We start from the raw sequence: 72,089 nt of genomic DNA, 5'->3' as shown, positions 1-72,089 counted from the left end.
TATTAACAACACTTTTTTTTCCGGTGAATTTAAAGATGAAAATTTTCTTCTTGTTGATTTGAAACAACTTGACTATCCAAGAATGATTATCTAATGATTCCCAAAAATTGCCACCTATTTCCCAAAAAATTGTTATCATCTGTTGTCATCATATTAACTATATACAAGACTTTACTCTAACTTGTCTTTCAAAAAGAACTGAGTGTTTCAACAGTCAGTGATCATTCACAAACTAGTGACTTTCCACAAAAAACACAAAAGGTTCACCAGTACTTGACCTAAGCACCAAAAGCCAAAACAGCACATGCATAATTATAACATCCAACACATAAAACCATGATTAACACAAAACAAACAGATAGTTTAAACTGAACAAGCTAACAATAAACCACCACAATATTTAAATACTAAAATTTAAAATTGCAAAAAATTTTAAAATGAACTCTTCTCCACAGTCTGTCTCAGAAATTCTCTGACTCGGATTCCTCTTCTTCTCCTTTCTCTTCTTCTTCTGCTTCTTCATCTCTTTTTTTCTCACTATCTACACCCTCATTTTTATTGCTTCCTTCCTCATTCTTCTCAATCTCTTCCTCAACCTCCCTCAATTCAACATTTTCTTCCTTTTCATTTTTCTCATTTTTCTCACTCACCTCAACATCACTACCTACCACCTTCCCACTTCTTGTTGTTATGGCTTGGCAATACTCCTTGGGGTTGGTCTTGGTGTTGGCTGAAAATGGGCCTTCAGACATGTCAACTAATTGCTTAGCTAGCTGACCCACCTGTACTTCTAAATTCTTGATGGAAGCTTCATTATTTTTTTGGTTGTTCATAGACACCTGCATGAATTGGTTTAGAGTCTCCTCCAATTTACTGATTCTTTCATGCATAGAGGGATACACAGGTTGTTGTTGTTGTGGTGGCCTATTGGATGGTCCAGCTTCATTCCTCCACCCATAACCTTGGTTGCTATTAGCATTGTTTCTCCAACCTTGGTTTTCCTGCATATAATCGTTAGTATTGTAATTGTGGGAATTAAAGTTACCTCCTTTTGGTTGGTTACCCAAATAATTGACTTCTTCTCCATTAGAATTTGCTGCACAATAACCATTTGGGTGCTCTCCCCCACAAAAATCACATCTAAGAGGAGGGTTTGGCTGAATTGGAGGGGAATTAATAACATGAAGTTGTTGTGGTATCTTGGCCATTTTCTTAGTCAGGGCTTCAATTGTTGAGATAGCAACTTGTTTTGAGCCAAGATTGCATCATTGGTGCTCAGATCCATAATTCGTCTTTTGTGAGACTGATGTCTACCATGCTCTGCTTGATGATCAGAAGAAGCCAAGGACTCTATGATCTGAGTAGCTTCCTCTGGTCCTACAAACATCATAGTACCACCAGCTGCTGCGTCTAATAACATCTGCACCTCAGGTTTGATTCCATTAACAAAGAAATTGAGTTGAGCTATATCTTCAAACCCATGGTTAGGAAATTTTCTGAGCAATGATTTGAATCTTTCCCAGGCTTCACAAAATGGCTCATCCATACCTTGCCTGAAAGTAGTGATTTCTGATTTGGCCTTGATATACTTGGATGAAGGATAAAATCTATTCACAAATTTGTTCTCCACATCACTCCAACTTGTTAAACTTTGATTAGGATGAGATTGTAGCCATATTTTAGCTTTTCCTGTCAACGAAAATGGAAACAATCTCAAGTACACAGCTTCTTCATCACCTTCAGGAATGCCCATTGTACCACAAAGTTCATAAAAATTGGAAAGATGCGAGTAGGGATCTTCATGATCAAGTCCAGCAAATTGTTGTGAGCTAACCAAGCTGAGAAATGCGGGTTTCATCTCCATGGCTCTAGAAGTGTTTGGAGCTACAATACTATAGAAGTGCCTTGGACCTTGTTGTTGAGCATAATCTCCCAAAGTCCTTCTAGGAGGCCTAGCTGGTCTAGGTCCACCATTGTGAGTGCCTTCTCCTTCTTCAGCCATTTCTGTTTCAAGGAACGGTTGATTAGAAGAAGTTGATGAAGATGGAACAAAGAATTCCTATCGTTGCTTCTGGAGTCTTTCCAACTGCCTAAGTCTCCTTGTCCTACTATTGTTTCTCCTTGCCGTTCTCTCAATTTCAGGATCAAAGTGTAATTCTTCGGCTGGAGTTTTCCCTCGCATACAAGTACAAGAAGTCTGCACAGATGGGTGAGTCCAAGAAACAAGACAATTGTATATATAATATAAATATTTACAAAATAACTATTCACAAATCACAAGAAATGGAAATTGCTAAATATCCGTGCCAAATCCCCGGCAACGGCGCCAAAAACTTGGTGAAGGATTTTTCACTCTTGGCAAGCGGACCAAGCTTCGTTGTAGTAATTTGATATCGTCCTCAGGGATTTGGGGATACTAGTAATTTCCTTTCTTGTTTACAGAGAACATGAATGAAATATTGATTTAAGTTTAAATTAGAGCAATTAAAATAACAGAATGAATGTAACAGAAAACCTTATATGAGAAAGAGATTGGATTCAAATGTACTTTCTAATTCTTTTAATCTTCATCAGATAAATATGATTCCACTTCTATCACTTCCATGTTCAATAATTAGCTCAACCAGATTCCTCAAAATTGAGCCCTAAGGTGGTTAACCCTAAACATGAATCCTCTATGATTTAAGGTTAACACCTTGCATTAAGACAATAACTTGAACCAAAATGGCTAATAAAATCAAGTCTATTCCTAGAACAAGAGATTATTAGGTGAATGATTCAGTTCGGGTTTTGAAAATGTTTCCCAACAAAGTTCAAAAACCTAAAATCATAAAACGGGTGATCAAACCGGATTAAGCATTAAGAGAAGAATCAAACACAAGTAATAGAACTGAATATCATATAGATCTAAGAAGAAATAGAGTTAGTAGTTACATTGAATTCAACCCAAGAGAAACTAGCCACTTATGGTGAGGGCCATAGCAAATAACAAGATGAGATTACACAATAGAAGAGAAGAAATGAAGATGGATCCTCGTTCCCAAGCAAGCCAATCTTCAAGTCTAATCTTCAAGCTCTCCTCTTCTCCTGGGTGATCTTTCTCTCTATTTTTCTTTTCGTTTTTCTGTTTCTGTTTTTTCCTCTTTTTTCCTTCTTTTCGTGCCCTAAAATACGTTCTGTCCAAGGGAAAGTTGGGATTTTTAACCCAAGGCTGCAACTCTGGATTGGGGGCTGTAGCTCTGAATTTATGGACTGCCCAAAATGTTCCAAGGCTGGAGCTCTGGTTTCATGGCTAAAGCTTCAACTCTCTGGAATACCTCTTTGTTTCGAGGCTGCAGCTTTGGCTCTGGAGCTATAGCCTTAACTCTCTGGAACACTTCTTTTTGGTTCAGGATTCATGGCTGCAGCTTTGGCTTTGGGGCTATAGCCTTGGATTTCCAACTTCATCAAAACCTACACAAAAAGGAAATATTTTCAGTCAAAGAAACTACACTCTTGTAACTCCTTAGATTAATCTTAGTTCATCTATTTGGAGGGTCAAATACAACCAAAATTACTTACATCTCTCCCAAAAAGAGTGCCAAATTAAGCATAAAAATATGCAATTTGAGCTCTTATCAGCCTGAAGAAAAGGCCTATTTTGCATGAAGAAATGCAGCCATTGCTGATGATGAGGAGTAACCTGTTGAGGAGGAAGCTATTGATATTGATGTAGGACAACAGTAGGACCAGTCCCTGTCATTGAGACCACTTCATGTCACTTTGACTTGCTTTGTGCTTTTCTGTTTCCATTTCTCTTTTTAGTATTTTAGTAGTTTGATGTAGTAACTTGAACTATTTGATGGTTTAGTTTTTGTGACATTTATACCTTTTATGCATGCCTCTGTTATTCAATTTGTTGTTTTGGATATGCTAGCTTATGTTTACATAATTGGTTATGCTCTTTTGTACAATTTCATGCTTCACGCTTTCCACTTATTTAAATTAAAAAGATTGAAAATTTTAAATTTTGGATTTCTTTCTGATTATTTAATCATGGTTGTGTCACTAGATTATATAATGTTAAGTAATGGTGTAGAATATAGATAAAAATTCTTTGTTATACTAATATATGATAATAATATAGTGAAATCCAATTTCAATAGTTCCTCCTTATTGATTTTTTTAATATTTTATTGTTAAGCATTTGAAAATCTCTAAAAGCAATTGTCTATTTAATTGCATTTCTTGTTTGCTTTACACTTTAACTCATGTCAAATCATATTTAACAAAATAAATTTTATTATAAGTTTAAATTATTGTATGAGTTTATATTACTAAACATTACACAAGTTCCTTTAAAAAAATTAATCTAACTTTAAAATACTACAATGCGACTTGATACCCTTCTCAATCCAATAGCAATTAGCTGGGGGATAAATATCTAAGTGATTGAGTAGCACAAATATAATTTTAGTCTTTATAGTATATTAAATATTATTATTATTATTATTATTATTATTAATTCATCACCAATATTATTAATACTAATATTATATATTATATATATAGAGAGAGATAAAAATAGATAAATAAATAATATGTTTTATTTAATAATACTAAATATGTATTATTTTGATTTCCATTCAAAATATATATTTCCTTTGTTAATGTATCAAAGTAATTTATTAGCCAAATGCTTAAGTGTTGTTGTAATTAAGGCAACTAGGCAAGGAAGATAAGATAACATTTTTAACATTTTAACAATTTCCTCTCCCATTTTGAAATGCTACGCTATCGCAACTTTGATCAACATCTACATTAGGCATTAAATATCTAAGCCAATATTTAAATTCTATTAAAAAAACAGTAACATAAAAAAAAACTCTTTTATAATAAGGTTTTCATGAAGAATTTTCATTCATATAAATGAATTACAATTTTGTAGAGAAGGCGCCATCCATAAATAAATTTCTGAAAGAAAAGAATCCACCCTCAACCTCAAGCCAAGCCTCAACTCTTTTTTCACCCAAAAATGAAAAAATAAGAACGAAAAAAAAAAATGAAAGCAACTGGTTAGAAACAGTTGCTCATAGTTGAAACAAAAATTGAAGAACCAGAATATTGAAACAAAAATAAAGCAACTAGTTTGAGGTTTTGTTAACACTTGGGAAGATCAGCTGGCGGAGGAAACAGCTTCTGATTAGGGAGCTTTCCATCCAACACCACCCATGCCATCTTAAGACCCCAGCTTGTGTGCACTTCCAAGTGACAATGCATGAACCATACCCCTGTACACACAATTATTAAGTTTGCATTTTTTTTCTAATTTAACAAAACCAACCAAAATATTTTTTTAACTAGAACGTAAATTTGATCATGTGAATAAACTATGCATCAATGTAACCAACCTGGATTATCTGCTAGGAATCTGATAGCAACCCATCCACCAGATGGGACACCAACAGTGTTCCTTTCAACAGGATCAACAAGGTTGAAGTTTGCAGGGTCCTTATTTGGATCAAAGTTGCCAAAACCTTGACCAACAACAAAGAAGTTGAAGCCATGCAGATGGAGAGGGTGACTTTCAGCACCAAGAATGCTGGTGTCCTGCATCACAAGCTCTACACTTGTGTTGAAGGGAAGAACCACAACCTTTGTTCCATTGCTCACCATGGTGTTGTTTGGTGGGGTGCCAGTGTAGTTGAATGGAACCAATGGTTTGGTTGGGAAGTCAGGAGTGTATACCCCATTGGATTGCCCAAAGAAGTGTGCTTGAAGAAGAGCAGTGGTTGGTTGTATGAAAGACACGTTGTTCACTGATGCTGAAAACATTGTTCCATTAGGACCCTGGCAGGTTTGGTTTTGCTGGCAGGGTGTTGTGCCAAGGCCTATTGTGAAGAAAAAGTGCCTATCAACTTTCTGGGGTACATTGGCTGGAAACTTTGCACTTGCTAAGCTTCGGAGTTTGTTGCTGAATTTTGTGGCAAAAGAAGTGTCATTGAGTGCAGGGAGAGTTGGCTTGAGGAGTGGAAGGTTCTTAAGAGAGGAAGCCGAATGATGAGTATTAGGTGGAGTTTTGTATTCTAATAAGCCAGCCACGGTTGAGTTGTCAAATGTGCCAAGGCCAGTAGCATAGGGTCTAGCAGTCATGAGGAATGTGGCATTGGGGTAGTGAGACTTGGTTTTCAGAAGAACATTGGTAGTTTGGCCAGGGGTTATGAGGATGGTATTGGTCACAAAGGGCTTTACATAAACTGCATCTGCTTCAACCACTGTGAGGCTGTGATTTGCAATGCTGAAAAATAGCTCATCATTCAGTGCGGCATTGATCAAACGTAGAAGGTAAATCTTTCCTGGCTTCACCTTCAGCTTGAATGTGTCTGTCAAAACCAATCACCTCTTTTACTCTTAAATGTATATAACATTTATAAGACTATTCCTAAAACATTTGTATTTGATCAGATCAGCACTTGAAACCTTTTTGAGAGCAGTTGTACAATGGCCCTGGAAGTCCATTAATTGTGTAGGCATCAGACACATTTGGTCCTCCACCGGTTTGCAGGGCTTGGCTTATGATTGCCTCAGGATCTGCATTCCACCATTCTCCTAAAATAATATTATGTTAAAGCTTGATTAGTTTTTAAAATGCAAATTAAGAAATGGAGGATAGAGCAAGCTAGGTTCATTCATGTTTCTAGTAATTAAATTTGCTCACCAAATATGATAGGAACTTCCTTGTGGGGTTTGGCAAAAGGATATTGAGCATTGAGCTTTGGAAGAATGATGAGAGGACCATAAAGAGTTGATCTCAACCATGAAATGTGGGCATGCCAAAAGAGTGTGCCCCTCTGCCCAATAATTGTGTAATTGTAAACATAACTTTGACCACTTTGGATTGGGCATTGAGTCACATATGCTGGCCCATCAGCCCACCCTGATTGAAGCTGTCTTATGCCGTGCCTATTTCAAACAATGCCAAGTTTATGCCACATTTTTAAATCATATACATAACAATTATTTTTCTAATATCAAAACATAATGCAATTTATTTACCAGTGGATGGAGATGTTGTTGGGCACATGGTTGGTGACTTTGATAAGAAGACGATCTCCCTCCCTTGCTACAATGCGAGGCCCTGGAAACTGTCCATTCACTGTCACCATACTCTTTGTGTGGCACAGTCTAGTCACATTTTGATGCCTTATCTGTGTGTGTCAATCAATATATAAACTCAATGTATTACTTACATAGCTAAGCCAACAGAAAAACAAAACAACAATAAAACTGTAGTATCTATCTAGTAGTAGTGAGTCTTATAAGGAAGTACTTGGAAATGGTAGTGTCTAGTAGTGCCAGCTGCCAGAGCATGCTCAATGATGCAAAAGGTGACCAATGACAAAAGGAAGAATGGGGTTTTAAGAAGGGAAACACCCATATTTTTATATATATGTGCCAAGGTTGATCTTCAAACTCTTATTACTATTACTAGGAGTTTGAAAGTAGGAGTTGATGAAATGGATCAAAATGGTAGGGTATATATATAGGAATTGGAGTGGATCAGTGATGAGATTAGGTGGCGCAATATTGTCTCATTGAATCAACATTGCTGTGTTCTAACGAGAATAGTTGTTAGAACAACTTAAGAGTAGTGTCAAAGACATTCAAATTCATTTAACCTCCTTCTTCTGCAAGTCCAACTCCTTAACAAAACAATTTGGTGTTCTAAATCTCAATAGTAATGTTGTGTATGCCATCTGAAAGGAACTGAAGTGATCATTCATTGGTCGCATGTAACTCTCTCAACCAATGTTCTTGCTCCCAAAGTAACACTGTTTCTATCAATGTGTCACTTTCACTGTTCGAGGCCAGATAGTTTTTTGTTGCCTTAAGTCAGAGATCTAATGTACACGGAATGATTATAGCCGAAATTTAATTGAAGCCATTTCCTTCAATAACAAAGATTAATAGATGTACAACTAAGTTTAGAGGCCTCGTGTGCATGGAAATATAAAACAAAACAAAAATGATTGACGTTACCATTGTTCGTTTGGTCTCACTGTGATCAATTACATGATTGGTTACATCGCCACAACTAATATACGAGTCGTATGCTTCCATACTAATTATATCTTTCATTCCATTTTTTTTTTTCTTCTGATTCTCCCCACTCAATGACAGTTTTGCAAATATGAGATTATGTCATTATACATTAAGAATAATCAAATTATATCTTGCTAAATAATTGTTGAAAAGTAATGACAAGTTAATCCGAACCACTGCTTGTCAAAAAGTGTATATGATACTAAAAATGAAAGAAATGAGTTAGATAGATTGACTCAATCGGAAATTCAATCACTAAAATTTATCATGTCGCTGGTTAATGCAACTCATAAAATCTATTTAATGTTATGTTACCATATGGGTTATCTTCCGACATGTCGGTAAATTTGTTTGTGTCAAATTTTTAAACAATCATTTATTACATCTCTCTTTTATATATTCATATACTTCATTCACCTTTCATTATCAATTTTAACCTAAATTAACATATTCAATCCTTCACTTCTATGTTGTCGAATTCTTATTTCGCAATGCAATCCTCATAGAAAATTTTAAGTGATGTTCTTTCTTCTCCCTTTTTCACTATTAATTTTTTTTCTCAAACATAATTTGAGATTTGATAAATCATTTTGCAAGAGAATGAGAATTATCCAGGCCATCAAATTTTTGAACACAGAAAATTTAAAGTGGAACTCTTTCTTATCTTTTCTTTTCGCTCTCATGTTTTTTTTCCTCATACATGATTTGAAATTTGATAATTCATTTTGTATGAGAAGGAGAATCATATGAAAGTTGTTGAGGGTATCAAATTTCTCCTCTATATATTGTTACACTCAATCCACCTTTTATTATCAATTTTAGTCTAAATTAACATATATATTCAATCTTTCGATCTTATGTTGTCCAATTCTTATTTTACACTACAATTCTCATAAAAAAAAAATTTAAAGTGATATTCTTTCTTCACTTTCTTCACTCTTATTTTTTTTCCTCAAATGAGATTTGATAATTCATTTTGTAAGTGAACAAGAATTATATGAGAATCATCGATCGAGACCATCAAATTTTTGGACACAGAAAAATATAAAGTGATATTCCTTCTTTATCTTTTCTTTTTTTGCTCTTAATTATTTTCTCATATATGATTTAAGATTTAATAATTCATTTTGCAAGAGAAGGAGAATCAGATGAGAATTGTCAAGGCTATGAAATTTTGGGACACAGAGAAAATCGTCATATTCTTTCATTTTTTTTCACTTTTAATTTTTTTCCTCATACATGATTTTAAATTTGATATTTTATTTTGCAAGGGAAGGAGAATCATATGAGAACCATTGAGATCAACAAATATTGGGATACATGAAGATGCATCCATTAAAGGACAAGAAAGTTTTATTTATTTTCCATGTAACAAGCACCGAATAAGTTAGATTTATAATCTTTATTTCTTTCTAAAATTAGTTATACTTAAATGTAAAATAAGATACTTACCTAAACTCCCTTTTATCGTGTCTCAACAAATTTGGAGAGACAAACAAATTTCAATGTATACATAATACATATATTTATTTCCTTTAGGTTAGGTTTCTAAATTAATTCTTATCTTAACATACCATATGAAAAGCATGAATAAAATAGATATTTTTTCCAAGTTAAGTTATGTGTATTAATTCCTAATACGATAGTGATATTTTTCTATATAAGTTGTTTACTTAATTCTTTTGATATCAGTATCTAACAGTGAAGTTATATGTTGCATAAGATTTATTAAGTTAGATAATTTTTTTAAATTATGATTAATATATTTATTATGAGATTTTTTTCTTATTTTTATTTGTTCTATTTTAAACAATAAATTTTGTTTTATTTTGGAATGTTTGTGTTTAAGAAATTATAATATAAAAAGAATTTTATCAGCAATGAATATACAACAATGAAGTCGTGGGACAGACATGCATAGTCGAAACATATAAATAAAAGTCATCATTGAAAGAATATTATAGCATTTTTTTAATACCAATTAAAATAAATTTTTAATTACAAAATCAATAATTAATATTTAATTACTAATTAAATGTAATTTATAACCACTTTTTATTGTTTATCAATTATGAAAATTAAATGTATACTAATTATATAGGTTTTAAAATTTTATTATGACAATTGTCTAAAAAAAATAAATATTTAATATATGTTTTTATTTATTTAATACAAGTCGTTTGTTTGGATAAAAAAAGTAAAAGTAAATTATTTATATTTGAAATGAGATGCGATGATAAACGAGAACATATAATTTAAAATACGATAAGTTTATATTTTAAATTTATAATTTTATAATATATGTTAAGTCTCAATTATACTTCTTTTTGGACAAGACTTATTGAACAATTACATTCATCCTTTGAACCATTACAATATAATTGTTCTCTTTTTGGTTTATTTTGCGTGCAGATATAACTAACCTAAATTTAGCTAACAATACCTTAATACACCTCATTTTTGTGCAGGTATTGAGCTAGAGACTTGAGGATTGAAGACCCATAGGATTGGAAATCTAAGAAGCTAAGGAGCAGAGAAGAGTGACTGCGCCAGGCGCATGATGACCCGCGCTGGGCTTGAGCGAAACAAAGTATCTCACCTCTGCAAGTCATAGCTGCGCCGGGCGCGAGACTACCACGCCGGGCGTGATCGAGACAGAGAGTATCTCAACTCTCTAGAAGGCATTGCGTCGGGCGTAAAAGCAATTGCGCCGGGCGTGTCCTGAGGCAGAGAGTACTTGACCTTCTTGGAAGGCCTTGCACCGGGCGCGAAGACTTATGCGCCGGGCGTGTAACCCTAATCTGACTCCCCAAGCTCGTATTTGAAGAAACTTTCGAGAGTTTTCTCCTTATACACACATTGGGCGCGTTTTAGGAGCTGCGGAAGGGATTCCCAGAGCTTGGAGCCATTCGTGTGTGGGTCTTTCCTTCGGTTCTTCATTCTCTCTTCATCTCTATTTTGTGTTTACCCTCATTGTTTTGAGTGGTTCTACCCATTGTTTTGTGGGGTTAGATGTAACCAACGAATTCTATTGTAATCCTTACGTTTTCAATGATATATATATACATGTTGTTCATTCATTGTTGTGTATGTTTCTATTCTTAATGCTTGCTTTGGATTGAATCTCCTTTGTATGATATAGGTTCCATTGGGTGTTGGAAAATAATCATTGAAACTAGCTCTGAAACAAATGCCTAGTGGGAAATGTATCTAGGAATGGAGCTTGGCCCATTAGTAGTCTTAAACCCTAGCCCGTAATGCGGGTGTAGATATTGGGTACTCGAGGAATCACTACAAGAATTTCGCGGATTAGCGAGGGAATTTAGCGAGGGATATAAATCCAAGCTATTTCCTCGCTAATTAGCGAGGGATTAGCGAGGAATACAGTCCCTCTCTAATCCCTCGCTAATTAGCTAGGAAATAGCTTCGATTTATATCCCTCGCTAAATTCTCTCGCTAAATAGGATCATTTTGCGACCAACCTTCATCTCCTCGCAAATCCGTCGCTAAAGCTAGTGCTTATTTAGCGAGGAACTGAGGTCCTCGCAAATCCCTCGCAAATCCCTCGCCAAATTATGAGCCAAAATATAAAAATGAATTTTTCATTTAGCGAGGGCGTTTTCTTGTCGCAAATCCCTCGCTAATGAGTTATAAGTATAGCCCTCGCAAATGCCTCGCAAATTCGTCGCAAATTAGTGAGGGAAAAGGTTTTTCGCTAATCCCTTGCAAATAAGAGATTAGGTTTGAGTAAACTTATGGGTTGACTAAGCAATATATGTAACAAGAGATTAAGGATTCATTAGTCTGACGTTTGGTGAAATTTGACCCCACAATCTCACAAAAATCATAATACCATTTCTACCCTTTTCCATTCACAACCAAATATTTTTATAGTTAACATTCCAGTAGTTATACTTTTCAATTAATCTTCACATGACAAACTACAAATTGGAATTATTCTTTAGTCACGAATAGTCAATAAATGCTTATTTTACCTACTAATCCCTGTGGATACGATAATTTTACTACTTGAACGGCCGGTATACTTGCCGTGTTTGAGATCGTTGATAAAACAAAAGTGATTTAAAGTGATAACAAAAATAGTCCAACGGAAAATCTCAACAAGTTTTTGGCGCCGTTGCTGGGGATTAATTGTTAGAATCATGCTTGAGTGGGTAAATATAGGGTACATCTTGTTTGGAGTGTGAAGAATGAGGTAACTTTGTTTCTGGGTGGAGATAAGGCCTTCTCTTAAAGAAAACTTAGGCAAATTGACCATGAAAGTGGCTACACGCCGGGCATAACTCTTTTGCGTCCAGCTTAGTAATCAGTTTTTGGTCTCTGGAACCACCACGCCAGGCGCGCTTAAGTCACGCCCGGCGAGATATCAGATTTGGAGCCTCTTGGACGTTTATTGATACTAAGCCCGACGCATCTGTTTTGCGCCCGGCGCACACCACCCCTGACAACCAATATTTATCTGTTTTCAATCATGTTTCTTTATGTTCTGTTTGTGTGCTTTATGTTGCATTGTCACAGTCCATTTCCGTGTGCATCCATGACATGCTTAATTTTGGTCTAAGGATATTCTCCATTTTTCTATACTTGCTCGGTCATCACTGTGTATATTGTTTGTGTTCACCATAATTTTTTCATGATTACACTCCGCGACCACGCCCGACTTCTAGGACTTTCAGGCATATACTGGTTGGCCTGGAGACCAGGCCCCTAAGTTTGGGGGAGTGAGCTGCTAATGCTGACAGAGCTGATGATGGTGGAGCAGCCCCTAGAGATGATGATGACCAGACTCCATAAACTAATGCAGATGGAGTTTTCCTTAGTTTACCTTTTATGTTTATCGCATTTTATTTTTGTCTTTTATTTTTCGTGATTTAGCTTTAATGTAGTTGTTTATGTTTAAAAACTCTGTGGTTATATTTAGTTTCTTTTTGGTGATTACTCTGGTTGGTTCAATTTTTTGTGAATATTCTGCTATAGCACGTTTTTTTTAATCTGGTTGATACTTGATATGTTTGTGGTCGATTCTGGATTGTGGTTTGCTTGATGTTTATGGTGCATGTACTTTAGACATTTTCAAGTCACGTTAGAGTTTTAGTTCATGACTAGTTGCATACAGGTTTCAATGTTGATCATAGAACTGAGCCAAGTTTGATAATCTGTGGATGCATATCCGGGTGAGGTTTGAGCCTAAATACTGATGAGTGAAATATGCTTAAGTTGCATGATAGACTTTGCTTGAGTTTCCCTGGTGGTTTGCTTATGTTGTGCACTTATATGATCAAGGCATTCATATTTCCTTATTTTGTTAACCATCTAAGGCAAAAAGCCATCTCCACTTTTCACTTGACTCATAGCTCCTAAGCCTAAACACCACACCTTCCAACTATCCCAAATTGTGAAAAAAATTAACCATAACCTTGCTTTGGTTAAGAGAGAAAATTGATGACATCAAACGAGTTTGGGGGAGTTGAAGAATGAGGAATTTGGGAAGAAGAAAGTATGTGGTCAGCCATTCAAAATAAAATTAAAAAATAAAAGCAAAACAAAAGCAAAAATATTAAGATGCAAGAGTGTAAATATGCATCACATAAAGGCTAATGGCTTGGATCCGGTTAAGGGCATGTGTTGAAATGTTGATTGGGGTATGGAGAGGGATAACATTGTAGAAATCTCAATTGCTCTCTTAAGCCATAACAACCTGAATCCTTGAAAAACCATAAGATTGCTACTGCTTAACCTAGATTGCCCTAATAAAGACCTTGTGATAAGTGCCTGCATTTGTTTTACCATTGGTTTCATTTGGAAACGAAGAGCAAAGTTGAATAATGTAGCGTGAGTAGTAGATTTGAGAGAAACACTCACCCTGATACACTAGTGTGCATAGAGAGAAACACTTTCCTAGTGAGGATGTATTCATAGGTAGTCATTAACTTTTCTCAGCTCTTTGATCTCTTTTGAAACCTTTGTTTGCACCTTGTCATGTTCTATTGCAATAATTGTGACTGAAAGTTCATCTAAGGTTCATGCTTGCGAAAAGAAAATACAAGCGAACTAGGATGTAGAATTTGACACACATTCATTGCTTGTTATTTGCTAGATTAATTACCTGTTGCTTGAGGACAAGCAAGGTTCTAAGTTTGGGGGAGTTGTTAAGTCTCAATTATACTTCTTTTTGGACAAGACTTATTGAACAATTCCATTCATCCTTTGAACCATTGCAATATAATTGTTCTCTTTTTGGTTCATTTTGCGTGCAGATATAACTAACCCAAATTTAGCTAACAATACCTTAATACACCTCATTTTTGTGCAGGTATTGAGCTAGAGACTTGAGAATTGAAGACCCATAGGATTAGAAATCTAAGAAGCTAAGGAGCAGAGAAGAGTGATTGCGCCAGGCGCAAGATGACCCACGCTGGGCTTGAGCGAAACAGAGTATCTCACCTCTGCAAGTCATAGCTGCGCCGGGCACGAGACTACCACGTCGGGCGTGATCGAGACAGAGAGTATCTCAACTCTCTAGAAGGCATTGCGCCGGGCGTAAAAGCAATTGCGCCGGGCGTGTCCTGATGCAGAGAGTACTTGACCTTCTTGGAAGGCCCTGCGCCGGGCGCGAAGACTTATGCGCCAGGCGTGTAACCCTAATCTGACTCCCCAAGCTCGTATTTGAAGAAACTTTTGAGGGTTTTCTCCTCATTCACACATTGGGCGCGTTTTAGGAGCTGTGGAAGGGATTCCCAGAGCTTGGAGTCGTTCGTGTGTGGGTCTTTCCTTCGGTTCTTCATTCTCTCTTCATCTCTATTTTGTGTTTACCCTCATTGTTTTGAGTGGTTCTACCCATTGTTTTGTGGGGTTAGATGTAACCAACGAATTCTATTGTAATCCTTACGTTTTCAATGATATATATATACATGTTGTTCATTCATTGTTGTGTATGTTTCTATTCTTAATGCTTGCTTTGGATTGAATCTCCTTTGCATGATATAGGTTCCATTGGGTGTTGGAAAATAACCATTGAAACTAGCTCTGAAACAAATGCCTAGTGGGAAATGTATCTAGGAATGGAGTTTGGCCCATTAGTAGTCTTAAACCCTAGCCCGTAATGCGGATGTAGATACTGGGTACTCAAGGAAATGATATTCAATATCCGCACCTAGGCTCTTGCTCTAAGGGATTAGGTTTGAGTAAACTTATGGGTTGACTAAGCAATGTATGTAACAAGAGATTAATGATTCATTAGTCTGACGTTTGGTGAAATCTGACCCCACAATCTCACAAAAATCATAATACCATTTCTACCCTTTTCCACTCACAACCAAATATTTTTATAGTTAACATTCCAGTAGTTATACTTTTCAATTAATCTTCACATGACAAACTAAAAATTGGAATTATTCTTTAGTCACGAATCGTCAATAAATGCTTATTTTACCTACTAATCTCTGTGGATACGATAATTTTACTACTTGAACGGCCGGTATACTTGCCGTGTTTGAGACCGTTGATAGAACAAAAGTGATTTAAAGTGATAAAAAAAATAGTCCAACGGAAAATCTCAACAATATACCTAAAGTTGAAAGACTAATATATAATTTATATTCAGTAAAAAAGAAATCTCAATCTATTAATAAACTTCAATTTAAATTAATTCTTCAAATCAGGTAATTTAGTACTATGAAATTTTATCATTTGTGACATGAGAAATATTTATTTTAAATAGTACATTATTACTAGATTTTTTTATAATGTATTGTAATATCGTTTTCAATAAATATAAAATTCATCCAATATATTTTTAACCCTTTTGATATGTCAAATAATTTTGTAATACAAAATAAGCATTTTACAAATTTAGTGCCATTTAATTTTTTTCTTTTAAATTTAAAATGTCAATTAAATCCATCATTATATTTTAAAAGTAATATACATATAATTTCCAATTCAATAAGTATTTAAATTTTTTGTTACCTTATATCATATTAAATTGATTATCTTATAAAATTTTACATATATATTAGAATGTGTTCTACTATAAACTCAATTTACTTCATTTTTTTACACAAAAAAAACTACAACAAATTAAAATAAAATATGAAAATTTCCAAAATAAAATAAAAGAAAGTCAATCCAATTTATAACTGATCATAACTGATGGCAGAAAACTAGTTTAAATTGAGTTTTTATTTTTATTTTTATTTTTCAAATTTTTATTTTAAACTATTTTTAACCTAGATAAATGTTCATATATTTTTAACTTTGTTATTGACTTTTTTTTTATCATATCATGTATAATTTTATACTTTTATACGAATTTAAAATTTTATTTATTTTATTTTTATTATGATATTATATTAGTTCATCAATATTATATAATATTAAAATAATTTATTTAATAATAATTTAATTATAAGTTAACTATTTAAATCAATAAATTTTAAATTAATATTTTAAAAATTTTCAATTATATGTCCAATTTTTTAACAATGTGAGATGGAAATTTTAATTTTTTGTCAAAAAAAATTAAAAGACTGAAGATGAACCAATTTTTTCCGTTCATTCATAATTATGGTTTTTTATGTTACTTGTGGTGTTTGACTTGTTTCACTGTTGCAACTCTCTAATCTAAATTGTCTTCAATTTTTTTTAAACAGGTAGTTTTTGTTTTCAATGATTAAACCTTCAAAGTTACTTGACTGTCCTACTCCACCAGTCCACCTGTTACTCGTACCATGGTTAAGTTCAAACGATTCAACATAAATAGATTAATATTCCATTTACCAACAAAAAAAAACCAAATACATTATTTATATTATATTACCATGGTAATTAGAAAATCTTTTCAGCTATAGAAAACAAAATAATTACGTGACACATATTGGATAATTAGAAGTAGGGATGACAAATAAATATGTACCCGTGGGTAATATCTGAATCCGTCCTGCTGATTTGACTGGGTATAAGTACATGTAAAACCTGAAATATTAAACTGGGAACATGGACAGGTATATACTTACCTTCCCCGTCTTCGTCCCCATCCCCATCCCCGGTTAATACATGTCCCTAATTTGATTGTTTTAAAGAACTTTAATATTTAATTATGTGTGCTTGTTTATTATGATATGAAATTGTTCCGACCACTAGGTGGACTAGGTTTCTTCCTAGGTTAAGCCTTAGAGCCAGAACATTCAAAAAGTGTAATCTGCCTTTCAAACCCTATGGTTCTAGGTCTTATAGTTTCTCGTTCGTGGGCCTCATGGGCCCCGAGAATGTGGGGATTTCTTTAACCGTTTTTATCTGGAAGATATTTGGTAAATGAAGGTGGGATTTTGCCCTTGCCATCGGATAGCTTCTATATGGGGAGGTCAGATTGGCCCCTGACCGAGCAAACCCATATAGAGAAGCCCAGTCGGGTCTTGGCCGAGCAGGCTCTTATAGGTGAGTGGAATTGGATTATGACCGACCTGGCTTATGTAGAGAAGCCAGGTCAGATTTTGACCGAGTGTACCCCTAAAGAGGGGTCGGCTCGGGTCATACCCAACCTGTCCCATGTAAAGAAGTCAAGTCGGAATCTGACCTGGACGGTACACTTGCCTTCCATCCCTGAGCCTACAAGGCAAAGGGCTTAGCTAACCAGGGGGTCGGGATAGCTCCTACGCAAGGGCTCGGTCGGGTTCCGACCTGGACGGTACACTTGCCTTCCAGCCCTGAGCCTACAAGGCGAAAGGGCTTAAGTGATTTCTCCGTGTGAGATACTTCCGACATGTAATAGCAAATCTCAGCCATTTTCCCAAGGACCGTATCGTAAACAAACTGAGACGGTATACTTGGCTCAGGAAGATTCCTAATCAATGGGTCGGTCAATGGGTCGGTCATATGCCGATCGAGACGGTGCACTTGGCTTGGCCCTGACGCTTGATATGCTGAAGACGTAAAGCCTTTTAACGCTTGTCGCTTCACCTTACAACTAGGGATGGCAATGGGGCCCCATGGGGGCAGGTAATAGTAAACCCGCCCCCGCCTCGCTAAATGAAAATTGACCCCATACCCACCCCATATCCGCCCGGGTATTCATTAAGCCGGTATCCATGAATTTCTTGAATACCCATAGATATCCACGGATATCCATGGATATTTATAAAATTTTTAAGAAATTAAAAAAATTATATTACAAATAATTTTAAGTTTATATTTTAATGTCATTGAAATATTAAAAATAAAAATTCAATGTTAATTTTAAAATTTTATTTAACGTTAATATTGTTGAAATAATAATAAAAATTCAAGATAATCAATAACTTAAACTACATCAATCTCACAAGTAAGTTAAAGTCTCATCACAAAGCTACAGTAATTCAATCTCATAATTCCAAATGAAAGTAAATAACTTAAAATACATAAATCTTATTGGTCCAATCAAAGCTAGAAAATTAATCAAATTACATCCAACATAATTCTATAACATGCTTAACACATGTCGGTAACTTCATCAACCTCACTTTTGTAAGAAAATAAGATGAGAGAGTGTAGTTTTAGGATTATGTGGTACAAGGATAATTAGGATATTTAAGAAATAATATTAAACGGGTACCCGCGGGTATGGATATCATCATACCCGCCCCCGCCCCATTTATAAACGGATAAAAAATTATCCGTCCCCATTATCTGCGGGTACCCAATTAGCCTATCCATTTATTATCCGTAGCGATTTTTATCCACAGATACCCGCGAGTACGGGTATTTTTGCCATCCCTACTTACAACAGAGGGGACATGCATTTAATGCCGTGCCATTTTTGCAAGCGGTGCATTATTACATTGCCACGTGTCAAAATGTTCATATAACATGAGCGTGTGAGGTCCTTAGGATCAGGGGACGTGGCGTTTCCTGCGCGTTGCCAATACACGCTCTCCCACGCGCACCCTTTCAACTCTATAAATACTTGTCTTTGGTGAAGAGTAAATGTTTTTACCCCTACCTTTCCTAATTTTTCAGTGTTTCTTCTCCGACGAGTTTTCTCCCTTTTATGCGTTTTCTCACAGTGGTTCATGACGGTTCTGTGGCATTTTTGAGTAGGAAAGAGGTGTTTGTGAGCCTTTAGGTACGCCCACCTACTTTATTGTGCTTGCTAGTTGTTTGTCTAAGTTTTTGGTTGTTTGAAAAAGTTGGGTCCTTTAAATCATGGCGTCCGTAAATTATAAGGAGATTTATGAATGGGTGAAAGATGATGTATTGAAATGTGAGTCTTCCATAAACTCTTGGGCCATGATGGAAAGCTTCAATAGTGAACACGCAGTGTCTCGAGGTCCTGAAGACGTCTTCGTTTGTGAACCTTGTGTAGATAGAGAGCCTGTGTGTGTGAGCTCGCCCTCTGAGTGTTTTACTTTTTGTTATGCTACTCTCATTTCTAAGCTTAAGGTTAGGTGGCCCTTCACCGAGTGTGAGAAAGGAGTGCTTCAGTCTTTAAATGTGGCCCCAACCCAGTTTCACCCAAATAGCTGGGTCTTTGTTAGGGGCTTTGAAATCTTGTGCCTTGGGCTCGGAATAACCCCGACCACGAACAAATTTTTTTACTTTTTTGAAGCTCGCTCTACTAAATGCAATAGTTGGATATCCGTGAGTGGGGTGTCGGGTCAGGGCTTGTTAACTTTATTTCAATCATCCTACAAGGACTTCAAAAAATCTTTTTTTCGCCTCCGATGCCGACCTGGACACGAGGATGTGTTTGCAGGATATTCTCTTTTTTGGAACAAGAAAACGATATCCTTTGGCAGGCTAGATTTCGAGTCACTCTCCGAGAAAAATCGAGAGGATGTTAAAAAACTTGAAGATCTAAAAACCCTTTTCAACACCGTCAAACTCCTAGATCTAGAGAATAGGCCTGAAGAATTGAAAATATATATAGGTATTATGTTGTTTTAATGTTTTTCTTCCGTTTTACCTTTGCTTCTTATTATAACTTATGAATGTGTTTTGCAGAGAGGATGGCTAGTATGAGCAATCACGAGTTGATGAAGCTATGGAAGCAGCAGAAGGCTTCCCACAGGTCGCCGGGGTAGAGGAATCGGCTATTGAGAAGGTCGGCGAGACTGACAGGCTGACCCCCCTGGTCAAAAACATTGGCGAGACATCTCATAAGCGTCGTCGAGAGACCGACAAGCCTATTTCGGTGGTGAACTTAGAAACACTTGTAGCTGCTGAGGGGGATAAAGGCGACGCTGAAGTGCAATCTACTGAAAAGACTTTGAGTATTTGCCTTGGGGAGAATTGGGACCTTGTGGACCGCGGGGCTGATCGTGCCAAGGCCTTATCTTTCTGGGATGAAAAATTCAATCATTCCACCGACATCCGCGAGACTGATCTGCTTGCCGACGATAAGGAAGATTTGGGAAAGATGAGTGCCTTTTCCATCGCCAAGGGAGTTGAGTTCTTGACCAATCGCCTCTCTGCTCTTTCGTTAATCAATGAAGACAAGATTCGCGGGATGGCTAGGGACCTCAAGCTTCAAGGGAAGAAAATCAACTCCTTAGAAGGAGATTTGAACAAGGTGAAAGCTGACCTGAAATGGGTGACCTCCGAGAGGGACAAACTCCTTGAAGGGCATCAGACTTTTGACGAAGAGAGAGAGCTGGGTCGCTGAGAAGGCCCGGTTGGAGGCATGAGCTAATGGAGACTCGACTTGCTCATGATAAGAGTGTGGATGCTGCCCAAATCTTTGAAGGTTATGTGTCCCTGCTGAAAGCCGAAGTTGAGAAATTGCAGGGTGAATTGCATGCTGCAAAGGTGGAAGCGATGAATAAGTTCGTGGGAGGCTTTGACGTGGCCACTGCACAAGTGAAATTCCTTCATGCCGATCTTGATCTAGAGGGTATTAGGTACTTCAAAGAGATTATAAATGGAGAGCTGGTGGATCCCCCCGAGGACGACTGATTTCTTATAACTTGTAGTTATTTTTATGCTTTGGGTTTTCATTGTGTTATGTTTAAGAACTATCATCATTTTGTTTGATCGATTTATGAAGTATGTGTTTTTTGCTTGATAAAATTTTAACACCGAGTAATCGGCCAAATGCCGCCTTCGCAAGAATAGGAAAAGATGCACTTTTAAAACTTTTTTCAACGATAGAATCGCCTAAGTGCTGATATCAATGACCAATGAGAAAAAACATTTTAAGTTTAAACCAGAAGTTCAAGAATCAATGAAAAATAATCTGAGTTTGAACTTTTAGGTGCAAGTGGGCGTCCAAATGCCGATCCCAGAAATCAATGACAAATTTTTTGAATCGTATGGTCGTCCAAGTACCGATTCCGACTACGAATGGGAAAAATCATTTGATCTTGAATGTCAAATCTTCGAATCAAATGATCGCCGTAATGTCGATATCCATAGAAAGGAGTAAAACCAAGTTAATATTGGAGGAATAATTTTAAGTGAGTTTCAACTTGATCCAAATGATCGCCCGAATGCCGATCTCGTTAGCTAAGAATAATAATTCTAAGTTAAAAATAGTCCATCATATCGCCTAAAATCCGACTTCATCACGAATGAGGGGAAATAAATCCAGGTTAAAATGGGGATTGCTATCGCCCAAATTCTGATTTTCTTAACTTTAGAACCAAGTGATCGCCGTATAGTCTAAAGGTTGACGAACCTTATTAAAAAATAATTTTAAGTTAAAAAATTTCGTGTTCAACTAGGGTGGTCGGCCAAATGCTGATCTCAATAATGAATGAAAAAGTAATGAGTTCAAACTTGAAGTTTCGGACCAAGAGGATGGCTAAATGCCAATCAATAATGAAAAATTGTCAAGTTTAAACTTAAAGTCTTGGACCAAAGAGTCGGCCAAATACCGATCTCAATAATGAGAATTCCAATCTCCTTAACTTTAAGAAAATAATTTAGTTAAAAAGTGTTCTTAAACGGAAGTACATCGTCCCAATTCCGACATCAAATGTTTAGAAACATCATTGTCAAGAATCTGATCCAGTAACTGAAATAACTTGAAAGGGAATACATCATTCTTTATCCGATTCATAATGAGTTTGTCTTCGAGTTATTTATACTCGGCCAATCAATTTTTTACCGATCAATCACGAATTTGTCTTCGAGTTATTTATACTCACCCAGTCAGAGTTTTACCGATCAATCACGAGTTGTCTTCGAGTTATTTATACTCGCCCAGTCAGATTTTTACGATCAATCACGAGTTTGTCTTCGAGTTATTTATACTCGCCCAGTCAGATTTTTACCGATCAATCACGAGTTGTCTTCGAGTTATTTATACTCGCCCAGTCGGATTTTTACTGATCAATCACGAGTTTGTCTTCGAGTTATTTATACTCGCCCAGTTAGATTTTTACCAATCAATCACGAGTTGTTTTCGAGTTATATATACTCGCCCAGTCAAATTTTTACCGATCAATCACGAGTTTGTCTTTGATTTATTTATACTCGCCTAATTGGATTTTTACCAATCAATCACGAGTTTGTTGCCTTTAAATAACACACATGTCAATAAAGGAAGGATAAAAAAGATGATTTTTATTGAGATGGGAAATTGTTGGTTAATGGTGCCTCGTTCCTTCTCAGCAAAAAACCTTTTCACATTTTTATAGGGAATAAAAATACTGAGCTAGGAAAAAAGTTCACTTAATACAAACAAGTAGATTAGCTATAATAAAAACGTAAGTTTGCAGCGTTCTAGGTCCTCGAAATTCTTCTGCCATCTAGCATCCTCAAACGGTAAGCTCCTTTGCCGACCACATCGTCAATTCTATAAGGGCCAACCCATTTGGGTGACAGTTTATTCCTCATTTGAGTTAACTGAGCGCGCTTCAAAACGAGGTCTCCCACAACAAAATCTCTTGGGATGACCTTTGAATTGTACTTAAAAGCTGCCCTTTGCTGAGCTGCCACTTGATTTATCCAGGCTCTGTCTCTTATTTTAGAAATCAAGTCCAAATCAACTCGCCTTCCTTGTTCGGATTCTTCCTCAGAGAAGCATGTTGCACGCACAGAGGGTTCGGTGATTTCAATCGGTATCATCGCATCTGTCCCGTATACCAAGTTGAACGGGGTGTCCTGAGTCGACGAATGAGTAATCGTGTGATATGACCACAACACCCTGGGAAGCTCCTCCACCCATGAAGCGCCAGAGTCCTGGATGCGATTCTTCAATCCCGATAACACAACCTTGTTGGCCGATTCCGCTTGGCCATTAGATTGGGGGTGTTCAACGGAAGTGAATGTCATTCGGATACCGATCTCACGACAGAAATCACGGACCCTTCCACTCGCAAATTGTGTCCCGTTATCCGATACGAGCACTTGAGGAACACCGTATCTACATATCACATTCTTCCATAGAAATATCCTTACCTTCTCTGTTGAGATAGTTGCTACTGGCTCCGCCTCGATCCATTTGCTAAAGTAGTCAACAGCCACTATCAAGAATTTTAGTTGTCTTACCGCGATCGGAAATGGACCGAGAATATCAATACCCCACTTGTTGAATGGCCAGGGAGACAAGATTGAATGAAGTAGTTCAGCTGGGGAATGATGTAAGGTCGCGTGTCTTTGACATCCATCACACTTTCGGACCCAGTTGACGCAGTCGTTTCTCAAAGTTGGCCAAAAGTACCCTGCACGTGTAACTTTGTAGACTAAGGCTCGTCCTCCGATATGAATCTCACACATGCCGCCATGAATTTCATCCATCACCCTCTGCGCTTGTGATGTGATCAAACATCTAAGAAGGAGAGTGTTGAAACTCTTTTTGATACAACCTTTCAGAGATAACCACAAACCTGGCCGACTCCCTTTCTACCAACGATGCTTCCCTTTTGTCCTCTGGTAACTCCCCCCGCGTTAGGAATGCAATGTATGGTCCCATCCAAAAATCTATCTCCTCTTGGAAAAAAAGAACGCTTTTCTGTGACTCATTAATACTCGGTTGAGCCAATGTTTCCTGGATAACCGACCGAGTGGCCCTTGGCTTCGTAGTACTTGCTAGCTTAAAGAGCATATCGGCCCGCAAATTTTGCTCCCGCGGCACGTGGTTGAGTGTGAACTCTTAGAAATTTTTCGATAGGAGCTTAACCTTTTCCAAGTATTTGGCCAATTGAGGGCCCTTTGCCTGGAAAGTTCCAGCCACTTGTTTGGTAATCAACTGAGAATCACTCCTAGCTGACAAGCTTGTCGCCCCCATCTCCTTTGCCAAGACCATCCCTGCCAATAGTGCCACGTACTCCGCTTGATTATTGCTTGCTCGAAATTCAAAACGTAATGATTGTTCCAACAATATGCCCCCCGGACCTTCCAAGACAATTCCCACTCCACTTCCACCAAGATTCGAAGCATCGTCCACTAATAAAATCCATTAAGTTTCTCCGACACTACCCTCCTCAACAGGAGAAGTCAATTCCATCACAAAGTCGGCTAAAGCTTGAGCTTTGATTTCCCCTCTCGGCTCATACTTGATGGAGAACTCCGATAGCTCGACCGACCACTTCATCATTCTTCCCACCAGGTCGAGCTTCTGTAAGACTTGCTAGATCGGATGGTCAGTTCAAACTACAACCTCGTAGCTTTGGTAATAGTATCTCAACTTCTACGCGATAACTAGTATCGCAAGAGCCAACTTTTCAATCTTTTGATACCTCGTCTCTGCTCCTTGCAAGACCCTACTCACGAAGTAAATAGGAACTTGAGAAGCTTCCTGTTCTTGCACTAGAACCGCACTGACGGCTCGGTCGGATGCCGATATGTAGACCAACAAAGGGATGTTCAGTCGTGGTTTTGTCAGAATCGTCAGCGATGAAATTGACCTCTTGAGTTCCGTGAAAGCTTCTTCACACTCGGTTGTCCAAGTGAAACGATCGTTCTTCTTTAGGCATTGAAAAAGCGGAGCGCCTTATCAGCTGCCCTCGAAAGAAAACGAGACAAAGAAGCCATTCTTCTCGCAAGTTGTTGAACCTCCTTTACTGTAGATGGACTCCTCATGTTGATGATATTCGAGCACTTGTTAGGGTTTTGCTTCAATGCCACGATGAGTCAGTAGGAAACCGATGAACTTTCCTGCCTGGACCCTGAATGAGCACTTTTCGGGATTCAACTTGAGTTGATACTTACTGATAGTGTCAAACAACTCCTACAAATCGTCAAAATGTCGATCGATGCTCGTCGACTTCACCACCATGTCGTCCACATAGGCTTCCACATTCCTACCTAGCTGATTCACGAGGACCTTGTCCATCAGTCGTTGATAAGTCGCCCCCACGTTCTTTAAACCGAAGGGCATGACCCTGTAGCAAAAATTGGCTTGATCTGCTATGAAGGCGGTCTTGTCTTCATCTGCTGGATGCATTCAGATCTAGTTGTACCCCGAGTAAGCATCCATGAAATTCGGTAATTCGTACCCCAACGCTCCATCAACCAAGCAGTCTATGTTGGGCAGTGGGTACGAGTCCTTTCGCAGGCCTTATTCAGACCAGTGAAGTCCGTACACATTCTCCATTTCCCGTTGCTCTTGCGCACCATCACCATGTTTTCCAACTAGGTCGGGTATTGGATTTCACGGACATGTCCTGCCATCACCAATTTCTTCGTTTCTTTCGCGATGGCCCTTCATTTTTCTTCTCTAAACTTTCTCCTTTTTTGGATCACTGCCTTTGCATTTGGGTCTATAGCTAGCTTGTGGCATAGGAAATTGGGGTCAATGCCTGCCATGTCCTTGGAATTCCATGCAAACGCCGACACATTTTCTCTTAAAACCCTGACCAGCCTTTCTTCATTTTTCGGGGTTAAAGAAGTTCCAATTTTCACATTCCTTTCCTTCCATCATTGCTACCTCCTTGACATCTTCCACAGGGGCGGTTCGGTGATCAAACTGACCCATCCCAGGATCCAATTTGACATAATGGATGTGTTTTTCTGCTGGTGTGGTATACAAGGGCCTTCGTGCCTTCAGACTGTCCTCGTAACACTTTCGAGCGACCTCTTGATCCCCTTTAAGGACTCCAACGTCTCCATTTGGCAATGGGTACTTCACTTTCAAGTGCGATGTTGACACCACAGCCCCCAGTTTGTTCAGCGTAGGCCTTCCAATGAGTATGTTGTAAGACGATTGAGCATTCACTACTAAATACCGAATGATCACCGTTTTCATCTGCGAGCCCTGACCAAAGTTCGTCTCTAAATCGACATATCCCCTAGCCATAACCTGGTCTCCTACAAAACCTACCAGGGTTCCCACGTAGGGTACAAGTCGGTCGTTAGGGATCTTCATTCCCACGAAGGCTTCCCAAAAAAGGATGTCGGCCGGACTTCCCTGGTCGACCAAAATGCGCTTCACATTATAGCCCATCACTATCGTCGTGATGACAATAGGATCATCCTCATGAGGAGCTACTCCTTCATAGTCGACATCTGAGAAGGAAATCATGGGTTGGGGAGATCGGCAAAATTCCGATACGGACAGAACGGAGCGTGTGTACCTTTTTCGAGTAGCTGAGGTGACGCCTCCTCCCGCAAATCCCCCTACCATTGTGTTGAAATCCCCGTGAATTGCCTGTTGATGGACCTCCGACGCCTTTGTTGGAGGGTCCTTGAAGGGGGTCCTTTCTCTATGTATATCCCTCCTTGCGTCGTCCTATGTGTGCCTATGTCGCCTTTTTGACGAGCTTTCCTCCTGTTTCCTTGTCACGAACTTTTTCAGGCGTCCCTCCTTGATCAGGCGCTCAATCTGTCTCCCAAGGATGAAACAATTTTCAGTGGTATGCCCATGAGTCTTGTGAAACTCACACTAGTCGGTCTTGAAGGGACCCAATTGACGCTCCGTCGTTGCTGGAAACTCAAAGAGTGATGCACTATTGACATCATGAAGTATCTGCCTCCTAGGGACATTGAGCGGAGTAAACTTTTCCACCTCGTTGCTTTGTGTCCACTCGCCCCTTGTCCGACCACCATAATCTGCCTATCGGTGATTGCCCTCCTTCACATTGTAACGGTCACGTCGCTTACTCCAATCCGAACGAGGCCAAAGATGTTTATTGCCCTCCTTATTGCCGACCCCAGCTTTTCGATTTTCTGCCGCCCTTTTGTTGATCTGCCCCTCCTCCGTCTTTATGTGACTCAGGGCAAAAGCTCTTACCTCCGACATCGTTTGGCAATTTTCTTTCTCCAATGTGACGTTGAATGCACTCGATCTTAGTCCCTTCTAGAACGCAATGACCGCCATCCTTTCATCCAAGGATGCAATCCTCAAAGCAACCTCATTGAACCTTTGCAAAAATTCTTTCAACGACTCCTCGCGTTGCTATTTGAGATCAAACAAGTCTGACGTGATCGGCGGTTTCTTTTTGTTGACTGCAAACTACGCCATGAAAAGCCGACTAAAGACATCAATGTCGGTGATTGATCGTTCAGGAAGACCACTAAACCAATCAAGGGCCGCTTTTTTGAGCGTGCCCATGAACAGCTTGCAGCGAATTTCCATACTCCCTCCACAAATCAGCATTTGAGCCCGGAAATCCATCAAGTGTTGACTAGGATCCTGGGTTCTGTCAAAAGGTTCCACTTGGGGGACCCGATGATCCCTCGGGATGATCTCGACCTCTATAACTTCCGAGAAAGGTCGAAAATCCCTAGGGACTTCCATCATGACATCTTCCTCCGCCGACCTGGTATTGGCCGTTATCATAGCCTGCATCTCATCTGCTCGCCTCCTGATCTCCTCGTTTTCTCGTTGAATAGCCTCCTGCCTTTCCCTGGATCGCGCATTCTCATCTCTCAAGCCATTGATCAACGCCATCATCTCCTCCATGGTGGGGTGTTGTGAGTCGCTGTTCGATGTGCCGCCTCTCGCCATAGTAAAGTGCAGGTTCTTCTGTATTACTTGGGGCGTAGGAAAAATTTCACCGTAACCCCACAGTGGGCGCCAAAATGTTTCGACCACAAGGTGGACTAGGTTTCTTCCAAACCCTATGATTTTAGGTCTTATAGTTTCTTGTTCATGGGCCTCATGGGCCCCGAGAATGTGGGAATTTCTTTAACCTTTTTTATCTGGAAGATATTTGGTAAATGAAGGTGGGATTTTGCCCTTGCCATCAGATAGCTTCTATATGGGGAGGTCAAATCGGCCCCTGACCGAGCAAACCCATATAGAGAAGCCCAGTCGGGTCTTGGCCGAGCAGGCTCTTATAGGTGAGTGGGATCGGATTATGACCGACCTGGTTTATGCAGAGAAGCCAGGTCAGATTTTGACCGAGTGTACCCCTAAAGAGGGGTCAGCTTGAGTCATATCTGACCTGTCCCATGTAAAGAAGTTAAGTCGGAATTCGACCAGGATGGTACAGAAACATTTGTGATTTTTTAATTATTAAGAAGTTTATTGATTAAAATGAGATAAAAAAAAAAACAATTCAATTACATTTGTAATATATGAAATGATAAAATAAAAATATTGTGTGTTTCTTTTGTAAAAAAAATTAATTAATTACTGATAGGTACGGGTACGGGTATACCTGATACCTGACGAGGACGAGGATGAGACAAAAATTACATACCTAACAGGTACGAGAAGGAAGATGAGAATGAGTTTAAACCACATGAATATGGACGGATATCATGAAACTTATACTCGATGCACGTTGTCATGCCTTATTAGAACGACAAGTTATTCTGCATTGAGGGAAAATGTAGAGGGAACGACCGAATGAGGGATGAATGGTGACACTTATAAGGCTAGCATATATGATTTTAATTTATTTAGTCTTTAAAATAGTTTAAACCGATTATTAGACATATTTATTTTCGATTGTTAATGAGTCTTTATAATAACGATGATGAATTTTAAATTTAGAATTTTGTACATACTATTTCAACTCTTACAATTAGGGTGATCTTAATGGTTAATGAGTTTAATTTAATAGCAAATCATTATTTCTATATGTACAACACCATCTTTTGCTATAGTTCAGGATGGGTTGTTATAGATTTTATGCGGTGCTCAAATGTGTAAAAGAATTTTGTTTTTGATTTAGACTGGTTTTAGGGTGCACCAATGCTTTATGTGGTGTATGGTGCACCAATAATCATAACCTTTAGTTTTTAATGATTATGATGCACATTTTCACACCATAGCAAAGCTAACTTTTTTTCTTTCCAACCATCCACCACTATATATGCACTGTCACTGGAGGTGGTTTCCAATGTCAAGCCTCCACTTCGGTCAAGTTACTCTCACCTCTTCGTTTCCTCTATCTTCCTCTTCTCCTTTTGTTAGAACTCAATTAAAATGCTCTCCTCCTTCACACACAGAACTTAAGAAATTGGTTTTGGATTATTTGTGAAAGTTGTAAGCTGGTGAGCATTCATCTTTGTCAAAGGCAAAAATGAGCGTTAGTGACATTATTGTTCTTGAAGGAAAAGGAAGAGGTAGCAAAGGTTGTAGTAACAACCCATTATTTTACATATTCAATACCATATTTTGCTATAGTTTAAGTTGAGTTTATATTAGGATTGCAAAATGAGTCGGTCTAACTATCGTTAGCCTATTAAATAAGATTAAGTTGGGTTGAGCTATCTATTAAAAGTGGGCATGTCACATTAATTTGCTAAGGCAGGATAGCCATAAATTTTTTTGAAAAATATATATATTTATTTTATAAAATTAATGTAAATAGGAAAATTCATTTAAAGGATGTAAAATATATTAATAATTTAGTTTCAATTTCATTTTATTAGTTTTTTTATTATTATTAGAGAAATTAAATTTATATAATAAACTAACAAGAATAACTAACACATATTTTTATTTATTAAAATCTTAAATAATTGCATTGTAAAAAAATTTTAAATTAAATTTTTAATATAATTTTCATTTTTACTTTTTTTTAATAAAAAAGAACGAGTTATCAGGTTGGATTAATTGGCCCGAACCCCTCCTCCTTTTTGGCTAATGATATATACACACATCCTTTATACTTTTTTTTAATTATAAAATATTAGTTTTTTTTATTTATAAATTTTATAATTTTACACCTTTAACTTTTAATTTGCTACCTTTTTCTTTTTTTCACACACTTTATTTTTCTCTTTTAATTTTCACATGTTATCAAAATAGGTGGGGTGAAGGAAAGGTAAGGGGGTGCATGTAAAAATTAAAAAAATGAGGGAAGATGTATGAATTTTTTTTTTTTTACTAAATTAAATATTGTGAATGTAAAATTAAAAAATTAAAAATTAAAACTTAAAAAATTAAAAATATTTTAAAATTTTAATTATTTTTTTTAAAAAGGAGGTGTACTTATAAAAAAAAGGAAGTGTATATATCATGAACCCTCCCTTTTTGGTGTGTTATAGGGATGACAAAAATACCCGCATCCGTGGGTATCTGTGTGTAAAATCCGCTATGGATAATAAATGGATAGGCTAATTGGGTACCCGCGGATAATGGGGACGGATAATTTTTTACCCGTTTATAAATGGGGCGGGGGCAGGTATGATGATATTCATACCCGCGGGTACCCGTTTAATAATATTTCTTAAATATCCTAATTATTCTTGTACCACATAACCCTAAAAGTACACTCTCTCGTCTTATTTTCTTACAAAAGTGAGGTTGATGAAATTACCAACATGTGTTAAGCATGTTATAGAATTATGTTGAATATAATTTGATTAATTTTCTATCTTTGATTGGACTAATAAAATTTATGTATTTTAAGTTGTTTACTTTCGTTTGGAATTATGAGATTGAATTATTGTAACTTTGTGATGGGACTTTAACTTACTTGTGAGATTGATGTATTTTAATTCATTGATTATCTTATATTTTTATTATTATTTCAACAAAATTAACGGGGCAGGGGCGAATTTACTATTACCCGCTCCCATGGGTCCCATTACCATACCTAGTGTGTTAGCAGGTGGCCTACCAGGTCTAGCCCATTTGGCCATATCCAATTTATATAGGTTTTAGGCTCAAATGTATCAAAGAAATGTGATTTTAATTTAATTGGCAAAATCTTCAAAACAATCCAAACTATTTACTAGACATATTTCCCTTCAATTGCTAATAAGCCTAATTTAGTTGTACACAACTATTTTTTATGTACAACACTACCTTTTGACATAGTTTAAGTTGGATTTGTGTATATGTCAAAAAAATAAAGTTGAGTTTGGGTAGGTTTTAAGCTCAAGTATGTAAAGAAATTTGATTTTAATTTATCGGGTCCTTCAAAAAGTCCAAATTGTTTATCATATACACATCTCCATTTGATTGTTAATAGGCCTAATTTTTTGGTAAACCACTATTTCTATATACTATCATTTTGCTATAACTTAAGTTGGGTTAGTATAAGTTTTAGGCTCAAATGCGTAAAAGAAATATAATTTTAATTTATTTGGCTATGGCTTCAAAACAACCAAAATTATTTAGTAGACGCATCTCCCTTTGATTGTTAATAGACCTAATTTAGTAGCACTTTACTCTTTCTATATGCAACACCACCTTTTGCTATAGTTTAATAAGTAGGATTTGTGTAGATTTTAAACTCAAATGTGTAAAATAATTAAATATGATTTAATTTATTGTACTAAGTCTTTAAAACAACTCAAGCCATTTAAAGTACACATATCTCTTCAGTATATCTAATTTAGTAGCAACTCATTATTTTTTTTATACAACATCACCTTGAACTATATAGTTCAAGCATATATGATTCATGTGTTTCACTTTTTCTTCGATACCAAAGACAACCTTATTTTATTTGTTTGCTCGACTTTTTCTTCGGTACCAAAGGCACATTTTTATTTTCTATCTATTATGTTGATTTCTCCCTTTTTATTTATTTATTTATTGATAATTTGTCAATACCAAATAAAGCATAATAAGAAAATATACATTATTTTTTTTTAGGTATATATAGTCATGTAACCAATAAATAATTTTAATTTTAATCATTCATAAATCATTGAATCACTTATTTATATTTTCCACATGAAAAAATTTCTTATTAAATATGTCCTTTCTCTTTACAGAGAGATTGATAAATATAAAAAAAATAAATATAAAATCATGTACAGTAGTTTAATATGTGAATAAAAAAATAATAAATATTACATATAGTTGTTCAATTATGCATGGTGCTCTCTCATGTTTAATTTTTTGTTGTATTAAAATAATGTTTGATCAGCAAAAGTCACCTTTTACTTACACAAATTTATTTTTAGTCATCAGTTTTTGAGTATTGCATGGATATATATATTCATAGACAAAAAAAAATATATAAACAAATTGTATCATAATGAATGACATCATGTAATAAAGATTCTTCATTTAAGTAAGCTGTTATTTTCAATCGCTTTTTTATTTATTTTTATATCAAATTTTAATTAAGAACATATTGGAAAAAACTATTTTGTAAAAATAAAATTAATAAATTAAATAAAATTAACTAATTTTCTTAAATACAGATAGAGATGTTCAAATAAGTTAGATCATTAAAGCCATAGATTTCTCATTGAAATGAAATAATATTACAATATTGAGAGCAATGACGTCGTTATTTTTGACAGATCTTAATATAGTTTCCACCCTTTCATCTCATCTCATGCACGAAGGAGAAAACTGAACTAATAAAGTCAGTTAGCCCACGAAGAATGCCAAAAAGGGCCATTAATTGAAGGAGAATAAAAAATGGGAAAAAAAATAAAAATAAAATTAAAAACACAAGACAAACAACATATTCCGAAAGTTATGCCGCAATTCCTATAGTGAATGTTTAACACTTTGGAAGATCAGCAGGTGGTGGAAGCAGTTTCTGGTGTGGAAGTTTTCCATCCAAGACAATCCAGGCCATTTTTAGACCCCAGCTTGTGTGCACTTCAAGATGGCAATGCATGAACCATACCCCTGCATTCAGTGCATACAACATAATTGTTAGTAAAGGTTCAAATCACCAAAATAATGATAATTTTAATTAGTCCTAATAATTATGTCCAATGTCTTTTCTTATGTGTAGGAATGTATTATTTATGACAACTATGTCTATCTTAGACAAAGTACCTTCTTCTTCTTTATTTATATTTTTATCATATGTAAATGAGAAATTAAGGAACCGAATTAAGTGAGCGACCTGGATTATCAGCTAAGAAACGAATTGCAACCCATCCACCAGAAGGGACTCCCACTGTGTTTCTCTCAACTGGGTCAACAAGATTGAAGTTAGAAGGGTCCTTATTCGGATCAAAGTTACCAAAACCTTGACCAACAACAAAGAAGTTGAAGCCATGCAAATGGAGAGGGTGACTTTCAGCACCAAGAATGTTGGTGTCCTGCATCACAAGCTCTACACTTGTGTTGAAGGGAACAACCACAACCTTTGTTCCATTGCTCACATTGGTGTTGTTTGGTGGAGTGCCAGTATAGTTGAATGGAATCAAAGGACTAATAGGAAAGTAAGGAGAGTAAACTCCATTGGATTGGCCAAAGAAGTGGGATTGAAGAAGAGCAGTTGTTGGGAGTGTGAAAGACACATTATTCACTGATGCTGCAAATTTTGTTCCATTGGGTCCTTGACATGTTTGGTTTTGTTGGCAGGGACTTGTGCCAAGGCCTACTGTGAAGAAAAAGTGTCTATCCACTTTCTGTGGAACATTTGTAGGAAACTGAGAGCTTGCCAAGCTACGAAGCTTGTTAGAGAAGTTTGTTGCAAAAGAAGTGTCATTAAGGGCTGGGAGGATGGGCTTGAAGAGTGAAAGCTTCTCTATTGAATGAAGAGAGTGTGGTGGAACTTCATATTCCAAGATACCAGCAACTGTTGAGTTGTCAAAAGTTCCCTGGCCAGTCGCATATGGTCTTGCACTCATCAAGAACGTGGCATTGGGGTAATCAGATTTGGTTTTTAGAAGAACATTACTGGTTTGTCCAGGGGCAATGAGGATAGTGTCTGTGTCAAATGGCTTAACATAAATTGCATCTACGTCAACTATTGTGAGGGTGTGATTTGCAATGCTGAAGAATAGTTCATCATTGAGTGCAGCATTGATCAAACGGAGAAGGTATGTTTTGCCTGGCTTCACCTTTAGCTTGAATGTATCTGCAAAACACCAATATTTTCATATAGATACATAACATGCCAATTTTAATTCATGAGGATATGACAAGGTATTATTCTTCTTAATCTTGGGAATTTAACCACTAGTAATCACATAACATGGAATACTATTGGTTAGTTTTATTTAAGCACTTGATATATACCATTAGCAGAACAGTTATACAATGGCCCTGGAAGGCCATTAATAGTGTAGGCATCAGATACATTTGGTCCTCCACCCGTTTGTAATGCTTGTGCTATGACTGCCTCAGGATCTGTATTCCACCATTCTCCTGAAATATTTTGTTTTATGTCAAAGTAAGGTCATTCCTAAATACATGCAGATAACATAGGAATTTGACGTCACAATCATTTTGTAATTACCAAAAATGATGGGAACTTCCTTGTAAGGTTTGGTAAAAGGATATGGAATTCCACGCTTGGGAAGAATGATGATAGGACCATAGAGAGTTGATCTCAACCAAGATATATGGGCATGCCAAAAGAGAGTGCCTCTCTGGCCCACAATGGTGTAATTGTAGACATAACTTTGGCCTGTTTGAATGGGGCACTGAGTCACATAGGCAGGCCCATCAGCCCACCCTGATTGAATCTGTCGAATGCCATGCCTATTTCCAAGGTAAACGAGTTTTTTGACACAGCAAAGTTCAATTTACAAACTATATAATATGTTCAATTTCTTTTTAACCAAGTTTTCGTTTAAAAGAAATAAAGTTTACCAATGAATGGAGATATTGTTCTGAACATGGTTAACCACTTTGATAAGAAGACGATCACCCTCCCTAGCTACAATGCGTGGCCCAGGAAACTGACCATTCACTGTCACCATGCTCTTTGTGTGACATAGACGTTATACATTTTGGTACTTTATCTACATTACATCAAAAAGCGAAGCCATCGTTAGATAAAAAAAAGATTAAAAAAAAAACATGGGAAAGTAAGCTAAAAACAATGTGAAATTCAAATGTTTTTTTTTAAATAATAAATATAAGCTAGCTTAGATAAAGACATCAAGTCCTTTTGAGATTTACATCAAATTGGTAATGCCTGGTAATGCCTCCTAGTGCAAGCTGAGGGATGATGAAAAATGAGAAGAGAAGCAATGCTGGAAATGCAAATGATTGAAGAGGAGGAACACCCATATTTCCTTTGTTCTAGAGAGAGTGCAAAACAGAAATGTAATCTTTGAACACTGTTTGGTTGAGTCTGAACTGTTGTGGCGACACATCTCATTGGTAGGTAATTTATAGAGGAATGATACCATGTGATTGTTGCAATATGTAAAGTCTCGATAAGATCTTCAGGTGTTTTTTTTCTCATTTTTTAATGAGATCAGTTGTTAGAACAACTCTAGAGTGGTGTCCAAGACAATCAATTTCACTTGACCGTTTGACCTCCTTCTTGTACAAGTCAAACCTTTTTGGGATTTGCCTCTTTTAATACCGTTCCTGCTAAACTCATTCCCATTATATTGGACACACTTTTTGGTATATTAAAAATGTCATATCCAAAAGAGTCACCTCAAAGGTGTTCAAGTATAAATTAAGGAACCAGTTTGTAAATTTAGTATGATAGAAAAAGTGAAAAGTGAAATAAGTAAAGAAAAGGTTATAGACTTTTCAATTCATCATGCAATTCTTAACTGCTGTTTCCTATCGGTAATTGATGAAATATATCCTTATATCATATGACATCTCCAAATCAATTTGATTTGGACTATTTTTACCACAAGTTTAAATTGGTTTGAAACCCCGAAGCCACCGCCAAAGAAAGTTGATTATCAGCAGAAAAGCCATGAGAAATTTTGGTGACATGTAACTCTCACAACCGCGCGATGTACTTGGAACTAAAGTAACTGAGAAGGGGATTCTTTCGAGTAGTCACTGTAGTTGTTTGCCGTATTCTTGTACATCACCACAAACTACATGACAGATAACATGCCATACCAAGGAAACCTTAATCAACTTAATTAGTTCCTTTTCATGAAAGCATGCTAAGCTGAAAGCACCATCTAGAAGGAGCAAAGTAATATATTCCACAGCACCATAATCTTAGACAAACATCATACAACACTTGTTTGTCATTTCTACACTTAAACATAATACACCTATCACTTTCAGAAATTTTCAACAACCCTCAGTTCCCTCGAACTTTCCTCAATTTTAACTTAAAAATGGTAGGTGTGAGGTAAGGTGCATCAGTGCATGGGTTAGATGTGAAAATAACATTGTTTAAACGATGTAATTAATAGCCAAATTGAACTCTTAAGTAGCATTAACTGCTGTCTTTATCATGCAACCTCTCTTCTCTCCGAAGCATTTACATATGTTTGGTAGATGATTCTGTTTACATCATTAATTAAGCATTTCTTGTTCGCCAACTGCAGATTCATAATTCTTTGTATCTCTGCATGAAGAGTTTAGTAGAAGATATATATACAATTGTTCTATCAGTGGTAATGTTAATTAGAAACTAGATAGAGATTTAATTACTATTTAATTAATTACTGGTAACTTCAATTGGAAACTAGATATATAGAGATTTAAAATTCTTGGAATATTTAATTTATCTTGAAATAAAAAATAATATCAAAATTTAATAATAATAGTTATAATGGTAATTACGCAGGAAAGTCTAAATAATTGGTAGAGATATTTTTAAACATATTTAAAATTTATTTTAGAATTGAATGATATTAAACGAGTACTTTAGGAATATAAACAATTTGATGATTTCTAGAAATGTAAATTTATTTTAGTAAATAAATTAAATTAAAAAGAAGAAAATTGTGAAATAAATACTAGATAATTTGAAAATTAACTAAATAATATTTTTAATCAAAGAAATAAGCTTAGAACTTATTTTATATTTTTAGGATTTTTCTTAGACATTTTGGATTTTCCTTCTATTTGAGTCAGACCATACTAATCACAGATAACAAAGAAAAATTGAAACTATTTAGGAACTCGGAAAATTCTAGAAAAACTAAGAGAATTACTCTATCATGTGTACAAAAGCACCATCAAGTTAAATTTGTAAATTTTAATATCTAAAATATTAAAAAGTTAATTTTAGAGCTAAACAACATAATAATAATTCTACTAAATATATGGCTTAATGACTCAAACTAGTATATTAATAAAGGTTGAATTAGTGAGAATAATTAGTAATTTAGCACCGCTTGGCCACTTTGGAGATGGCTAAGGGTTGCTAAGCATACTGATGATTAGGATTAGAAATTCAAAAAATTAAGTGTAATTTGATGGTTGTGTTTGTATTTTTTGTTTTAATTTCATGGTAACTATTTCAGTACTTTTATGCAATGAATGTTTGTTTTGGTGCACTTACTATATTTGACTTCATATGATTGGTTGTAGATATAGTTGCATAGCTCTAATTAATTTGCTTTTATACAACCTATATCTATATGCATAAATTCATTTGATGATTCCAACCGAGAGAAAGGGTATGATTATATATGCTTTGCAGGTGGTATCATCAAAGTTTTTAACACACTAAACATGTAAAAGGCTCGTGTCATCATAAAAAAAGGGGAGTGTGTAAAAGCAAGCTTCGATGGAGTTGTGCAAAGAAACGAAGATGTTCTTATTATGTTTTGTATATTGTTTGATTTTGATGATGAATCACATATATGATAAGTGCAAAGTGTATTGTGTGTCAGTTGTTTGTAATTAAGTTGGGTTGAGTAGGAAATAAGCTCCCAAAACTCATGAGTCTTTTATATCCTTGGGTCTAATGGCAGGAGAGGCACATTAATTGTATGAAATTTATGTCTTCAATATGATCTAATGTTCTAATGGATATTCTTTCCTTGTTTAAAAATTAATTAAATATTTTGTTCAACTAAATATAAAAATAAATAAATAAATAAATAAGAATTTTAACATAGAAAAATAATTAAAAAATTAAATTATTTAAATTTTCATCTTACATAAATTTAAAGTAAAATAAAAATTATATAAATATTAAATAAATTCTAAAAAATATAAATTAACTTATTAGAAATTTATAACAAATTAAAAATAAATATAAATATAAGACAGGTAAATATATATTTATCTTTATCCCTATCTCATACTCAATTTAATAAATTAAATATCTAGTCAAACTAAGTATTTCACATTAAAATCAAAATAGATTTAGATATCATTCACAAATATAAATTTATTTATTATTCCTAATTACTCCAACCAAATCAACAAATAACATTGAGGCTATTTTATCTCTCTCTTCTAATGCAACATGGCAGATGACATGGACAACATATGAGTAGGAGCCTTAATTTGATAGGTCCTGTTTATTGGGATTTCAAAGGTATAAAATAATGATCCTTTGAGCAGAATAGCCTTATCCCAGAAATCACACAATATTACGCAAAAATCACATAGGACTCAGAATTTATCTGTCACGTGTTTTACAAAAGCCAAACGTTAAAAATGAATGCTTCCACGATAGTTCTTAGTGACTACCAAACGTCAAAAAAAGATTATGTCTACCTAGTCCAAATGAACAAATCTAGAGTGGGATTGTCAATATTACCCAACTTTTGACATATTTTAGGATTTTATGCGGTGACATAAAATCATTCTTTCCCCTAGAGTGAGATCAACATGTTTTTCTTTATATATATATTTGTTGTAACTTTACCCTCATTCCTTATTGGGATTGTATGTTATAAGCTCGATACTTGTCAATTTAATTTAATGTTTTGTCAATTAATTAAATCTTAATTAACTAATTAATTAATTATTCTATACGTGTAATCCTATATTTTCTTATTTGATTCATAATAATATTAAATATTATATCAACATCTAATATATTAAGTCATTCTTTTTAATTTTGACATTGATCGCATTTTAAGCTTATATGATCATACACCGAACAACTTTGTAATGTTTTTGAACTGTATAGTAAGTTAGCATGTCTATTTTAATATATAGTAGTGCAAAAAAACACACATACAGCATCAAAATTTAAAATTGGTTAAATTGGAATTGATTTAATATGTGAGGCAGTGCTATTTTGTAACTACTTTCAACTATTGTCTAGTCGGACCTTGTTAGCAGGGCTCAAGTATGGCAACGGGGCGGGGCGGGGCGGGTTTTACGTTCCCCGCTCCTGTTCCCGCAAATTTAAACTGTCTACGCCCCCGTCTCTGATATTTGTCGAGGGTAAAATCTGGGTCTCCATCCTTATCTCCGGCGGGGTTCGGGTTTCCCCGCCCTCGTCCCTGCTGAAAGCCGAAGTTGAGAAATTACAGGGTGAATTGCATGCTGCAAAGGTGGAAGCGATGAATAAGTTCGTGGGAGGCTTTGACGTGGCCACTGCACAAGTGAAATTCCTTCATGCCGATCTTGATCTAGAGGGTATTAGGTACTTCAAAGAGATTATAAATGGAGAGCTGGTGGATCCCCCCGAGGACGACTGATTTCTTATAACTTGTAGTTATTTTTATGCTTTGGGTTTTCATTGTGTTATGTTTAAGAACTATCATCATTTTGTTTGATCGATTTATGAAGTATGTGTTTTTTGCTTGATAAAATTTTGACATCGAGTAATCGGCCAAATGCCGCCTTCGCAAGAATAGGAAAAGATGCACTTTTAAAACTTTTTTCAACGATAGAATCGCCTAAGTGCTGATATCAATGACCAATGAGAAAAAACATTTTAAGTTTAAACCAGAAGTTCAAGAATCAATGAAAAATAATCTGAGTTTGAACTTTTAGGTGCAAGTGGGCGTCCAAATGCCGATCCCAGAAATCAATGACAAATAATCTAAGTTTAAGCTTGACAATTTTGAGCCAAATAATCGCCCAGATGCCGATCTTAATCATAGAAAATAACTTAGTTCGAATTGCAAATTTTTGAATCGTATGGTCGTCCAAGTACCGATTCCGACTACGAATGGGAAAAATCATTTGATCTTGAATGTCAAATCTTCGAATCAAATGATCGCCGTAATGTCGATATCCATAGAAAGGAGTAAAACCAAGTTAATATTGGAGGAATAATTTTAAGTGAGTTTCAACTTGATCCAAATGATCGCCCGAATGTCGATCTCGTTAGCTAAGAATAATAATTCTAAGTTAAAAATAGTCCATCATATCGCCTAAAATCCGACTTCATCACGAATGAGGGGAAATAAATCCAGGTTAAAATGGGGATTGCTATCGCCCAAATTCTGATTATCTTAACTTTAGAACCAAGTGATCGCCGTATAGTCTAAAGGTTGACGAACCTTATTAAAAAATAATTTTAAGTTAAAAAATTTCGTGTTCAACTAGGGTGGTCGGCCAAATGCTGATCTCAATAATGAATGAAAAAGTAATGAGTTCAAACTTGAAGTTTTGGACCAAGAGGTCGGCTAAATGCCAATCAATAATGAAAAATTGTCAAGTTTAAACTTAAAGTCTTGGACCAAAGAGTCGGCCAAATACCGATCTCAATAATGAGAATTCCAATCTCCTTAACTTTAAGAAAATAATTTAGTTAAAAAGTGTTCTTAAACGGAAGTACATCGTCCCAATTCCGACATCAAATGTTTAGAAACATCATTGTCAAGAATCTGATCCAGTAACTGAAATAACTTGAAAGGGAATACATCATTCTTTATCCGATTCATAATGAGTTTGTCTTCGAGTTATTTATACTCGCCCAATCAATTTTTTACCGATCAATCACGAATTTGTCTTTGAGTTATTTATACTCACCCAGTCAGAGTTTTACCGATCAATCACGAGTTGTCTTCGAGTTATTTATACTCGCCCAGTCAGATTTTTACGATCAATCACGAGTTTGTCTTCGAGTTATTTATACTCGCCCAGTCAGATTTTTACCGATCAATCACGAGCTGTCTTCGAGTTATTTATACTCGCCCAGTCGGATTTTTACTGATCAATCACGAGTTTGTCTTCGAGTTATTTATACTCGCCCAGTTAGATTTTTACCAATCAATCACGAGTTGTTTTCGAGTTATATATACTCGCCCAGTCAAATTTTTACCGATCAATCACGAGTTTGTCTTTGATTTATTTATACTCGCCTAATTGGATTTTTACCAATCAATCACGAGTTTGTTGCCTTTAAATAACACACATGTCAATAATGGAAGGATAAAAAAGATGATTTTTATTGAGATGGGAAATTGTTGGTTAATGGTGCCTCGTTCCTTCTCAACAAAAAACCTTTTCACATTTTTATAGGGAATAAAAATACTGAGCTAGGAAAAAAGTGCACTTAATACAAACAAGTAGATTAGCTATAATAAAAACGTAAGTTTGCAGCGTTCTAGGTCCTCGAAATTCTTCTGCCATCTAGCATCCTCAAACGGTAAGCTCCTTTGCCGACCACATCGTCAATTCTATAAGGGCCGACCCATTTGGGTGACAGTTTATTCCTCATTTGAGTTAGCTGAGCGCGCTTCAAAACGAGGTCTCCCACAACAAAATCTCTTGGGATGACCTTTGAATTGTACTTAAAAGCTACCCTTTGCTGAGCTGCCACTTGATTTATCCAGGCTCTGTCTCTTATTTTAGAAATCAAGTCCAAATCAACTCGCCTTCCTTGTTCGGATTCTTCCTCAGAGAAGCATGTTGCACGCACAGAGGGTTCGGTGATTTCAATCGGTATCATCGCATCTGTCCCGTATACCAAGTTGAACGGGGTGTCCTGAGTCGACGAATGAACAATCGTGTGATATGACCACAACACCCTGGGAAGCTCCTCCACCCATGAAGCGCCAGAGTCCTGGATGCGATTCTTCAATCCCGATAACACAACCTTGTTGGCCGATTCCGCTTGGCCATTAGATTGGGGGTGTTCAACGGAAGTGAATGTCATTCGGATACCGATCTCACGACAGAAATCACGGACCCTTCCACTCGCAAATTGTGTCCCGTTATCCGATACGAGCACTTGAGGAACACCGTATCTACATATCACATTCTTCCATAGAAATATCCTTACCTTCTCTGTTGAGATAGTTGCTACTGGCTCCGCCTCGATCCATTTGCTAAAGTAGTCAACAGCCACTATCAAGAATTTTAGTTGTCTTACCGCGATCGGAAATGGACCGAGAATATCAATACCCCACTTGTTGAATGGCCAGGGAGACAAGATTGAATGAAGTAGTTCAGCTGGGGAATGATGTAAGGTCGCGTGTCTTTGACATCCATCACACTTTCGGACCCAGTTGACGCAGTCGTTTCTCAAAGTTGGCCAAAAGTACCCTGCACGTGTAACTTTGTAGACTAAGGCTCGTCCTCCGATATGAATCCCACACATGCCTCCATGAATTTCATCCATCACCCTCTGCGCTTGTGATGTGATCAAACATCTAAGAAGGAGAGTGCTGAAACTCTTTTTGATACAACCTTTCAGAGATAACCACAAACCTGGCCGACTCCCTTTCTACCAACGATGCTTCCCTTTTGTCCTCTGGTAACTCCCCCCGCGTTAGGAATGCAATGTATGGTCCCATCCAAAAATCTATCTCCTCTTGGAAAAAAAGAACGCTTTTCTGTGACTCATTAATACTCGGTTGAGCCAATGTTTCCTGGATAACCGACCGAGTGGCCCTTGGCTTCTTAGTACTTGCTAGCTTAAAGAGCATATCGGCCCGCAAATTTTGCTCCCGCGGCACGTGATTGAGTGTGAACTCTTAGAAATTTTTCGATAGGAGCTTAACCTTTTCCAAGTATTTGGCCAATTGAGGGCCCTTTGCCTGGAAAGTTCCAGCCACTTGTTTGGTAATCAACTGAGAATCACTCCTAGCTGACAAGCTTGTCGCCCCCATCTCCTTTGCCAAGACCATCCCTGCCAATAGTGCCACGTACTCCGCTTGATTATTGCTTGCTCGAAATTCAAAACGTAATGATTGTTCCAACAATATGGCCCCCGGACCTTCCAAGACAATTCCCACTCCACTTCCACCAAGATTCGAAGCATCGTCCACTGATAGAATCCATTAAGTTTCTCCGACACTACCCTCCTCAACAGGAGAAGTCAATTCCATCACAAAGTCGGCTAAAGCTTGAGCTTTGATTTCCCCTCTCGGCTCATACTTGATGGAGAACTCCGATAGCTCGACCGACCATTTCATCATTCTTCCCGCCAGGTCGAGCTTCTGTAAGACTTGCTGGATCGGATGGTCAGTTCAAACTACAACCTCGTAGCTTTGGAAATAGTATCTCAACTTCTATGCGATAACTAGTATCGCAAGAGCCAACTTTTCAATCTTTTGATACCTCATCTCTGCTCCTTGCAAGACCCTACTCACGAAGTAAATAGGAACTTGAGAAGCTTCCTGTTCTTGCACTAGAACCGCACTGACGGCTCGGTCGGATGCCGATATGTAGACCAACAAAGGGATGTTCAGTCGTGGTTTTGTCAGAATCGTCAGCGATGAAATTGACCTCTTGACTTCCGTGAAAGCTTCTTCACACTCGGTTGTCCAAGTGAAACGATCGTTCTTCTTTAGGCATTGAAAAAGCGGAGCGCCTTATCAGCTGCCCTCGAAAGAAAACGAGACAAAGAAGCCATTCTTCTCGCAAGTTGTTGAACCTCCTTTACTGTAGATGGACTCCTCATGTTGATGATATTCGAGCACTTGTTAGGGTTTTGCTTCAATGCCACGTATGATAATAGGATTTTGCTGGGTTGGTAAAAATACAAAAGTCGATAATCCTATCCCCTGAAATGTAACGGCATTTGCAGATGCATCCATGGCCCAATTGGTATCTGAAAAAACTGCAGTAATAACGGAAGTGAAAGGGTCTGGTACGATTGGTAGATCCATCTATTTTTAATATTTAATTAAATATTTTAAAAAAGAAAAATAAGGAGCGAGAACAATTTTCAAAAGAATATTTATAATTACATAACATGCGTAACAATAGTTAATATTAGAAAATATACATATAAAAATTTGAATTACACTTGCAGTGACTAGTCAGGATAAATGAGCATTATAATATCAATCAACAAAAGGATTTTTAATCTTAATTCCTTACTCATTTAAATCTCCAAGGTCAAACCTTCAGCTACAAATAATTCAAATTTTATCTTCTATGGCTATAAAATGATATTTATCTTTAAAATGAGTCAAAGATATTTTAACTAAATTATATTATAGATAATCATAAAAACAATCACGCTAAATAAATTGGAGTATTTATTATTATTTAAGCTTTAAGTAAATAACATTTACGTAAATAAAATATATTAAAGAGCATCAATCAAGTAAATGACAATGATCATCATTATAAAATAATTAAACAATATAAAATATGAACATCTTAATAATTATTATGGATAAAATTAATCATAGGTTAATCAAATAAATGAGGTTAGGGACACTTCACTAAATATACATACAAAATAACATAAATAAATAAACATAGTAGTATATAAAATTTTAAAGTGATAAAGTTCTCCTCTCCCTTATCTTAGTAGATATATAAAATTGTTCTAGAGAGATAACCTAAAATAGTGTACCACTCACGTACTATACTGCTCTACACATATTTATGTGTAGCACCTCTGCTCCTCACACACGTCACACATACACATATCTTTTATTGTTTAATTTTAATTATATAAGTTTTTGTAATTTATTTACCTATGACCTGGAACTTGTAGTTCACGTCACACATACACATACCTATGACCTGGAACTTGTAGTTCTTATACACAACCACTCAAACCACTAAAGCATTTTATTTTATATGTCTATAGCCTCATACAAATTTATAATAAGTTATTTTTCGTATGTAGTAATATTTATAATATAATTGGATATCACACACACACATAGACACACAGACACACAAACACACAGACACACAAACACATATAGTTTAGAAATAAAACACTAGTTTTTTTTATCTATTTATTTTAAATATACTAACTAAAATTTAAGAGTTTGATTTAAAATAATAATAATAAAATTATAAATATTAGATGATGCTATTTTATTAATTAGATCATGATAATTATATAATTAGGAATTTTATAATTTTATTTCACTAAAAATGTTGTAATTAAAAATTTGATATATATATATATATATATTGTGAAAATATTGTTCTTATTCTCTATTATATATATATATATATATATATATATATATATATATTATAATAACTAAAAATTTTAATTACTATTTTAAGAAGAGTATACTAATAATATTGAGAATATTGTTATCTAAAAATTAAGACATTACAATTCTTCCCTACTTACAGAAATTTCGTCCTCGAAATTTTTTATTGCTTAAAATAAAAAAGGATAATTTTTCCTAATTTTCTCTTCCAGTTTTCACGTAGCGTCTCCTGTGTCTTCATTCCAAATGACCTTTACCAATGAAATTTGTTTTCCTCTCAACTGCTTGATTCTCCTGTTTGTGATCTGTACAGGCATTGTTTCATATGTAAAGTTATCCTTTAATTGTACTGTATTAGGTATTATTACATCAGAAGGATCAGAAATATATTTTTTTAATTGAGTCACATGAAAGACATTATGAAGATTAGAAAGAAAAGGAGGTAAAGAAATTTGGTAAGCTACAAGACCTATTTTTCTGAGAATTTGATAAGGACCAATAAATCGAGGTGTGAGTTTCTTTGATTTCATTACCCTACCAATTCCGGTTGTTAGTGTAACTTTCAAAAATACATGATCACCTTCCTGAAATTCAAGAGGTCATCTTCTCCTATCAGCATAACTTTTCTGTCTACTTTGAGTCGTTCTTAATTTTTCCTGAATCATTTTGATTTTCTCCATGGTTTGTTGCACCAATTCAGGGCCCAAGATTATATTTTCTCCTGTCTCAAACCAACACAAAGGAGTTCTGCACTTTATTCCATATAAAGCTTCATAAGGTGCCATACCTATGTTAGAATGGAAACTGTTGTTATAAGTGAATTCAATTAGAGGCAGATATTGATCCCAACTACCAGAATTCTCTAGCACACAAGCTTTCAATAAATCTTCTAAGGATTGAATGTCCTTTCTGATTGTGCGTCTGTTTGATGATGATATGCAGAGCTAAGGCGAAACTTAGTTCCTAATGCTTGATGTAAACTTCCCCAAAATTTAGAAGTGAATCTAGGATCTCTATCAGATATTATGCTAGATGGTACACCATGCAGTCGTACAATCTCCCTTATGTACAGTTCGATCAATTTTTCTAGTGAATACCTAATGTTGATGGGTAAGAAATGAGCATATTTTTTTAGTTTATCGACGATCACCCATATGAAATCAAACTTATGTGTTGTTCGTGGTAAACCAACTACAAAATTCATTGCTATGCTGTCCCATTTCCATTCAGGTATATCTAATATTCTTGCTAGCTTTTGATGTTCTATCTTGGTCTTCTGACAAATCAAACATGTAGCTACATATTGTGCTACTTCCTTTTTCATTTTAGGCCACCAAAACATTCTCTTGAGATCCTGATACATTTTTGTTGCCCCAGGGTTTATACTCAACTTGCTCTTATGTGACTCACCTAGAATTATTTTCTTAATTTTTGAATCATTGGATACACATATCTTATCATTAAATCTCAAAAATCCTCTTTGATCTATATTAAACTTTTCACCATCCTTTTTTCCTAACAATCTCTTTTTCTTTTGAATGAATTTATCAACTACCTGAGCCTCACCAATTTGTCCATCTAAGTCACTAGTAATTTGAATTGCATGCAATTGTATTCTATCCTGACTTACTGTAGTTGATGAATTCATATCTCTAAATTTTTCTATCAAATTCATCTCATGAATCATTAGTGAAGAGATGTGTAAAGATTTTCTACTAAGTGCATCAGCCACAACATTGGCTTTTCCTGGATGGTAATCAAAATCATAATCTTTCAAAAATTCCATCCACCTTCTTTGTCTCATATTCAGTTCCCTTTGATCAAACAAATATTTTAAACTCTTATGATCACTAAAAACATCAAACTTACCACCATACACATAATGTCTCCATATTTTGAGTGCAAAAACAATGGCAGCTACTTCTAGATCATGGGTTGAGTAATTCTTTTCATGAGCTCTCAATTGTCTAGAAACATATGCTACTACCCTTCTATCTTGCATAAGAACACACCCTAATCCCATTTTTGAGGCATCACAAAATATGACAAATTGTCCATTAGGATTGGGTAAGGCTAAGACTGGTGTGGTGGTTAATCTTTTCTTAAGCTCTTGAAAACTATTCTCACATTTTTCTGTCCATTCAAAGAGTTGCCCTTTCTTAGTGAGTGATTTAAAGGCATGGCTATTTTAGAAAATCCCTCAACGAATCTCCTATAATATCCTGCTAAACCCAAAAAACTACGGATTTCTGTCACTGTCTTTGGAGGTTCCCATAACAGAACTGCTTCTACTTTAGACGGATCCACAGACACTCCGTCTTTGAAAATCACATGTCCTAAAAATTTAACCTCCTCTAACCAAAATTCACACTTAGAAATTTTGGCATACAATTGTTTATCTTTCAGGATTTGAAGAATAGTTTGAAGGTGTTCTTCATGCTCCTCATGAGTTCGAGAATATATGAGGATATCATCTATAAAGAGCACCACAAAATGATCTAAATACGGACGAAAAATTCTATTCATATAATCCATGAACACTGCAGGTGCATTGGTTACTCCAAAAGGCATCACTTGATATTCATAATGACCATACCTTGTTCTAAATGCAGTTTTCTATATGTCTTCTGCTTTCACTTTGATTTGATGGTATCCTGATCTTAAATCTATCTTAGAAAACACAGTGGCTCCTCTCAATTGATCCATCAAATCATATATCCTAGGAAGAGGGTATTTATTCTTTATGGTAAACTTATTTAATTGACGATAGTCTACACACAACCTAAAACTTCCATCTTTCTTTTTAACTAACAAAACAGGAGCCCTCAAGGTGATACACTAGAGCGTAAATTGTTTTTCAAGCAACTCTTCTAATTGTTTCTTCAACTCAGCTAATTCAGAAGGTGACATCCTATAAGGTGCCATTGAAATTGGTCCAGTTCCAGGCATTAAATCAATCAAAAATTCAATCTCTCTGTCAGGTGGCAAACCAGGAATATCATTAGGGAAAACTTCAGGAAAATTAATTTTGAACAACAGCTATGTTTTTCAAGTCGACTTCCTCTTTAGCTTCCATAGAGGACAAGATTAAATATCCTTGAACTTTACCCCAAGAAAACTTGGGTATTGGTTTGGATAATGAAATCAATAAGTCCTTAGAATCAGAAAACCTTACAGACTTTTCAGCACAATTGAGAAAGACATGGTTGGAAGATAACCAGTCCATACCTAAAATCCCATCCAGTTGTGATAAAGGTAGGCAGATCAAATTTACAAGGAGTTTTCTATCACCAATAAGAATAGGGAAATCTAAACAAACTTAATTGGCAATTATAGATTTGTTTGTAGGTGTCGAAACAATTAGATTAGTCTCTAAAGAAGAAACTGACAATTGAAGGTGTTGAACGCAATCATTGGAGATGAAAGAATGAGTTGCGCCTGAATCATACAGTACATTTAAAGTTTTACCTTTAATGAAACATTTACCTTGTATTAGATCATTGTTTTGATCAACTTTAGTTCTGATCATGGTATAAACTCTCCCAGTTGTAAAAGGTCTTGGTTTGAGTCTAGAAGTATTTGCGTGCGCCTTTAATTGTCCACACTCAGAGAACACATGACCAGGCTTACCACGCTTGAAACAAACAGGTCCTTTGAGATGACAATCTTTAGTATAATGGCCCTGTACGCACTTAATACACTTAGCTTGATTATTCATGGGTCTACTGGAATTTCCTACAAATTGAGAAGATTGGGGTTTCCATTGAGGTCGATCATAAGGTTTTCCTTCATTATTCCTTTTCTTGTTAAATTGAGGACCAAAAGATTTTGGTCTCTTATCCTTATTGTGATCAAAACCTTCCAGAAAACGACACTTGTGTATTAATGTGGGAAAATCAGAAAGTTCTAATATTCCTACTGCCTTTCTTAATTCTGGTCTAAGTCCATCCTCAAATTTAATACACTTCATCCTCTCATCAGGTGATAAAATAAAGTAGAATACTTTCCCAATTCCTCAAACTTAGAAGCATATTCTCCCACTGTCATGCTCCCTTGTTTTAATTACATAAATTCTATTTCTTTAGGCCTCCTAACATCATTAGGAAAATATTTTTCAAAAAAATTAGCTCTAAACACTTCCCATGTAATAATTATTCCTCCTCCTTCTAATAGTCTTCTAGTACTATCCCACCAATATTCTGCTTCTCCTACTAACATAAACACTGCATAATTTACTTTTTGATTATCAGGACAGTTCATGGCTCAGAATATCTTTTCTATTTCTTTAATCCATAATTCAGCCTTTTCAGGATTATATCCTCCGTCAAATTGGGAAGGTTTATTTCTCCTAAATTCAACCAATCCTTGTGACTCCCCCATTCCTTCCAGTCGTTGATTCCTTAACAAGGCTGCAACCATGTCTTTAATAGCTTTCACAGCTTCTGTCAGTTTTGTGTTTCTTCTTCCTGCTATCTGAAATTTTTATGGATTAGTTTACCATACTAGAAACATGGTTAGCACATTTCCCCAAGTTACACACGGAACGTTGCTCTGATACCACTAAATTGCAACCGCCTAGTCGTGTGAATATTAATTTCAATATTATACGTATGTAATAATAATATACTTTATATAGTTAATATTATTATACATAAAACAAAATTTTATTTTTCATACCCTCACTTACATATAACACTTTATATTTGCATCATATATTAAAAACAAAAAAATATATATATATTTACAATAATGTACATACTTATAATCTACTTATTTCCTACACTAATTATATGATATTTACATATCAGATTGATATAAGTTCACTATTGGGTTAACATGATTGGTAGGAGGAAGATAAAAAGTGACTACTATTTGGCTATCTATGATAACAGGATTTTGCTGGGTTGGTGAAAATACAAAAGTCGATAATCCTATCCCCTGAAATGTAATGGCATTTGCAGATGCATCCATGGCCCAACTGGTACCCGGAAAAACTGCATTAATAACGAAAGTGAAAGGGCCTAGTACGATTGGTAGATCCATCTATTTTTCATATTTAATTAAATATTTTAAACAAGAAAAATAAGGAGTGAGAAATTTTTTTAAAGGAATATTTATAATTACATAACATGCGTAACAATAGTTAATATTAGAAAATACACATATAAAAATTTGAATTACACTTACAGTGACTAGTCAGGATAAATGAGCATTATAATATCAATCAACAAAAGGATTTCTAATCTTAATTTCTTACTCATTTAAATCCCCAAGGTCAAACCTCCAGCTACAAATAATTCAAATTTTATCTTCTATGGCCATAAAATAATATTTATCTTCAAAATGAGTCAAAGATATTTTAACTAAATTATATTATAGATAATCATAAAACAATCACGCAAAATAAATTGGAGTATTTATTATTATTTAAGCTTTAAGTAAATAACATTTATGTAAATGAAATATATTAAAGAGCATCAATCAAGTAAATGACAATGATCATCATTATAAAATAATTAAACAATATAAAATATGAACTTCTTAATAATTATTATCGATAAAATTAATCATAGGTTAATCAAATAAATGAGGTTAGGGAAACTTCACTAAATATACATACAAAATAACATAAATAAATAAACATAGTAGTATATAAAATTTTAAAGAGATAAAGTTCTCCTCCCCATTACCTTAGTAGAGATATAAAATTGTTCTAGAGATAACCTAAATCAGTGTACCACAACTTTCTTTCTCACGTACTATTTCTTTCTCAAATGGGTGCTACTATTTATAGGGGTGTAATGCCCCTTGATTACGTAAGATCATGCGTCGTAACCTCATTTATTAAATCTACATTATCAACTGTTGTTCAGTAATTATCCATATACGTTATCTACTGCTCTACACATAATCTACTGCTCTACACATATTCATCCATATACGTTATCTACTGCACCTCTGCTCCTCATATTATCTACACATATTCATCATGTCACTGCACACACGTCACACATACACGTAATGCACCATGTGCACCATTCACCACACACCACACACCATGCATCCTACACCACACCACACACCACATCACTTATCTTTTATTGTTTAATTTTAATTGTATTTAATTATATAAGTTTTTGTAATTTATTTAATTATTCTAATATATATAAAAATATATAAGGCCATGGTACTTGAACCTATGACCTGGAACTTGTAGTTATTATACACAACCACTCAAACTGTTGAACCATTTTATTTTATATGTCTATAGCCTCATACAAATTTATAATAAGTTATTTTTCGTATGTAGTAATATTTATAATATAATTGGATATCACACACACACACACACACACACACACACACACACACACACACACACACACACACACACACACACACACACACACACACACACACACACACACACACACACACACACACACACACACACACACACACACACACACACACACACACACACACACACACACACACACACACACACACACACACACACACACACACACACACACACACACACACACACACACACACACACACACACACACACACACACACACACACACACACACACACACACACACACACACACACACACACACACACACACACACACACACACACACACACACACACACACACACACACACACACACACACACACACACACACACACACACACACACACACACACACACACACACACACACACACACACACACACACACACACACACACACACACACACACACACACACACACACACACACACACACACACACACACACACACACATATATATATATATATATATAGTTTAGAAATAAAACACTAGTTTTTTTTTATCTATTTATTTTAAATATACTAACTAAAATTTAAGAGTTTGATTTAAAATTATAATAATAATAAAATTATAAATATTAGATGATGTATTTTACTAATTAGATCATAATAATTATATAATTAGGAATTTTATAATTTTATTTCACTAAAAATGTTGTAATTAAAAATTTGATATATATATATATATATATATATATATATTGTGAAAATATTGTTCTTATTCTCTATTATATATATATATATATTATAATAACTAAAAATTTCAATTACTATTTTAAGAAGAGTATACTAATAATATTGAGAATATTATTATCTAAAAATTAAGACATTACACAATTCACATTGCTCATAAATTACATTTAAATATATAGTCCATTCCTAATTAGGCCTGCATCCTATGTAGAAACCCAAATACACAGTCAAATAAATCCTAACACTACTTAGTAAAAAATACAAGACTTAAAAAAAATACAACTATACATTATCATTTAATAGCCCAATTGAAAATTAATATGAGCCTACCTCCCTCTAGTCTAGCCGCCCATCCATCTTGGGCTCTCCTTGCCATAGCTCTTGTAGTAGGTCTCTTGGCCCATGCTCTTCCATCATCCCATACCTCTTGAAAATAATTTGTTCTCAAATTTGTAGGTTCCTCTTCTTCATCGATTTGTAGCCCCTGTAAAAGGAATAAGATCACATACATTAGATGCAAGGCTAACACCATAATTCTCAGGATGATCCAACCTATTTGCATTATCATTTATTCTCTTTGGGACTTGGAATGGATCATCTCCTCTAGGATTGAGTTTGGACTTCCTTTGAGTAAGAAACCTCTCCTTCCTAAAATGAAGCCATACCCAATCACATTCCACAAAGATGCTTTCTTGCCTTTATTATTATATTTGGTGTATCTCTCTCATTGTTGCTAAATTTATTTTGTAACTCTCTTGTGTAATTTCTTTATAAAATTAACTCTTTATATCCCCTCCTTTTGAATAAAATGAGTAACATCAGGTAATGGTATCAAATCTAAGGGTGTAAGAGGATTGAAACCATATACAACTTCAAAGGGAGAGATCTTAGTTGTCTTATGGACTACTTTATTGTATACAAACTCAATATAGGGCAAGTACTCATCCCAAGATTTATGGTTACCTTTTAATATTGACCTTAACATAGTATATAAAGATCTGTTGACTACTTCTATTTGTCCATCAGTCTATGGGTGACATGAAGTAGAAGACGGTAACTTAGTTCCCAATCTTCCCTAGAGAGCCATCCAAAAATGACTAAGGAACTTTGTATCTCTATCAGAAACTATGGTTTTGGGTAGTCCATGTATCCTAACCATATCTCTAAAGAAGGGTCTTTTATGTTGCTAGCATCATATACTTCGTGGAATGGTATAAAATGTGCCATTTTACTAAATCTATCTACCACTACAAAGATAGAATCCATGCCTATTTGGGTTTTGGGTAGAACTAGGATAAATTCCATACTAATATCAACCCAAGGAGAGGTAGCAATAAGTAAAGGTGTATATGTTCTACGAGGCATTATTCTAGATTTAGTTTGAAGACAAGCTATACATCTTGAACAAAACCTTTGAACATATTTTCTCATGTGGGGTCAAAAGAATTTTTCTTTAAACATAGTAAGAGTCTTATCAACTCCAAGTGCCCCATGAGTCTACCTTCATGGCTTTCTTTTACTAATAGCTTTCTAATAGATCCTTGGGGTATACATAATCTATCTTCTCCATACAAATACCCCTTTAGAAATGTAGAAGCCATTTTGAGCTTTTATGTTGTAATCAGCAAAAATGGTTGCAAAATCCTTATCTTGATCATAAAATTCCTTTATGTTATCAAATCCTAAGATTTGAGAACTAAGGGATATAAGTAAGGCATGCCTTCATGACAAGGCATTAGCTATAACATTTGTTTTATCCTTCTTATATTTGATAACATAAGGAAATTGTTCAAGGAATTCAACTCATTTTGCATGCCTTTTATTTAATTTTCCTTGGCCCCTCAAATACTTGAGTGATTATTGATCACTATATATTACAAACTTTTTGAAACAAGATAAAGCTCCTAATTTTGAAGGGCCCTTATTAAAGCATAAAGCTCTTTGTCATAGGTGGGATAGTTGAGAGAGATACCATGTAATTTTTCTCTAAAATTAATAAGTAATAAGGTGTTCCTTGCAACAATACAACACCTATACCAACCCATAAGCATCACATTCTAGCTCAAAAGGTTTTTTTAAAGTTAAGCAAAGCTAGAATGAGAGCATGGGTGAGCTTATCCTTAAGGAGTTGGAAAGCTTTTTCTTGTTTTTTGCCCCATAAAAATGGAATGTCCTTCTTCACTAACTCATTGAGTGGTGATGCAAGTGTAGAAAAGTCAGGCACAAATCCTCTATAGAAACTTGAGAGTGATTAAAAGGATTTTGAGTTTAATGATGTAGGTCATGTATTCCTTAAAATGAATCATTGGACTCTAAAATCCTATAAGCTTACTTTTTGATTCATTGGTCCTTACCAGATTCTTAAGAGGATTGGTGAAGTAGCTTATCAAATTGCCTTATCTTTGACCTTTTCTAATTAACTTGCATAATGTCTTTCATTTCTCTCAACTCCGTAAGTATCTTCATGACCTTTCTCATGTTCTTGAGTTCAACAACATTTAATTGAAGGATAAACTTACTTATAAAACAGGTCCTTTGAGGATTAAGGATAAAAGAATGAAACAACTAAGAGAAAAGGATAACTTTTTATTCAAAGTTATTTGGGGAAGGAACATGGAGGAAAGTGTCACTTGGGAACTAGAAAGCTAAATGCGTGAATCGTATCTAAGTCTTTTCACTTCATGTAATTTCGGGAGCAAAATTTCAAAACGGGGAAAAGAGTTGTACCATCCCAAATTTTCTTAATAAATTATTAAATATTCTTCTTAATTAATTAATTGGAGAAATATTATATTTTGAGTGATATTTTAAAGTAATGGAAAATATTATTTGCTTGTTTATATTCAAAATAGTGAGAAATAATTAATTAGACTTTTTATTGATAGACTACATGTGGGTTAGGGATAACTTTTATTATAAATGCATTAGTAGAACTAGTGTTTCCTCACTTCACAAAAATAACTTGCGTGTCTCGTGATCTAAATAAAGAGAACTAGAGGCTATTAGAGAAGAGCTTGGAGATTCAAACCAAAATTTTAGCATCCATCAATGTAAGGGGGGGTGAGAATCTCACTCTAGGTGCAGGTTATCTGTTGGATAGAATGATTAACCCTCAATCCCATAGGTTGTGTATGCATATGTGAGGGATTAAACCCAAATCTTGTTTCAAATTATAATGTATAATTGTTGTCTTTTGATGTATATATGTATGTAATTGTATTATTGATTTGTGAATTGTTCTTGTTGTGAATATATGAACACTTGCAGGTTCCCCAAGAACCCTAAAGATGTGTGTAAATCATTAAATTATTGAAGAAACAATTTCATATGGTAAACCTATTTATTAAGAACAAATTAATGACTTTGGATATCCTCTTGTTAACATGAATTCGTGATGTGAATGAAACCCAATTGGTGAGAGTGTAATTTGCAAATTATGTAGGATGGGAATTTACTAATATCGCGGTGGGTGCCGCACTTCAAGGACGTCGGGTGCGAAAGCTCAAAATGCTCGTGACATCATTGACGTCGAATGTGAGCTTAGTCACATCGAGCGTGGGGGCTTTAGGGAGCTCTTAATCATGTCGAGCCTGGGGCTTTAGGGAGCTCTTAGTCACATCGGCGTGGGAGCTTTAGGGAGCTCCCTATTGTGATTTTGCCAGGTGTTGAAAGTGTCACATCGAGCATGATCCTTCTAGAGGCTCTCGACCTCAAACACCCCAACCGTAGGGTAAGCCACATCGAGGGCTACCTTGTTCCTAAAGAAGAACTATATGCTTGTTTGTTTAATAAATGTGAATAGATTAAATGATAACCCTTATGAACTAATGAATGAGAAATAAATTATGTGTATAGAATTGGAGATTGAGAATGTGGGTGGTATTAGTATAGACTTATGATATTCTGAAATATATAAGTGACATGTGATAAGTGTTAATGATCTTGTAAATAAATCTAAGTATAACTTAGTAGTAATGTGAATTGTGAATTGAGAAACTAAGTGAATGTAAATTGTGCAAACATGCATGAGAGTCTGTATGTCACACATTATTTGCATAAAAGTATTTTTATGATAGATACAATGTGAAATATGCTGTCAGGGAAGGTCTCCCTTGTGTAAAAACTTGTGGATTCCATGACCTTGAGGATAATTAGGTTTGGGAGTCCCAATCCTACCATTTTGTGAGCATGGATGAAACTTAGCCAACATAGTTATCCTGATGCGCCACTAGTGTGTTTTCTCCTAGTGTGTAGTATTGTGATGACTTGACCTAACATGAACTCCTAAGCTACTTAGCCTTCTAGTAGGGATAAAAAGTTTTACTAGTATCACATGCATGTAGTTAGGAGAGTCTTGTCTTATCATGAGCATAACATACCTTTTGTTTTTAAAGTATGATATTATTATATGATGACATGTAATGTGATATAATGTGATTGAGTGATTATTGTTCCAATTGACATATTGACATATATGAAATATTTACTATTGAATTATATATGTTTGTTCTATGTTATTGCATATGTGTGGCTACTCGGCCATTTCCTACACTAGTAACCAAAGTAAGATGTTTTTCACTTTCTTTTCTTTTTGTGTTTTGTTTTTTGTGTGTTTATACAAGTGACTTTATTCTTAGAGAAATTTGAATTGTTTATGGGTTCGCTCTAATAGGATGTGATATCGATTTTTAGATGAAGATTATTTTTTGTTTTATCGCATTAGGGATTTTAGTTTCTTTTCTTAGAAAACATTTCACAATATTTGATATTCCTTGTAATTGCTTTTAGTCTTGTCATGTTTTGAGTTCTTAATGTGATACCTTTTATCGTTAATTTTCAACCATTCAATGAAGTATTTTTTAAACAACTATTTTATAAAAATAAATTTATGCATGAGGGGTAGAGAATCTCACACCATTTTAAGACTTCCAACTCCATTTTATAAATCTATGAATTATACAATTACATAATCAATCAAATTTATAGTCACAACAAGAAGAGATTTTCAAAGACTAAATATATAAGGAGAAAGACATCATTTATTTGCATCTTCGAAATATATCATTTATTTGCATCTTCGAAATATACCAAGTAGTTCAGCTTACAAAATAATTATTTGTTAATTTCTTCTACTTATTTTATTTAATTTATTGTGAACATTAGCACTTAAATGAATTTAGTTTTTGTCTTTTGTGTTTTATTGTAACTCTTTCAATAATGTTTCAACATTTTCCTAATAAATATTTTAATATTCACATAATATCCAACATAAATTAGGTATTGTGCTTGTGTTTATAATCTCCGATAAAAAAATTTACACTATTTTTAATGATAAATATTTTATATTAATATTATAGTTAAAAAATTCAATAAAAAAAGTTGTATACAACTCCTATCACAGACATTATAACAAATGTTAATAACACTAATTTACCAATCTTTATTATTGTTGCTTGATAACAATTTAGTCTGTCTTGACTTGAACCTTAGACGACAATATAATAGTATTATAATATGTAAATTATCAGACCATGCTCCAGATAGACAGGCTAACTACCCATTATTCATTTTTTTTATTTAATTATTGCTTCAACAACGATACGAATTGCATTTTAAAATTCATTTGTAACTTTTTTTTAATTTAATACCAGTGATTTATTAATCAAATTAATTGTTATTTAATCATTACTATATGTTTTAGGTTTTCATTTTATGTATCACAATTCTTTTTTTTATCATTTTCTCTCCAATTAAACTATAAAACTTATTCATTGCGCCCTCAAATAAAATGAATGTAAATTTAATATTGTTAATAGTTTAATAATATATATTTAAAGTATAGATATTAAAGCATTTAATTTTATGCAATACTTACAATATAGCTTACTCGTACATTTAAAGTATATTGTTCTTTCATATCTTAAATCTTTTAATAAAACTTCTGATAATAGAAACATGTATAATAATAAGTTCTCATTAGAAGATATATGAAATATCTACAAAATAAATGTAGTGTTGAAAATTATGCTAAGGTGATTAAATGTTAGATTATTACCTTAAATATTATTTCAATGCGAAGATGGTAAAAAAAATTGTAATAATAAACTTCATTATGTAACATAAGATAAGTTACATATGAAATTAAGACATTAAATAATAAAATGTTTTAATGAAGTTTTTACTCTTTATAATTTTATAAATTTTATCTTTTAATCTCTATAATTTAAAACATTTCATGTTAGTCTTGATATATCATTTTAATTTTTTTAATTTCTATAATTTTATAAATTTTACATTTTTGTTCATAGCAATAGATAACTATGGAATTATAAACTAAAAAGATAATTAAATTTAATAAAATTATATGCTTACAATACTTTTACATTAAATAAAATTTAAATAATTCATTTATTTATTCCGCAATTTCATATATATATAGTTTACATTTTTATTTTGATCTTTTTTGTAATCTAATCTGGTTACTCCTTGTTGGATACTAGAATAACTAAATAAGAGATAAGAAAATAAGAGTTAAAAGGAAATAGCAGACACAACAGAAAAATTTTACTAAAATAGAAAATCACTCTACTCTTCACTTTACAATTTATTCCTTAAAATTGGAAAATATTATTATCGGAAAAAAAAATTCTCAAAATAGATAAAGAGAAGAGACAAAGATTTGGGGACATACAAGAAGTCACAAAGCCTTATTTTATAGACCAAGTGTGGAGTTAAAAAATAAATCCACCAATTGACTTGTGACACTCTCATGGATCATTCCAAAATGGAAAAATGTTTCAAAATAAACCCATTTTAGTAATTATTTTCAAAAAATAACAAACAATCGTATATTATCTGCTAAACTCTTCATGTAGAGATATTATAAAGGACGAAGATACATTTTATATACAAGAAATGCTTAATTTAACGAATCATGTAAACATAATCATCTGACGATATGTACCTATGCTTCAGAAAGAAGGAGAGATTTCATGATAAAGAAAGCAGTTAAGGCAACTAAAATGTTCAATTTGGTTAACTATATTGTTTAAACAGTGTTATTTCTACATCTAAACTGATGCACCTTACCTCACCATCCATTTGTGAGAAAAATAGAGGACACGTTTAGAGGGAACTCAGGGTGGTTGAATTTTTTTCTTCTTTCTGAAAGTGATGTGTATGGTGCAAGTGTTGGATAGATTAAGTGTAGAAATGACAAACTAGTGTTGCATGATGTTTGTCTAAGATTATGATGCTGTGGAATATATTACTTTGCTCCTTGTGGATGGTGCTTTCAGCTTAGCAAGCTTTCTTGAAAAGGAAATAATTAAATTGATCAAGTTTTTCTTGGTATGGCATGCATGTTATCTGTCATTTAGTTTGTGGTGATGTATAAGAATATGGCAAACAACTCATCTACAGTGACTACTCGAAAGAATCCGCTTCTGAGTTACTTTGGTTTCAAGTACATCGGTTGTGAGAGTTACATGTCACCAAAATTTCTCATGGCTTTTCTGCTGATAATCAACTTTCTTTGGCGGTGGCTTCGGGGTTTCAAACCAATTTAAACTTGTGGTAAAAATAGTCCAAATCAAATTGATTTGGAGATGTCACATGATATAAGGATATATTTCATCAATTACCGATAGGAAACAGCAGTTAAGAATTGCATGATGAATTGAAAAGTCTATAACCTTTTCTTTACTTATTTCACTTTTCACTTTTTCTATCATACTAAATTTACAAACTGGTTCCTTAATTTATACTTGAACACCTTTGAGGTGACTCTTTTGGATATGACATTTTTAATATACCAAAAAGTGTGTCCAATATATAATGGGAATGAGTTTAGCAGGAACGGTATTAAAAAGAGGCAAATCTCGAAAAGGTTTGACTTGTACAAGAAGGAGGTCAAACGGTCAAGTGAAATTGATTGTCTTGGACACCACTCTAGAGTTGTTCTAACAACTGATCTCATTAAAAAATGAGAAAAAAAACACTTTAAGATCTTATCGAGACTTTACATATTGCAACAACCACATGGTATCATTCCTCTATAAATTACCTACCAATGAGATGTGTTGCCACAACAGTTCAGACTCAAACAAACAGTGTTCAAAGATTACATTTCTGTTTTGCACTCTCTAGAACAAAGGAAATATGGGTGTTCCTCCTCTTCAATCATTTGAATTGCCATCATTGCTTCTCTTCTCATTGTTCATCATCCCTCAGCTTGCACTAGGAGGCATTACCAGGCACTACCAATTTGATGTAAATCTCCAAAGGACTTGATGTCTTTATCTAAGCTAGCTTATATTTATTTATTTTTTTTAAAATTGAATTTCACATTGTTTTTAGCATACTTTCCCATGTTTATTTTTTTTTATCTAATGATGACTCGCTTTTTGATGTAATGTAGATAAAGTACCAAAATATATCACGACTTTGTCACACAAAGAGCATGGTGACAGTGAATGGTCAATTTCCTGGGCCACGCATTGTTGCTAGGGAGGGTGATCGGCTTCTTATCAAAGTGGTTAATCATGTTCAGAACAATATCTCCATCCATTGGTAAACTTTATTTCTTTAAAAAAAACTTAGTTAAAAAGAAATTGAATATATTATATAGTTGTAAATTAGACTTTGATGTATTAAAAAATTCGTTTACCTTGGAAATAGGCATGGCATTCGACAGATTCAATCAGGATGGGCTGATGGGCCTGCCTATGTGACTCAATGCCCCATTCAAACAGGCCAAAGTTATGTCTACAATTACACCATTGTGGGCCAGAGAGGCACTCTCTTTTGGCATGCCCATATATCTTGGTTGAGATCAACTCTCTATGGTCCTATCGTCATTCTTCCCAAGCGTGGAGTTCCATATCCTTTTACCAAACCTTACAAGGAAGTTCCCATCATTTTTGGTAATTACAAAATGATTGTGACATCAAACCATACTATTCCTATGTTTTCTGCATGTGTTTAGGAATGACCTTACTTTGACATAAACCAAAATATTTCAGGAGAATGGTGGAATGCAGATCCTGAGGCAGTCATAGCACAAGCATTACAAACGGGTGGAGGGCCAAATGTGTCTGATGCCTACACTATTAATGGCCTTCCAGGGCCATTGTATAACTGTTCTGCTAATGGTATATATCAAGTGCTTAAATAAAACTAACCAATAGTATTCCATGTTATGTGATTACTAATGGTTAAATTCCCAAGATTAAGAAGAATAATACCTTGTCATATTCTCATGAATTAAAATTGGACATGTTATGTATCTATATGAAAATATTGGTGTTTTGCAGATACATTCAAGCTAAAGGTGAAGCCAGGCAAAACGTACCTTCTCCGTTTGATCAATGCTGCACTCAATGATGAACTATTCTTCAGCATTGCAAATCACACCCTCACAATAGTTGACGTAGATGCAATTTATGTTAAGCCATTTGACACAGACACTATCCTCATTGCCCCTGGACAAACCAGTAATGTTCTTCTAAAAACCAAATCTGATTACCCCAATGCCACGTTCTTGATGAGTGCAAGACCATATGCGACTGGCCAGGGAACTTTTGACAACTCAACAGTTGCTGGTATCTTGGAATATGAAGTTCCACCACACTCTCTTCATTCAATAGAGAAGCTTTCACTCTTCAAGCCCATCCTCCCAGCCCTTAATGACACTTCTTTTGCAACAAACTTCTCTAACAAGCTTCGTAGCTTGGCAAGCTCTCAGTTTCCTACAAATGTTCCACAGAAAGTGGATAGACACTTTTTCTTCACAGTAGGCCTTGGCACAAGTCCCTGCCAACAAAACCAAACATGTCAAGGACCCAATGGAACAAAATTTGCAGCATCAGTGAATAATGTGTCTTTCACACTCCCAACAACTGCTCTTCTTCAATCCCACTTCTTTGGCCAATCCAATGGAGTTTACTCTCCTTACTTTCCTATTAGTCCTTTGATTCCATTCAACTATACTGGCACTCCACCAAACAACACCAATGTGAGCAATGGAACAAAGGTTGTGGTTGTTCCCTTCAACACAAGTGTAGAGCTTGTGATGCAGGACACCAACATTCTTGGTGCTGAAAGTCACCCTCTCCATTTGCATGGCTTCAACTTCTTTGTTGTTGGTCAAGGTTTTGGTAACTTTGATCCGAATAAGGACCCTTCTAACTTCAATCTTGTTGACCCAGTTGAGAGAAACACAGTGGGAGTCCCTTCTGGTGGATGGGTTGCAATTCGTTTCTTAGCTGATAATCCAGGTCGCTCACTTAATTCGGTTCCTTAATTTCTCATTTACATATGATAAAAATATAAATAAAGAAGAAGAAGGTACTTTGTCTAAGATAGACATAGTTGTCATAAATAATACATTCCTACACATAAGAAAAGACATTGGACATAATTATTAGGACTAATTAAAATTATCATTATTTTGGTGATTTGAACCTTTACTAACAATTATGTTGTATGCACTGAATGCAGGGGTATGGTTCATGCATTGCCATCTTGAAGTGCACACAAGCTGGGGTCTAAAAATGGCCTGGATTGTCTTGGATGGAAAACTTCCACACCAGAAACTGCTTCCACCACCTGCTGATCTTCCAAAGTGTTAAACATTCACTATAGGAATTGCGGCATAACTTTCGGAATATGTTGTTTGTCTTGTGTTTTTAATTTTATTTTTATTTTTTTTCCCATTTTTTATTCTCCTTCAATTAATGGCCCTTTTTGGCATTCTTCGTGGGCTAACTGACTTTATTAGTTCAGTTTTCTCCTTCGTGCATGAGATGAGATGAAAGGGTGGAAACTATATTAAGATCTGTCAAAAATAACGACGTCATTGCTCTCAATATTGTAATATTATTTCATTTCAATGAGAAATCTATGGCTTTAATGATCTAACTTATTTGAACATCTCTATCTGTATTTAAGAAAATTAGTTAATTTTATTTAATTTATTAATTTTATTTTTACAAAATAGTTTTTTCCAATATGTTCTTAATTAAAATTTGATATAAAAATAAATAAAAAAGCGATTGAAAATAACAGCTTACTTAAATGAAGAATCTTTATTACATGATGTCATTCAATATGATACAATTTGTTTATATATTTTTTTTTGTCTATGAATATATGGATATGCAATACTCAAAAACTCATGACTAAAAATAAATTTGTGTAAGTAAAAGGTGACTTTTGCTGATCAAACATTATTTTAATACAACAAAAAATTAAACATGAGAGAGCACCATGCATAATTGAACAACTATACGTAATATTTATTATTTTTTTATTCACATATTAAACTACTGTACATGATTTTATATTTATTTTTTTATATTTATCAATCTCTCTGTAAAGAGAAAGGACATATTTAATAAGAAATTTTTTCATGTGGAAAATATAAATAAGTGATTCAATGATTTATGAATGATTAAAATTAAAATTATTTATTGGTTACATGACTATACCTAAAAAAAATAATGTATATTTTCTTATTATGCTTTATTTGGTATTGACAAATTGTCAATAAATAAATAAATAAAAAGGGAGAAATCAACATAATAGATAGAAAATAAAAATGTGCCTTTGGTACCGAAGAAAAAGTCGAGCAAACAAATAAAATAAGGTTGTCTTTGGTATCGAAGAAAAAGTGAAACACATGAATCATATATGCTTGAACTATATAGTTCAAGGTGATGTTGTATAAAAAAAATAATGAGTTGCTACTAAATTAGATATACTGAAGAGATATGTGTACTTTAAATGGCTTGAGTTGTTTTAAAGACTTAGTACAATAAATTAAATCATATTTAATTATTTTACACATTTGAGTTTAAAATCTACACAAATCCTACTTATTAAACTATAGCAAAAGGTGGTGTTGCATATAGAAAGAGTAAAGTGCTACTAAATTAGGTCTATTAACAATCAAAGGGAGATGCGTCTACTAAATAATTTTGGTTGTTTTGAAGCCATAGCCAAATAAATTAAAATTATATTTCTTTTACGCATTTGAGCCTAAAACTTATACTAACCCAACTTAAGTTATAGCAAAATGATAGTATATAGAAATAGTGGTTTACCAAAAAATTAGGCCTATTAACAATCAAATGGAGATGTGTATATGATAAACAATTTGGACTTTTTGAAGGACCCGATAAATTAAAATCAAATTTCTTTACATACTTGAGCTTAAAACCTACCCAAACTCAACTTTATTTTTTTGACATATACACAAATCCAACTTAAACTATGTCAAAAGGTAGTGTTGTACATAAAAAATAGTTGTGTACAACTAAATTAGGCTTATTAGCAATTGAAGGGAAATATGTCTAGTAAATAGTTTGGATTGTTTTGAAGATTTTGCCAATTAAATTAAAATCACATTTCTTTGATACATTTGAGCCTAAAACCTATATAAATTGGATATGGCCAAATGGGCTAGACCTGGTAGGCCACCTGCTAACACACTAGGTATGGTAATGGGACCCATGGGAGCGGGTAATAGTAAATTCGCCCCTGCCCCGTTAATTTTGTTGAAATAATAATAAAAATATAAGATAATCAATGAATTAAAATACATCAATCTCACAAGTAAGTTAAAGTCTCATCACAAAGCTACAATAATTCAATCTCATAATTCCAAACGAAAGTAAACAACTTAAAATACATAAATTTTATTGGTCCAATCAAAGATAGAAAATTAATCAAATTATATTCAACATAATTCTATAACATGCTTAACACATGTTGGTAATTTCATCAACCTCACTTTTGTAAGAAAATAAGACGAGAGAGTGTACTTTTAGGGTTATGTGGTACAAGAATAATTAGGATATTTAAGAAATATTATTAAACGGGTACCCACGGGTATGAATATCATCATACCTGCCCCCGCCCCATTTATAAACGGGTAAAAAATTATCCGTCCCCATTATCCGCGGTACCCAATTAGCCTATCCATTTATTATCCATAGCGGATTTTACACACAGATACCCACGGATGCGGGTATTTTTGTCATCCCTATAACACACCAAAAAGGGAGGGTTCATGATATATACACTTCCTTTTTTTTTATAAGTACACCTCCTTTTTAAAAAAAATAATTAAAATTTTAAAATATTTTTAATTTTTTAAGTTTTAATTTTTAATTTTTTAATTTTACATTCACAATATTTAATTTAGTAAAAAAAAAAATTCATACATCTTCCCTCATTTTTTTAATTTTTACATGCACCCCTTACCTTTCCTTCACCCCACCTATTTTGATAACATGTGAAAATTAAAAGAGAAAAATAAAGTGTGTGAAAAAAAGAAAAAGGTAGCAAATTAAAAGTTAAAGGTGTAAAATTATAAAATTTATAAATAAAAAAAAACTAATATTTTATAATTAAAAAAAAGTATAAAGGATGTGTGTATATATCATTAGCCAAAAAGGAGGAGGGGTTCGGGCCAATTAATCCAACCTGATAACTCGTTCTTTTTTATTAAAAAAAAGTAAAAATGAAAATTATATTAAAAATTTAATTTAAAATTTTTTTACAATGCAATTATTTAAGATTTTAATAAATAAAAATATGTGTTAGTTATTCTTGTTAGTTTATTATATAAATTTAATTTCTCTAATACTAATAAAAAAACTAATAAAATGAAATTGAAACTAAATTATTAATATATTTTACATCCTTTAAATGAATTTTCCTATTTACATTAATTTTATAAAATAAATATATATATTTTTCAAAAAAATTTATGGCTATCCTGCCTTAGCAAATTAATGTGACATGCCCACTTTTAATAGATATTTCAACCCAACTTAATCTTATTTAATAGGCTAACGATAGTTAGACCGACTCATTTTGCAATCCTAATATAAACTCAACTTAAACTATAGCAAAATATGGTATTGAATATGTAAACTAATGGGTTGTTACTACAACCTTTGCTACCTCTTCCTTTTCCTTCAAGAACAATAATGTCACTAACGCTCATTTTTGCCTTTGACAAAGATGAATGCTCACCAGCTTACAACTTTCACAAATAATCCAAAACCAATTTTTTAAGTTCTGTGTGTGAAGGAGGAGAGCATTTTAATTGAGTTCTAACAAAAGGAGAAGAGGAAGATAGAGGAAACGAAGAGGTGAGAGTAACTTGACCGAAGTGGAGGCTTGACATTGGAAACCACCTCCAGTGACAATGCATATATAGTGGTGGATGGTTGGAAAGAAAAAAAGTTAGCTTTGCTATGGTGTGAAAATGTGCATCATAATCATTAAAAACTAAAGGTTATGATTATTGGTGCACCATACACCACATAAAGCATTGGTGCACCCTAAAACCAGTCTAAATCAAAAACAAAATTCTTTTACACATTTGAGCACCGCATAAAATCTATAACAACCCATCCTGAACTATAGCAAAAGATGGTGTTGTACATATAGAAATAATGATTTGCTATTAAATTAAACTCATTAACCATTAAGATCACCCTAATTGTAAGAGTTGAAATAGTATGTACAAAATTCTAAATTTAAAATTCATCATCGTTATTATAAAGACTCATTAACAATCGAAAATAAATATGTCTAATAATCGGTTTAAACTATTTTAAAGACTAAATAAATTAAAATCATATATGCTAGCCTTATAAGTGTCACCATTCATCCCTCATTCGGTCGTTCCCTCTACATTTTCCCTCAATGCAGAATAACTTGTCGTTCTAATAAGGCATGACAACGTGCATCGAGTATAAGTTTCATGATATCCGTCCATATTCATGTGGTTTAAACTCATTCTCATCTTCCTTCTCGTACCTGTTAGGTATGTAATTTTTGTCTCATCCCCGTCCTCGTCAGGTATCAGGTATACCCGTACCCGTACCTATCAGTAATTAATTAATTTTTTTTACAAAAGAAACACACAATATTTTTATTTTATCATTTCATATATTACAAATGTAATTGAATTGTTTTTTTTTATCTCATTTTAATCAATAAACTTCTTAATAATTAAAAAATCACAAATGTTTCTGTACCATCCTGGTCGAATTCCGACTTAACTTCTTTACATGGGACAGGTCAGATATGACTCAAGCTGACCCCTCTTTAGGGGTACACTCGGTCAAAATCTGACCTGGCTTCTCTGCATAAACCAGGTCGGTCATAATCCGATCCCACTCACCTATAAGAGCCTGCTCGGCCAAGACCCGACTGGGCTTCTCTATATGGGTTTGCTCGGTCAGGGGCCGATTTGACCTCCCCATATAGAAGCTATCTGATGGCAAGGGCAAAATCCCACCTTCATTTACCAAATATCTTCCAGATAAAAATGGTTAAAGAAATTCCCACATTCTCGGGGCCCATGAGGCCCATGAACAAGAAACTATAAGACCTAAAATCATAGGGTTTGGAAGAAACCTAGTCCACCTTGTGGTCGAAACATTTTGGCGCCCATTGTGGGGTTACGGTGAAATTTTTCCTACGCCCCAAGTAATACAGAAGAACCTGCACTTTACTATGGCGAGAGGCGGCACATCGAACAGCGACTCACAACACCCCACCATGGAGGAGATGATGGCATTGATCAATGGCTTGAGAGAGGAGAATGCGCGATCCAGGGAAAGGCAGGAGGCTATTCAACGAGAAAACGAGGAGATCAGGAGGCGAGCAGATGAGATGCAGGCTATGATAACGGCCAATACCAGGTCGGCGGAGGAAGATGTCATGATGGAAGTCCCTAGGGATTTTCGACCTTTCTCGGAAGTTATAGAGGTCGAGATCATCCCGAGGGATCATCGGGTCCCCCAAGTGGAACCTTTTGACAGAACCCAGGATCCTAGTCAACACTTGATGGATTTCCGAGCTCAAATGCTGATTTGTGGAGGGAGTATGGAAATTCGCTGCAAGCTGTTCATGGGCACGCTCAAAAAAGCGGCCCTTGATTGGTTTAGTGGTCTTCCTGAACGATCAATCACCGACATTGATGTCTTTAGTCGGCTTTTCATGGCGTAGTTTGCAGTCAACAAAAAGAAACCGCCGATCACGTCAGACTTGTTTGATCTCAAATAGCAACGCGAGGAGTCGTTGAAGGACTTTTTGCAAAGGTTCAATGAGGTTGCTTTGAGGATTGCATCCTTGGATGAAAGGATGGCGGTCATTGCGTTCTAGAAGGGACTAAGATCGAGTGCATTCAACGTCACATTGGAGAAAGAAAATTGCCAAACGATGTCGGAGGTAAGAGCTTTTGCCCTGAGTCACATAAAGACGGAGGAGGGGCAGATCAACAAAAGGGCGGCAGAAAATCGAGAAGCTGGGGTCGGCAATAAGGAGGGCAATAAACATCTTTGGCCTCGTTCGGATTGGAGTAAGCGACGTGACCGTTACAATGTGAAGGAGGGCAATCACCGATAGGCAGATTATGGTGGTCGGACAAGGGGCGAGTGGACACAAAGCAACGAGGTGGAAAAGTTTACTCCGCTCAATGTCCCTAGGAGGCAGATACTTCATGATGTCAATAGTGCATCACTCTTTGAGTTTCCAGCAACGACGGAGCGTCAGTTGGGTCCCTTCAAGACTGACTAGTGTGAGTTTCACAAGACTCATGGGCATACCACTGAAAATTGTTTCATCCTTGGGAGACAGATTGAGCGCCTGATCAAGGAGGGACGCCTGAAAAAGTTCGTGACAAGGAAACAGGAGGAAAGCTCGTCAAAAAGGCGACATAGGCACACATAGGACGACGCAAGGAGGGATATACATAGAGAAAGGACCCCCTTCAAGGACCCTCCAACAAAGGCGTCGGAGGTCCATCAACAGGCAATTCACGGGGATTTCAACACAGTGGTAGGGGGATTTGCGGGAGGAGGCGTCACCTCAGCTGCTCGAAAAAGGTACACACGCTCCGTTCTGTCCGTATCGATCTCCCCAACCCATGATTTCCTTCTCAGATGTCGACTATGAAGGAGTAGCTCCTCATGAGGATGATCCTATTGTCATCATGACGATAGTGATGGGCTATAATGTGAAGCGCATTTTGGTCGACCAGGGAAGTCCGGCCGACATCCTTTTTTGGGAAGCCTTCGTGGGAATGAAGATCCCTAACGACCGACTTGTACCCTACGTGGGAACCCTGGTAGGTTTTGTAGGAGACCAGGTTATGGCTAGGGGATATGTCGATTTAGAGACGAACTTTGGTCAGGGCTCGCAGATGAAAACGGTGATCATTCGGTATTTAGTAGTGAATGCTCAATCGTCTTACAACATACTCATTGGAAGGCCTACGCTGAACAAACTGGGGGCCGTGGTGTCAACATCGCACTTGAAAGTGAAGTACCCATTGCCAAATGGAGACGTTGGAGTCCTTAAAGGGGATCAAGAGGTCCCTCGAAAGTGTTACGAGGACAGTCTGAAGGCACGAAGGCCCTTGTATACCACACCAGCAGAAAAACACATCCATTATGTCAAATTGGATCCTGGGATGGGTCAGTTTGATCACCGAACCGCCCCTGTGGAAGATGTCAAGGAGGTAGCAATGATGGAAGGAAAGGAATGTGAAAATTGGAACTTCTTTAACCCCGAAAAATGAAGAAAGGCTGGTCAGCATTTTAAGAGAAAATGTGTCGGCGTTTGCATGGAATTCCAAGGACATGGCAGGCATTGACCCCAATTTCCTATGCCACAAGCTAGCTATAGACCCAAATGCAAAGGCAGTGATCCAAAAAAGGAGAAAGTTTAGAGAAGAAAAATGAAGGGCCATCGCGAAAGAAACGAAGAAATTGGTGATGGCAGGACATGTCCGTGAAATCCAATACCCGACCTAGTTGGAAAACATGGTGATGGTGCGCAAGAGCAACGGGAAATGGAGAATGTGTACGGACTTCACTGGTCTGAATAAGGCCTGCCAAAGGACTCGTACCCACTGCCCAACATAGACTGCTTGGTTGATGGCGCGTTGGGGTACGAATTACTGAATTTCATGGATGCTTACTCGGGGTACAACTAGATCTGAATGCATCCAGCAGATGAAGACAAGACCGCCTTCATAGCAGATCAAGCCAATTTTTGCTACAGGGTCATGCCCTTTGGTTTAAAGAACGTGGGGGCGACTTATCAACGACTGATGGACAAGGTCCTCGTGAATCAGCTAGGTAGGAATGTGGAAGCCTATGTGGACGATATGGTGGTGAAGTCGACGAGCATCGATCGACATTTTGACGATTTGTAGGAGTTAAAATAGTAGTCACTTATTATCTACCTCCAACCAATCATGTTAACCCAATAGTGAACTTATATCAACCCGATATGTAAATATCATATAATTAGTGTAAGAAATAAGTAGATTATAAGTATGTACATTATTGTAAATATTTTTTTTTTGTTTAATATATGATGCAAATATAAAGTGCTATATGTAAGTGAGGGTATGAAAAATAAAATTTTGTTTTATGTATAATAATATTAATTATATAAAGTATATTATTATTACATACGTATAATATTGAAATTAATATTCAGACGACTAGGCGGTTACAAATTGCATTTGGGCACCATGTGACTAGCCAAGGGTGGCACACATGGCATGCACCAAATTCAACTTCCAATGCCTTATGTGACATTGGGATGTAGATAGTAGGGGTGTTCACAAAACTATTTAAAACTAAACTTTTTAAATAACTAAACTAAACTAAACTAAAATAAACTAAATTGTTTTTTAATAGTTTAAACCAAACTATTAATTTTAGTATAGTTTATAAAACTAAACTATTAAAATTAATAGTTCAGTTCACTAAAAGCAAATAGAAGCACTGAAGTAGCGGAGACTACAGTATCAGACTACCAGTTCGAACTCGCGGAGACCTGAAGCAGCGGAGACTACAGTACCAGACTACCAAACAACAAAGACTTTTCCAAGTTTGCCAACTGTTTAAAACTATTTATCATATTCACACAAAGATGTGTTTTAACTGAAAATAATATTAGTGAGATATTATTTTTTTTTTAATTTAAGATTAACTTTTTGTTGTTGTTGTCAGGGTATCCTTTGATTGAGAATCAAACACTAATTCCTTGAGTTGCAGAGTATGTAGGTTCATTCACACAAATCTTTCAATAATATAATAAAAAAAACTATTTTTTTTTTCACTAAAACACTTGACATAAATGAAAAAAATATGCGGATAATCAAATAACATAAAAATATAAGATATAGATACACCAGAAAATGTTAAATAAAAATATAAAAATGTATTTATATACTTTAAAAAATATTAAACAAAATTTACAGAGAGAACTATTTTTGTTATAAATTTGTATTTTCCATTATTTCTTCCTTATTAGCATCAATTATTTATTATCTAGGAATGCTCACATTTCTGCTAGTACAAAGAAACTGAGTTCCACACTACCATTTTATCTTCATTTTACATATTTTTAATAGTTTTTTATATTTATTTTTCCTTTTTCTTATTTTAATTCTGTAGTTATTCTTTCCCTACAGTATAGTGGCCTATTATTTTTGGATTTGTGTTTAAATTGTTTTACTGGACATCTATAAAAGCAGCAATTATATTTGATTTTATTATAAAAATTGAAAGTTCTTATTTATTTATTTATTGGTTTGATAGTTGTAAGGGAGAAAAAAATTAAATGGAACCTTCTTTCACAGAGAT

At 35.0% G+C, this 72,089-nt stretch overlaps 3 protein-coding genes across 3 annotated transcripts; 1 reads left to right on the top strand and 2 right to left on the bottom strand.

Moving 5' to 3' along the window:
* Positions 1–4,854: 4,854 nt before the first annotated feature.
* Positions 4,855–7,997, bottom strand: LOC109819054 (laccase-17). The gene is made up of 6 exons (XM_083072689.1): positions 7,310–7,997; positions 7,036–7,187; positions 6,698–6,942; positions 6,460–6,588; positions 5,391–6,362; positions 4,855–5,270 (listed from the first exon to the last, which is right to left on the bottom strand). The coding sequence occupies exons 1-6, from the start codon at positions 7,415–7,417 to the stop codon at positions 5,140–5,142; spliced, it is 1,737 nt and encodes a 578-aa protein (XP_082928815.1). The 5' UTR covers positions 7,418–7,997; the 3' UTR covers positions 4,855–5,139.
* Positions 7,998–32,596: 24,599 nt separating this feature from the next.
* Positions 32,597–35,447, bottom strand: LOC109789293 (laccase-17). The gene is made up of 6 exons (XM_083072688.1): positions 35,252–35,447; positions 34,940–35,091; positions 34,584–34,828; positions 34,364–34,492; positions 33,240–34,202; positions 32,597–33,016 (listed from the first exon to the last, which is right to left on the bottom strand). The coding sequence occupies exons 2-6, from the start codon at positions 35,047–35,049 to the stop codon at positions 32,886–32,888; spliced, it is 1,578 nt and encodes a 525-aa protein (XP_082928814.1). The 5' UTR covers positions 35,050–35,091; positions 35,252–35,447; the 3' UTR covers positions 32,597–32,885.
* Positions 35,448–60,474: 25,027 nt separating this feature from the next.
* Positions 60,475–63,321, top strand: LOC109794659 (laccase-17). The gene is made up of 6 exons (XM_083072687.1): positions 60,475–60,672; positions 60,821–60,972; positions 61,081–61,325; positions 61,425–61,553; positions 61,716–62,678; positions 62,902–63,321. The coding sequence occupies exons 1-6, from the start codon at positions 60,562–60,564 to the stop codon at positions 63,030–63,032; spliced, it is 1,731 nt and encodes a 576-aa protein (XP_082928813.1). The 5' UTR covers positions 60,475–60,561; the 3' UTR covers positions 63,033–63,321.
* The last annotated feature ends 8,768 nt before the right edge of the window (positions 63,322–72,089 follow it).

Source organism: Cajanus cajan, chromosome 4 (genome assembly GCF_000230855.2).
Source record: "Cajanus cajan strain Asha chromosome 4, NIPB_CcT2T_4, whole genome shotgun sequence".
Lineage (NCBI taxonomy): Eukaryota > Viridiplantae > Streptophyta > Magnoliopsida > Fabales > Fabaceae > Cajanus > Cajanus cajan.
This window is presented reverse-complemented; position numbering and strand designations above follow the sequence as displayed.

What these genes read in the sequence shown, in the direction of transcription:
- LOC109819054 (XM_083072689.1), bottom strand. Translation starts at nt 7,417, where the DNA reads ATGGGTGTTTCCCTTCTTAAAACCCCATTCTTCCTTTTGTCATTGGTC. An exon ending in CTAGACACTACCATTTCCAA is followed by an intron (nt 7,188 to 7,309) that starts GTACTTCCTTAT and finishes TGACACACACAG; the next exon opens with ATAAGGCATCAAAATGTGAC. An exon ending in GGAAGTTCCTATCATATTTG is followed by an intron (nt 6,589 to 6,697) that starts GTGAGCAAATTT and finishes ATATTATTTTAG; the next exon opens with GAGAATGGTGGAATGCAGAT.
- LOC109789293 (XM_083072688.1), bottom strand. Translation starts at nt 35,049, where the DNA reads ATGGTGACAGTGAATGGTCAGTTTCCTGGGCCACGCATTGTAGCTAGG. An exon ending in AACAATATCTCCATTCATTG is followed by an intron (nt 34,829 to 34,939) that starts GTAAACTTTATT and finishes CCTTGGAAATAG; the next exon opens with GCATGGCATTCGACAGATTC. An exon ending in GGAAGTTCCCATCATTTTTG is followed by an intron (nt 34,493 to 34,583) that starts GTAATTACAAAA and finishes AAAATATTTCAG; the next exon opens with GAGAATGGTGGAATACAGAT.
- LOC109794659 (XM_083072687.1), top strand. Translation starts at nt 60,562, where the DNA reads ATGGGTGTTCCTCCTCTTCAATCATTTGAATTGCCATCATTGCTTCTC. An exon ending in GTATAACTGTTCTGCTAATG is followed by an intron (nt 61,554 to 61,715) that starts GTATATATCAAG and finishes GGTGTTTTGCAG; the next exon opens with ATACATTCAAGCTAAAGGTG. An exon ending in TTTCTTAGCTGATAATCCAG is followed by an intron (nt 62,679 to 62,901) that starts GTCGCTCACTTA and finishes CACTGAATGCAG; the next exon opens with GGGTATGGTTCATGCATTGC.